Source organism: Nelumbo nucifera, chromosome 6 (genome assembly GCF_055504915.1).
Source record: "Nelumbo nucifera cultivar China Antique chromosome 6, China Antique-T2T, whole genome shotgun sequence".
In the NCBI taxonomy this organism is placed as follows: domain Eukaryota; kingdom Viridiplantae; phylum Streptophyta; class Magnoliopsida; order Proteales; family Nelumbonaceae; genus Nelumbo; species Nelumbo nucifera.
Window position 1 is genome coordinate 35,413,914 of NC_142654.1, and position 72,089 is coordinate 35,486,002.

The window sequence follows — 72,089 nt, forward strand, 5'->3', positions numbered from 1 at the left end:
AGGGTTATGGAAAACAAAACTGATCCAAAGAAGTGTTTTAAGTAAGTAAGAGTTGTTTTTAAAAACATTATAATATAAATCCAAAACACTTTTAGTGCACGCCTAGTTAGGAGGGCTTTCCTATGGCTGATTTTGGCCTCATGAGATGAGGTTGGTGAGCTCCATTCAAAGTCTCAACCCACATATAAGCAAGCTCTGGTGAAAAATTCGGAATTGAGTTTCTTTTAATGGGCATTAAGTTCTTCCAAATGGGACCTTTAGCCCCAATTGGCCTTTAAAAGCAAGAATCCTGAAGTGCATCTCAACTCAAGCTAGTTCTTGTCATATTTATAATAATATTGTACATGCTATCAAATGCTTTTTTCAAATTCATTGCAATTTATAGTGAACATTGCACCAAATATATTTTCAGCATTCCCCATTTGTTGTACACTAATGAAAGAAGTCAGATGCAGTCATAGCCAACGACTATTGTCACTAAAACTAATAACTAAGTTTTAGCTCATGAACACTTGTCAAGGAGGAGAATATCATAGAAAAGTATAGATGATTGATTGGAAGCCCTGTTTTGCCAAAACAAATGCCATGTAGGCAACACATGAATCTAAAAAAGTAGTCAGTATTGATGAGATGACTTCAAGGCAGAGAAAATAAGGGTAGAGTGATAATAGACACCCTTGTCTCAATGCACGAGAGGAAGAGAAATAAGACCTCATGTCACCATTTATCAATACAATCAATTATGAAGTAGAAATGCAGGCATAAATCAATTGACAAAATTGATCAAAGCCTCACAGAATTCCAAATAACATAACACTACCATCAAAACTCTCATTCAATTCTACCGTATGCCTTGGAAAGATTAAGCTTCAACATGATATAACTTACCTTACTCCTTTGCTTTTTCATTATATGAATAAATTAATGAGCTATTAATAAATGTGTGTGTGTGTGTGTGATTACAAGAAGTGTGTTTGATATAGAATACATATAGAAGAGTCATGCTTGTTAAAAGATACATATCTCAAATAGGAAGTGGGAGAGATGAGAGCTATCTCAAGGAGTCATCGATAGATATAGACTCTGTAGTTTGTTAAGGAATGGATTTATCCACAACAGTAGTTGGCATGGCTTTATCCTCTCTAACAAGCCTCCTCAAACTCAACAAGTGGCATATAACACATTGAGTTTGTGTTTGAGTTCAAGGAAACTGGACCAAGGTAAAGGCTTGGTGAGCAAATCAACCAACTAGTCTTTTGAACTAATATGCTTGGCCAAAGGTTGATTTTTTTGTACCCGGTCTCTGATGAAATAAAAATCTACCTCTACATGCTTGGTTTGAGCATGGTAAACTTGGTTGGAGGCAAGGTAAATGGCACCTATATTATCAGTCCAAAGATCGGGAGAAGAATCCAAAGAGATCCCTAGATTTTTAGTAGTAATTGGAGCCAAACAAGATCAGCTATAGTATCAACAAGGGACCAAAATTCAACCTCAGTGCTAGATCTAGCAACCATAAGTTGTTTCTTTAAGGACCAGGCTATAAGATGGGAGTCAAGGAAAATATTAGACCCACTAGTGGATCAGCAGTCATCGAGCCAACCTAATATGCATTTATGAAGATAGTAAGGTGGAGAGATGATTAATAAGAATAGAAAAGACCAAAATCAATGGTATTCTTCAAATGTCGCAATATTCTCTTGACCAACATGAGATGATGATCGGTAAGGAAATTCATAAATTGAGAAACATTGTTAATAGCATAGGTAAGGTTTGGTTTGACACCTATGGCATCTTTGAGACAAGTAGAAGATGCCATAGGTGTGAGGACTTGTTTGGCACCAACAAGATCAGCTCATTTCAAAAGATTTAAAAGATATTTGCGTTGGGGGATGTACAAGCTAGTAAGGTGCTTTGAGATTTCCATACCAAGAAAATAATGAGGTTCATCGAGATCCTTATGAGCAAATTCATTGTGAAGAACAAATATAACATATTGAAAGGCTCTAAGATCATTCCCCGTTACAAGTATATCATCAACATAGGCAAGTAAGAATACAATCACTTATGCATGCCTGTATATAAAGAGTGAGGGGTCAGAGTTGGTACCAAAAAAATCAAGATAGTCAATATCCGGTTGTTGAGTGAACCCACAAGCAACCAACCTGGCTTTGTAATGCTCAATTGAGCCATCGGTGCACCATTTAATTTTAAATATCCATCTAGAATTTACAACATTCATGTGAGAGTGGCCTGGAATTCAGGACTAGGTTCCACAACAAATGAGAGCATCATATTCAAGAGACATGGCATGGCGCCAATGCTCATGCTTGGAGGCAACGAAGTATGAGGTCGGTTCATTGAGTGTATCAATGCATTTAGCAACATGAGCAGCAGATAATTGGTGCTTAGAAGCATAGGGAATGTGAGGCTTCCTAGTTCCATCACAAGAGCATGTAATCATGGGATGAAGGCTAACATTAATTGAGGCACTCGAAACTGAAGTGGAGCAATGAGCTGTTTGTGATATATCATGGACAAGTTGTTCCTTGAGTAGAGAATCTATAGAGTATGATGGATTCACTGAGGTAGGCATCTTAGATGAAGATGAAGTTGGAGAGGCCATTGTAGGAAGTTGAGATGAAGGATCATCAGTAGATAAAGGTGCACTACTCATTTTAGAAGGCAAGAGGAGCTGATTAATTAAGGGGCGTTGCAATAGGAGAGAGCTCCTGAGGCGGAAACATTGGTGGTGGCAGTGCTAAAACCGGAGATGGTTGATCAACATCTTGAGAAGGTGGTAATTTTAGAGTCAAGGTGAGCAAAAGGAAAGACTCCATTAAAGAAAACATCTTGAGATATATATAGACGACTTGTAGTCAAATCCAAACACCTAAACTCCTTGTGATTAGTGCTATAACCAAGGAATATGCAACGAGTGCTCCTATTGTCAAATTTATGTTGATTCTAGGGTTGAAGGTGTGGATAACAAGAACATCCAAAGACCCATAGGGAGGTGTAATCAAGCTTAGAATTGAATAAAAATTAAAAGGGAGAGAGATTACCCAGAATAGGTGTAGGCATGCGATTAATTAGAAATATAGTTGCGAATACCGCTTCATCCCAGTAGGCAAAAGGGACAGAAACATGTTTTAGTAAGGTGAGGGAAGTTTTGATGATGTGATAGTGTTTACTCCTTACTAACCCATTTTGTGCATGAGTGTGGGGACACTTAAGACGATGAGTGATGCCAAAATTATCGAGATATCTAGCCAGGGAGTGGTATTCACCACCCAAATCAAATTTAAAAGAGTGAATTTTAGAATTAAACAAGTTTTCAACATATAGTTTAAAATGAAGAAAGGCATCAATTACATCAAATTTTCTTACAAAAGGAAACACCCATGAGAACCAAATGAAATCATCAACAAATAAAACATAGTATTGAAATCCATTATGTGAAAGAATTGGGGCAGGGCCCTATATATACATCTGACAAAATCAAATTTTTAATGGTGTAGAGGAGTGAGAAGAAGAAGATAAAAAGGTAAATGATGACTTTTAGTAGAACGACAAGCATCACAACTACTAGAAAAATGTATCAGAATAAGAAGGTAAAATAAACTTTGAAATAACTAATTAAAAAGGATGAATACTAGGATGACCTAAATGAGCATGCCACCTATTTAAAGTAGTCCTTTCACTGATCAACACTTGAGCCTCAGAGCTAGCAACTTGATCAATAGGGAATAGATACAACCCATCTTTACTAGTGTCATGAAGAAGAGCCTTCTTCGTAAGTTGATCTTTCTCCAAGAAATAACCATCATGAAACACAAAATAAACAAGATTATTCTTAACAAGCTAAGAAATGGAGAGCATATTCTTGCACATATCAGGATGATAAATATCCTTCAAAATAAAAGAATGATTATTTGAGTAGAGAGTAAATGAACTAGTGTAAATTGAGGTTGCTCAAATCAAAGGTCATGTGAGTCGAGGCACCCGTATCTAGGTACAAATTTGGATCAAAACCATCACTAATATTTCTAGCATGATATGTAGTAGATGAATGAGATTGAGATTTGGTACAAGAACATCACGCCAGGCTCGATCAAAAGTTGGGCACAGTTCATGGATATGTTCATGGCCCACTTTATCACTAGTGGGCCATGGTGTAGAGGGAAAACAAATCAATTCGAAGCTACAACAAGTGTTTCAATGAAATGTGCCTGCAGATACCGGATCTCAATCCAGTAGTATGCCTCATCGCAGCACGAAAGGGAGTTACACACAAGGAGTTCAGATGGTACGTCGGAGTAAATTGCCCGAAGAACATCACGAAGTTCCTAGCATTGGCAGAGAGGTTAATAAGCACGGAAGAAGAGCTCCAGACCAACTTAGACCTGATCGAAGAAGTATGCGACTTGGCCTATATCCAGACTGCGGCCTACCAACAGTGGGTAGCTCGGTACTATAATGCCCGGGTCAGAAGACGATAGTTTTGAGTTGGTGACCTGATGCTCTGCAAGGTAATGGTACTTGAGCCCAGCTAGGTAAGCTTGGACCGAACTGGGAGGGTTCGTACCGAGTGAGACGAGTGTTCGGAGAGGGCACATATTATCTTGAGACTATGGAAGGGAAACAAGTATCTCGAGCTTAGAACGTTGACAACCTAAGGAGGTATTATCTATGAGCTCATGACTCTAATACGACCAAAAAAATTATAAAGTCCACAAGACCACCGAGCTGGTCAAAAGGACATCGAGCTGGAGAAAGGACTATAAGTCACTCCTAGAGCCTAAGGGCTATGGTGTCGAGCTGACAAAAGACCTTGGCACAATATAAGTTCTAGTCGCCTCTTCGGCATGGGTAGATAAGTCATAGTCGCCTGCTCGGCATAGGCATGCTAAGACCTAGTCGCCTCTCCGGCATGGGCAACCTAAGAACTAGTCACTTCGGCATAGGCAACCAAGAACCCAGTCGCTTTAGCATGGGAAAATAAAAAAGTAGCTCGTGTGTAGGCAAGTCGGGCATATACCCTACAGTGTTTGTTCACTTTGGCGTACATTAAGATTGGGTTATTCCTACTCGGGCCTAGCTCGTCAGCTCGACACTTCGGGAGTAATCCATACTTGGAAAAATTTTGCACAACAAAGATTTTCGAAACTACTACATTGTATTAATGAAAAGGGGTTCAAAGTACAAGCAAAAAAAAAAGAGTTACATCTACTTAGCTGAGCTCGGAGGCTCGGGACATTATATATGTATGGGGGGTCTAAGAAAAGAGGGAGATAAACATCAATTGATGTGGGGCTCCTCATCCCCAACAGTAACTCCAGCAGGCTGGTCAGTCTCCATACAGTCCTCGACAGCAGCATCTCTGTCTCCATCCTCTGTTGTCTCTTCACCGAGGTCCTCTCCTCCTTAGAGTCTGGGTACTTGGCAGCCTCCCCGGCCATCTCCTCGATGACTTTGGACATGGTGATAGCACTGAGGTCGAGCTTGGGGAACTCACGCTGTGTCAGCCACTTGCTAAGCTTGAAGCCCTTGCGGTGGCCGTTGTACCGGTCTCGATCAGTAATTTGCGTTACTCCTCCGAAGACTTATACTCCTTAACGGCCTGGACCTTGGCATCCTTGATCGCGTCATCGAAGGTCTTCGTTCACTCCTTCATGAGTGCTTCGAGGTTCTCCTTCTCCCTCTCGAGAGCCTCCCTCTCCTCCTTGAGCTTCTTCTTCTCTTCCCTCAGTAGCATGATCAGCTCCTTTTGAGCTCGTGCATCCTTCCCCAACTTATGAATTTGACCACGAGCTAAGTCCAATTCGCGCTAAATGCTCCTGAAGGATTCTTCAGCCTGCAAGGCCCACTTCAGATGCACCTTAGACTTTCGAACTAGAGCGTGGATAATGGAGTTTGCTTGCCAAAAAAGAGAAAATAAGCCCCAAATATTAAAGGAGAATGAAGAACCTTGTTCGAGGTACAGACACATACCACCTTGCAATGATTGGTAGCCTTATACTCGAGCTCACCGATGGAGAGCTCAGAAAGCTTAGCGATCTCTGCCTCGTAAATCACTTCCTTGCTCTTCTGAAGGTTGCATCTCGGGTCCATGATGCTTGGTGGTGCTTCGGAGCCTTCTCCTGACGAGCTGGCTCTACGAGCTGCTTGGAGCTCGGACCTCGTGGTCTCCTCGGATTGGCGGGCAGGGAATCCTTCCCCCGGTCTTCTTCGACCAGGTTGATCACCAGAGGATCCTCAGTGACGATAGCATCCTTGGAAGGTTGGGCAACAGTCTCCTAGGGGTGAGCCTTCTTGGATGCCCTCCTCTTCTTTCCCTTCTTCATGATCCCAAAGAGTTTTCCAGCGGGGATTTCCTCCATAGTACCTGCGGAGAGTAACAATAGAGTTAGACAAAATGATTAAGGACAAGTCCAAGTGATAAGTGTGTGCACCAAGGTGGCGACCTACCAGGAGAACTCAACCCGACTTGTATGAGATTTTCTTCGGACACGAAGTTTTCGAGCTTCAACCCAAGCTTCGCCCAAGAACGGACTTCCTCCTATGTTGCCTTGTCCAACTTGATGCTAGGGTCTTGAATGGTGGGCCTTTAGTGAGTTGGAAATGGCCACCCACAATGTTACAAACTATGAAGTAGCGCTTCTTCCAGGCCGGGACTTTGTTTGGGAAGTTGTGCAAAATTTTGTAACCTGGTCGGGGAGACACAGGCGGAGTTATTTTTATAGAACAAATTGAAGAAAAAATGTCGAGGGTCAAGGGTCGGTTATAGTCATGAAAAAGGGAGATGGTACCTATAATGTTGCGGATCGAGTTCAGGTGGAGCTGATCTATGACGATGTCAAAAAATTTGACGACCTCGATGATAAAGGGGTGAAGTGGGAAATGCAATCCAGCCACAAGCTGCTCCTCGAACACCACGATCTTGTCGCAACCGTGGTTCTAAGGAAACCTTCCTAAGGGGATACTATAGACAAGGTCGTCAGGGAGCTTGTAGCAAGCTACCAGGGACAGGAGTCTATCGGCGATCATCATGGAAGGACCGAAACTGTCCGAACCCCGAGTCTGGCACGAAGTGGAGGCCCCCTTACTAGAAGCCTCGCGTTCTTGTAGAGTTATGCCCGCCTTGGACGGGTTGGAGTCTGAACTCCACACTAAGGCATTCACCTTAGCGGGTTGAGACTCTTCAGCCTGCGCCAAGGTCCCCACCTCGGCTCCGGCAGACTCCTCACTCAAGTCAAATAGGTTGCCAGTGCTAATACTAGACATTGCGAACTACTTGGAAAAGGCAAACAAGAAATGAAGATCGAAGACAAAACAAACTCACCTAAGAACCGAAGTGGAGATTGGAGCGACCTCGACAAAATAGGAGTAGGTGGCACCGACCTGGAGACAGATGCATGACCTAAGAATTTGGATACGCGATGTGTGGTGAGAAAAATGGGCCCCTCTGTGCCCCTATTTATAGCCGTATTGTCTGGGGTTCAACGGTCGAGATCTTGGGCGATCCAACGACTCTCGTGGATATCAGCTGCACGCCTATCGAGATTAAAACCAATTGAGCGCGTGCTCTGGCATCTGCAGAGTTCATAAGCCGCGTGACGTCCGTGCGTCCCTGGTACACGATCTAGGTTATCCCAGTCGAGCCAAGCGAGTCAGTCTGGTCTGACCAAAGAACCACTCTTCCAACCGATAGAATTCGGGCCAATTCCACCTAGCCTTGTCATGAACTCCCCACACCGGGTCGGGACCCCTAGCATGGGGAGTGGGGGGCAATTGATAAGGGGTGATTTGGCCCAACCTAATGAATAGAAGACACATGGACATGACCTTCTAGCCAGGCTATGACTCGACACCTCTCGCCACCTCGACACTCTGGGCCACTTTGGACACCTTAGTCACCTCAGACAGAATTAGAGTCAGGGGACCTCGGTAGCTGCATGTGCCGAGGTGGAACACGGTGGATTCTAGAAGCTTGCTAGCTATCCCTAGGCCTTTCGGGATTATACCGCATTACTATGAGACTTATCCTCATCCCACCTGAATCGGATGGAAGCGATAAGCCTTATCAGCTAGCACGTTAACCACCATCTGAAATGGAACAGACTCCTATTGCTCACCCTGAAGATCCCGGAGAGGTTCCTCCGGGCTCATGACAGTTCAACTATATAAGGACTTTGAATCCCCTAGCACAAGGTACGTGTGATTACTTGCTCACTAGCTCCCTTATACTTAAGCTTTCAGCTTGATACCAAGATCACAATACTAACTTAACCATCGGAGCGACCTCGCCAGGTTAGCCACCCCGGGTTCTCTGATTCATTTCCTTGCAGTTCGAGCCAATTCACTACATGACTAGCCTCCAAATAGTCTTCCAGCTAGGAGCTTCCAGATCGCGTACCATCAATTGCCCTTTTTTTCCCTTCTTTTCCTTGCATTTCCCTACATTTCCCTACCTTTTCCTTCAAATCAAACATAGCCTTATTTATTTATAAATTAGATTACCCCAAGGACTCAGTCACAAGTCACAACGGACTTTATAAAAATAAAAACTACTTAACACGAACTATTGAACATTTTATGACTATTCCCTGAGCAATACAAAACATATATCTCGGCCACCATTCCATGACCAAGTCTTGAGTAACAAGTATTGAATAACGATTATTTGTTCGAAAAAAAAAGAATAACATATAATTAATATTTCCATTGTGATTGCCAATATTTAATGATACTTTATTTAAAATTTTTTGTGCTTGGTCAATATCTAAGTCTATTTTCACCACTTGATTTATTTAGAATCGCTTTCTAAAAAAGAATTTTTAACCATTAATTTAATTCCGAAAATATATTTATCCTAAAAATACTGAAATTTTTTTAATTGATCAAGTTGCTATTTGGAGGAGTTCAAACTTAGGTCCCACGTAGTTAATTTTTTCTTTCTCTTTCAAACTTCTAAGTATGGCATTAGCATTCCAGGACTTGACTAGGCATTACACACAGGTCTCGGAGTTCTCCGGAGACTGCGAATGAATTCAGGGGGTGAAATCTTACTGAATTCGTGTCTTGCTGCTCGGACCGGTGTAGTCAGTTTGATTAGCACGGCGTACTCCGGTTCATCCGGTCTGATCCGGATGTTCTCGTGTTGAAAGGAAAAAAACAGCGGAGATGAAAATGGTTTACAGGGAGTCAGGGAATGACTAATGTGTAATGAGAAAGACAAGACCAGCGGCGAAACGGATCAAAAGCCCACAAACGAACTTCTCTTGTTAACTTCCATAACAAAGAAGTAAAGCAAGGTTAAAAAAGAGAGGGGTTCACACGTCAACTTCCTTTAGTTACGAAATGCCACGTGGAAATTTTAAGTCGTGGATCCCACCCTGACGTGGCAAAGGAGTTGAAAGGAGATATAGAATCGTGAAACAAGGCGCGGGGGATCGTCCGAAAATTGGCAGCGCTGCCTCTCTCTCCCCCTCTCTCTCTCCCCTTCACCTTTCTTTCTCAACGGAAGTCGCGTTTTGTTAGCAAAAATCTTCTTTTCAGTAAGAAAAATAAAAGAAATTTGGAAAAAAAGGCAGCTGAAGAAGAAAAATGTTAGAGTAGCAAAACACGAGAAAGTAGATCTTGCTTCTCTTAATCTTTGATCCATTTGGACGGGATCAGTTCGATCTGTTCTTCAAGAACTCGGATTAATCTATTTCAGTGTACTGTTTGGGATTTTTTAGTGAAGAAATTGGGGTAATATATGGAGCTCTGAGATCGTTCTGGATCGTGCTGGTAGGTCGGGATCTACGGCGCTTATTGGAAGTGGGGATGTATCGGATGACGACCTTCCTTGGATGACAACTTCACATGTTTCAATCATCTCGGAAAACGATGAAATGGGTTACATTGCTTAAGGACTTCAAAGAGAAAGTTGGGCTATCGCAATATCCTTCTGCATCTTCGTCTTCAACCGCAGCTACTGACAGTGGAGGAGCTGTACCGTCGGCCAAACATGAACTCGTTTCATCGTCCTCGTCTCCTGGAAGGTTCGACTTTTTTTTTGCATCTCATCTTCGTCTCTGTGAAGACTAAAGACTTAATTAAATACAAACTTACAAGCGCATTGCTTATTCCTTGGTTTATTTCTCGGAGAATGTAAGCAATGGGAAGGTTAATTTTGTACGGTTGACTGACCTTGGACACAAACTTTACTAGGTTTTGAACAAAAAAAACTGACTTCCCCTTTCCAAATTTGATGCTACATGAGAATAGACGGTAATCATAAATTTTGAACTCCCCAAGTTTAGCTCAAGGGATGGTGCTAGATTGAGAAGAGAATAAAATCTGAGATCGTTATGTGATTGTATTATCTATTGTTATGTTAAAGTAACTTTATCCTTCCTTTATTATACTATATCTCTTTGGAGCTTGTTGAAGTGCAGAGGTGGATTTTAAAGCCATGGCAAATAGCTCTTTGGAGCTTGCAGTATTGGATTTTAAAGTAGCAGAAAGTGATTTGAGAACTTTATTAATCAAAAAGATTTTTTTTTGAAGACTATTCTGAATAGTTGTATAGAAATGATAATATTGCAAGTAATCAATTGAAAAGATAAAGATGATATTCAAGATTTTTCAATCCAAATGAGTGGTAATTCTTACTATTTGAACTTCTTAAAGCCAGGTAGGCATTATTAGGTTTCTAATACTGCATAGACCCTGTTAATTATGCAAATCACATGATTGAATAGAATGGATACTAGTTATATTACAAATATTTGATATTCAATCTATTTATGTACTTCTGTGGTTTTCATATTCTTTGTATTAGTTATTTAGTTAATATTAGTACTGTAGGTTTGCTTAGTTTTTTGTAAAAGTCAGTGGCAACACCAAATGATCTTAGTTTTTCACTTTTGATTTACTAATACGTGTAAAATATACAAATCTGTGTTTTTCATTTCACTTTCTTTTATAACGTGGATAGTGCTTGTGTAAGTTTGTTAATTTTGTTGTTATTCATGGAACTTGGGCTAAGAAAGAATACATGTATTGCAATATTTGAAATCATGGTAAAAGTGGAGGTGCAAATGTATAAATAAGATTGATGATAATGAGATAGCCCAAACTAACTATTTCTGGTACCTTGGATCAGTCAATGAGAGAAAAAGTGAAGGTGATTGCCCTTAGAATTAGAGTGGGTTGATTGAACTAGAGAGGTGCATCTGATGTGTTGTGAGACTGGAATATGTCAATGAGACTAAAAGGAAAACTTTATTAGACAGCTATAAGACCAGCCATGTTTATATCATTATATGGGACAAAGGAAAATTTTATTAGACACCTAGGAGTGCTAATACGCTAGCTGACTCATTGGAATAAATGGAGTAGAGAAAGAATGCTTGGAATGGGGTTGTGCAGGACTGGGCTGTAATAAGTAAGAGGTTTCTGTTTTACTTTTTTTTTGGCCTCAGTGTGGTGTTCTTCTCTTGCTTAGTGAGAAAAAAACAGGTGGTGGGCAAATCAAGAAACAACATGTCCAACAAATGAGTATGGTTGTGATGGATGGGCAAGACTACAAAGGAGCATGCACAGAAGGAACATCTTGGCAACAATGTGAAGGAAAGTTGACTGAGAAGGTTTTTTTTTTTTTTTTTTTTTGAAAAAGATAAGGTAAAATTTTATTCAAATAGCCAAAAGTGGCAGATTACAACCCAGGCCTCTAAGGCAAAGAGCCAACAAAACTCACTTTAACACCTACAATACATCATAACTCAAGAAAAATCCTAGATCTCAGCTGAGAACAAAGGACAAAAGCCTGAATGTCCTTTGCCGCCACCACCCAGGAAACTATCTTTCCAAATGCAAAGGCAATCAAGCAATCTATGCTAGCGGCCTTATTCTGAAAGATCCTTCTGTTTCTTTCCATCCAGACTGTGCATAAGATGGCTGCAGGCATGACACTCCAAATGCACTTCGCCAATTTTGAACCACCCTTCAGCTCCCAACTCCATATCATGTCCAGAACTGAATTAGGCATACACCATTGCAGCTCTACCCCCGATAAAAAGTGATTCCATATTGCAGCTGTAATCGAACAGTGAATGAATAGGTGCCTGCCATTCTCCTCCATATCTCCACAAAGAACACACAGCTGGTCCTGAATCTGAACACCCCTTCTAACCAGGGAGTCTTTCGTAAGGCATCTGTTGAGAGACGCAGCCCAAACCAAAGCATTCACTTTAGAAGGCACAGAAGGGTTCCAAATTTTCACCACTGGAATTTTAGGATACACAACTTCATTTAGAACCTCCACAAAAGAGCTAACCGAGAAACTACCATCCACACTAAACTTCCAGATCCAAGAGTCCTCAAACGACAAGTCAATGGACTGCCTGTGAAGCCGCCCCAAGAGATCTGCAACTTTCCCAATTTCCCAGTCCTGTAATGACCTTCTAAAAGAAGGGCTCCAAATAATAGTGTCCCCACTCACTTCAAATTGACTGGGCACCGATCCATTCTGATTTTCCGCAATCTGAAACAACTGAGGGAATACTTCAGCCAGGGGTGTACTTTCACACCAAGTATCCCTCCAGAAACACAACCTATTCCCATTCCCCACTTTTGGAGTTAGACCACTACTCATCCAAGGTAGAACTTCCATGAATTTTTTCCACAGTGAGCAACCTAAAGAATTCAATTGATTAGTGGTTACCCAGTTCCCACCGTCAGTCTCATATTTTGCTGCAATTAATTTCCTCCACCATCTGTCTTTTTCTTTCTCAAATCTCCAAATCCATTTTCCCAAGAGAGCTTTATTAAACAACTTAAGCTTCCTGATTCCCAGCCCCCTTTCTCCTTAGGGCAACATACCTGGTCCCAGTTAACCAGATGACATTTCTTTTCCTCCTCCCAGCCCCTCCAAAGAAAATCTCTTTGGATTTTCTCAATTCTTTGGGCAACTTGACTGGAATTGGGAAAAGAGATAGAAAGCAGGCCGGAAGATTAGAAAGGGAGCTTTTTAGTAATGTGATTCTGCCCCCAGTGACAGGTACTTGGATTTCCAAGACATAAGCTTCCTCTCCACTCTCTCAACCACCGGACCCCACACCACCGTAGAGGTGCATTTAGCTCCAAGAGGAAGGCCAAGATAGGAGATAGGCAAGTATCCAATCTGACCAGGTAAAATCTCTGCAAGCTCTGCGAGATTCTCCACTTTATCAACCAGAATCAATCTACTTTTGGTGCAATTTACTCTCAGTCCCGAAACCACTTCAAACCAACTAAGCACCCCCAAGAGAATCTTCAGCTGATCAACGTCTGCATCAATGAAACACAGAGTATCATTGGCGAACTGCAGCATCTGAACACTTTCCCCACCCAGAGAGACCTCAAAACCCTTCCATAGACCCTCAACCCCCACCTTCTGCACAAATAGAGTTAGAACTTCCATTATGCATATAAACAGAAGAGGGGAGAGGGGATCCCCTTGTCTTAATCCTCTTGAACTTTTAAAGAATCCCATGGAGTGCCCATTAAGCAAAACTGAGAATTTTGGAGAGGAAATACACACCTTAATCCAATTTTTCCACTTCTGTCCGAACTTCATTTTCTCTAGCACCAAATCCAAACACTTCCAATTTACATGATCATATGCCTTTTCCAAGTCCAGCTTACAAATTAGCCCTGGTTTACCTTCTCTTATTCTTGAGTCAATCAACTCATTGGCCACCAACACACTATCCAACAACTGCCTACCCGGTACGAACGCAAACTGGTTATCCTCAACCACACTAAGAACCTTCTTCATTCTTTCTGCAAGGACTTTGGATAGAATTTTATAAAAACTGTTTAGTAGACTAATTGGCCTGAAACCTTTCATGTTTGTTGCACCTTCCACCTTAGGAATAAGGGAGATGAAAGTGCTGTTCAGACTTCTAACCAATGATCCATTTTGGTGAAATTCATGGAACACCTTCAATAGATCTCCTTTCACCCCCTCCCAGCACTGTTTATAGAAAATCTTTGTCAAACGATCTGGCCCTGGGGATTTTTCAGTCCTCATATTATTAATTACCTGCCATATCTCATTTTCTGTGAAGGGCGCTTCTAACTCCCTCTGCTGATCCACTGATAGACTTTTGAAAGTAAGCTATTCTGGAAAGGGCTTTCTTGCCCAGTTTTCTTTAAACAACTCTGAGAAAAAACCCGTGACAATGTGCTTCATTTCTGTCCAGTTTTCACCCACTTTCTCTCCCCATTCAAGTTTCTCAATTTGATTTACTCTTTTCCTTGCTTTTACCATTTTGTGAAAAAAAACTGGAGTTTTTATCTCCCACTTTAAGCCATTTAACTTTGGCTCTTTGCCTCCACTTTAATTCCTCCTTGTAGGCTAATGAATCTAGAGTCACTTTTGCTAGCAGTCTCTTCCTTCTATCTTCCTCTCTAATGGGACCCACTTCTTCAGCTGAATCCAGTCCTTTAATTACCTCTAGGCACTTTCTTTTTTCCACTTCTGTTTTTCCTTGATGATTCACTTTCCAAGATTTCAGCACCTCTTTGATCCCTTTAATCTTATTTGCCAAGATGTAAGAGCTGGTACCTCCACCTTAAAATCCGCCCATTTTGATATAAGCAGAGGAATCAACTCCTTTTCTTCAAACCAAGCATTTTCCATCTTGACAGATAGTTTACTGAGAAGGTTTGGTTATGTGCATAGACAACCAACATAGTAGTCAAGGCATCTAGGCCATTCTGGGTGACAGTGGGGTACCTAGGCGTAGGCGGTGCATAGTTGATAAGAATTTCATAAAAAAAACTAAAATTTGTTATTTATCAAAAAAAAAAAAACTAAAATTTGTTTAATTCCCTAGTTTTATATACCATTCAGCATGAATATTAACTGAAAAATGACAGTTCTCTTTGTTAAGAACATTATAAGTCCTCTCAAAACATGGCAAATCATCATCTAGCTCGTGCCTCTCCTCGGGCAGTCTGTATTGTAACATCACTTTGTTTCCTTTGAATAAAATACCATTCATTTATAAAAAAAATGGCAAATCATCATATGTAGGACAATAGTATTAAAATATATTAATTTCTATAATTTCAAAAACAACACTAATATAATAAGACAGTTTCATATCAAAGAAGCTAATAAAGAAGGCTATAATTTTACATGATAAAATTTAAGATAGAATGTAAAAGAGAAAAGGAACAAGGGTAGAGCTGCTGTTTTTTATATATATATATATATATATATTCCTTATTTCCTTTTCTCTTTGTAAAACCCTTGGATCTTTTAAATTTGAATAGTAAAACTTTCAAACAACAGATAAATGACATATATAGTATATAATAGAATGTATTAGGCTATTGGCATGCATATTAGTAATATATAGTAATATAAATGATACTATAATAATGTTCTTACCTTGTCCTTTTTGGCACCTAGGTAGGTGCCTTGTTGCTTATTTGGGCGCCTAGTTGCCATAAGTCAAGGCGTTTAGGCAAGGCACCCAGTCAAGGGTGTCTAGTTGCCTTTTGATGTTTAGGCAGGCATTTAGGTGATGCCTCGACAACTATGACAGCCAATGGTTTTACCTATTAAAAGAAGTGTTTTGGTATTGGTAGAAGGCACTGAAAGAGCAAGAGGAAGCAGTGTTTTAAAAGGTGTGGGAGGTGTACGCCTGGAGGCAACCTCCAGGCGAGGCACCCCCAAAACGCCTTGAGGCGTATGCCAGAGGCATTGACACCTTTGAGGCGTACGCCTCATACGTTTTTTCCATGAGGCATGCTAGAGGCGTGCGCCTCATGTGCCTCATGCATACCTCTTGTAAAAAGACAAAAAAAGAAAAAAGAAAGAAGAAAAGAAAAAGAAAGGAAAGAGAAAAGGAAAGACAAAAAAAGAAAAAAGAAAGAAGAAAAGAAAAAGAAAGAAAAGGAAAAGAAAGGGAAGCAGAAGAAAAAGAAAGAAAGGAAAAGGAAAGGGAAGGGAAGGGAAGATAAGGGGAAAGAAAGTGGGCCGGGGGTTTCCCTTGGCTGGGGGGCTTCGTCCCCAAGACCCCCCCAGCCCCCCTTTCAACTAGTGCTATGCATCTTCATTTTTCTTAATATAAGAGATTTTTATTGAAGTTAAGGAAAAATGAGATTTTTATTCCTCTCCTCTTAAGGAGGCTTACGCCTCTTACGTTCTGAACTAAGCCTCACACCTCTAGGTAGTGGCATGCCTCGCGTCACGCTTCCACGTTTTAAAACATTGAGAGGAAGACCAAAGAAAATGTGGGTTGAATAGGAAAGATGTAAGTACTTACAGTTACTGTATAACTCTGGGATTACTTATTTTGACCAAATAAAATCTGGTGCTCACAGGGATTACTTATTTAGTGATAGTTTTCTGCCTATATAACTCTTTGAGTGTTTGATCTCTGTGTACATCTCCTCATGTACCTTCCCTTTATTGAATAAAGTTAACTTTTTTCAAAAAAAAAAGTACTTATAGTTGCTGGTAAAGAAAAAACTTACAATTTGACAGAAAAGATCTTGATAGGGGGCAATGGTGGGACAGGATTCCAAATAGTTGGAATTGGGAGAGCTGATGTTCCCTTTATAGGTTAGCTCTATAATGTTTTCTTAGGACTTACTGCAGAAGGAATAATGACAACTCTTTGGTTAGTAGTCCCTGACAAGGTTAGAAGGTCAGTTAATTATCAAGTTTTTAACTTTTCCCCCCCAAAAATCCTTTCCTTATTTTCCAGGATGGGGGTGGTGTGCATGTGCTCCTATATTTCTTTTTGATTGGTAATATTTGTAATAGTTGAAACTTTATAAATTTGAATAAAAGAATTTTGATATAGTACAGACCTAAGGTGCCAAGCACCCCAGACTTAAGCTAATTCTTGCTACCCATCCCCTACATAAATACATTTGGTTTGTCTCTAGTTTTCCTGGTCTGGTAGCCTCCTTTTTGATTGTTATCGTTTAACAATTTACATATTTCCCTTGAGTAACCATCCCCCGCAAAATTTGACTTCTATTTACTCCTAGCGATGGCAGTCTGCCTGGAAAAGCATTGGCTGATCTATGTGTCCACATGAAAGTCGCCCTCAGCTCCTCAACTAGTCTTTTTGCCTCCCTTGTATCATACCTGTGAGTTCATGACCCCTTTTTCATTATATTTAAACTATTCCATTGCAACTTTGGAGTCCCCTTCTATCACTAGATTGCTGTAGTACAGCTATGGCCGTGCTTTCCCAACCTTAGCCCTTGCAAATAAGCCATCAGTTCTGCTCTAGTAGTCACTATTTCCTATCGAGCCAGAAAAAAATGGTTAATATGTTATCCTTGTATCTCTAAAGATGCATCAAATCCCTGAAGGTTCTAGGTTTGCTAGGATACCAGGGTGGTCCAAGATCTAGATATTGCTACCCTTGATGAGGATGAAACAGCCAATTTTTGCCAATTCCTTACACATCATTAGTAGAGAAAGAGGTCCTTATCAGTACACTTTTTTTTTTTTTATTTTTTTTTGTGTTTGCCCTTTCTTGTGTTACATATAATAAAATATTTGTTGATTTTGTTTCTTTATAGCCTGACATGGGTATTTACAGAAGGATATGCTCTTTTTTGTGCATTATGCCATCATTTTCCATTATTTCTTTCTGGGTAATTTGTACATCGGTTATTCATTCTATTATCTAGTGTTACATATCTTTGAGGTCAAACTTCACAAATCTTTTGATGGTTCTTAAATTATTTATACAAAGCTTGCTCATTTCCTTGTCTTAATATCCCTGTCAATATTTCAGATTGATTTAGGGAGGGTTAAGAGATTTTACCCCTCCTCTTGTATCTTTTTCTCTTAATATCTCGTAATGAAAGTTTTTGTTAGTTATCAAAAAAAAAAAAAACTTCAGATTGATTTTACTTCATTTCAATATCAGATTAGTTATAAATAAATCCAACTTTTGTTCTGCTCAAACATTCTTTTCAAATGTGTTACGTTAACAGGCACTTGTAAAATGTGTTTGTGATCACAGAGACAAGCATGAACTGGAGTCAGACTTCAAGAGATTCTGGGAAGAGTTCAGATCATCCAGCTCGGAAAAGGTTTGCTGTTATTTTGATATTTGAGGTTTATTTATTTTTTTCTTTTTATATATGCCATTTTCACAAACATTATGGGTGCTAATTGCTGTAAATCTTCCATGCAGGAGAAAGAAGTGGCACTGAACATGGCTGTATATGTTTTCTGTAGATTAGCGAAACAATACACAAATATAGCTCAATTAGTTAGCATGTATGCATCTTTCTTTACCTAATTCTTTTACCTGTTGTTCCATATTATGCAATATTTTTGAGAAATTTGCCTTATCTGGGCCATGTTGCTTATGTAAATGTGCTCAAAAGTTCAGGATTTTGGCTTATAAAAATGCCATTACCCAATGTTGGTCCCAGCTACCTGGGGTCTTGGGAGGGGTAGGCTGGGCACAGTCAGCAGTCCTAACCTTTGGCTCTTTTTCTTTTTGCACAAAGTGGCCACTCTCAGACTCAAACATGTTCTCACACTTGCCAGCCAGAGATTTTACCATTACACTAAGTGATAGCCCCATATGGAAAAGCCTTATCATGATATATAACGTGTTTTAGTGTGTGTGTGTGTGTGTAGATTTTTCTGAATATTTATGACTTTTTCTGAGTGAATCTTGTTAACTGAATTTTAAACTGCTAATGACTTGCAGATTAGTTGAAACACACATATTCTCTTTTGTTGTGGGAAGAGCATTTGTAACAGATATTGAGAAATTGAAAATCAGTAACAAGACAAGATCATTGGATGTTGGGACAGTCTTGAGGTTTTTCTCAGAAGTCACAAAGGTGTGTCTTTTTAGATGCTTTTATCTTGTTTTCTCCAATTTCCTGTAACACTTTCTTGTATGTAGTTTCATGTAATGTGAAGTGCTTGAATTGATCTAATTTATTGTTTCTGTGCAGGATGACATTTGTCCCGGTTCAAATTTGTTACATGCAGTTGAAGTCCTTGTATCTGGGGTACCTATAATCTCTGTCAAATTGACAAACATATTTAATCACTTTCATTCATTTCTGTCTTTGTTTGTAGAAATAGTAATTTTGAAAAAGTTATTCTTCTGTTGTTATTGGAATGGTCCAAGCATAACCAACTTACTGCTTGATGACTTGATGTGATAAAGTTTAGTGTTTCATGGTGGTTATGAACTGTCTAGAACTGAGTGCTCCTGTATGAAAATTGAGATCTTTGAATGATATAGAGATGCCATTCTATTGCTATATAATTGTAAGATAGGCCATTTTTTTGGTTGGTAAACTATGACAGTTAGATGCCTCCAATTAGACCTTAGAATGAGTGAAGAATTACATTCTGTTTCTTTTTGACTGAAGTCAGTTGACAAGAACAGGTTTGAGGTTTTTTTAACAACTTATTGTTATTGTAGGTTTCCCATTCACAAAAGAGATTTCTGAGCTTTGTTTATGGAAGACATTTGTTTTTTTATTCTCTGAAAAAGTTACAATTCAGAGAGTAAAATGACTTAACTTATCTAGGTAGTAGCTGATTAAAAAAGTTATTGAGGCAATAACTTTCTAGTAACTTGACATGTTGCATTTACATCTGTTTGTCGCTCTTTTGTGCTTTAGGCTTAATGAGTGGGGTGACTTTAGGTATAGAAAGGATAAGCCTATAAACATATTATATGTTATATTTCATTCAATTTTTGAAAGAATCTCTCTTTTTTTCTTTTCTGTATGTCCACAGACCATTGACAAACAATCTCTCCTTGATTCTGGGATACTGTGCTGTCTTATTCATATTCTCAATGCACTTCTTAGCCTGGATGAGGCGAGCCAAAGGAAAATAGCATCCAACTCAGAAGAATCAAGGTCAGTTGCAAAAGGCCATGATGGGGAGGATGTCACACATGTTCGTAGGCTTGAGGTAGCTTTCTTTCTTGTCTGCTTGCATTATAGAAGATGGATACAGGTTACTCTGTTAGATTCTTGTTAGGTATTTAATCTCAAGTGTCTAATTATGTACCAATTCTTATGGTCAAACTTGTGGCATTGCATTCTTCTAACCTGGTCATGGTAATTATACATTCTCCTGAACAAAATTCAATAGGATGTTTAAGCAATAATACACTTCTTCACATATCCACATTTTAGTGTGGTGCAGATTCAACTGTAGATGGGTTAGCAGGCCCAGGTAAAAGGTTTAGAAGGGTTTAAGAACCAAATTAAAGCTGATGGGTAGGATCAATGTTTTGAAAGGTGTATGGGGCTGATGCCATGCAGTTCTCCTCAAGGCAAATCTCAAGGAAAATGCCACGGGGTTCATATTGAATAATGTAAAACGACATTCCTTGGGGTTCAAGTTGTCATGCCCAAGCGGGTAACACTAACATTGGGTGTCACAATGACCACGCAATGCAACAAGGTGCTAATAAATTGTAGTTGGAGTACATGGAATTTAAGAGATTTTAAGTGTCACTCAAATGGTTCTAAAAAAGTAATACTAACCATAAAGTAAGATAACTTTGATTTGCTTATTTACTGGGTCAATGATCATGCAGATAGAGGGAACTATTGTGCATATTATGAAAGCATTGGCCAGCCATCCTTCAGCTGCACAGAGTTTAATTGAGGATGATTCGCTTCAATTACTGTTTCAGATGGTTGCTACTGGCTCTTTGACTGTTTTTTCTCGATTTAAAGAGGGCCTTATTCCCTTGCACACCATTCAACTTCATCGACATGCCATGCAGGTGGTTATATATTCATAACAATGTTCTTTTTATTTTTTATTCTGTGAAAGAAGGCTGTTATAACTTATCAAAAAAAAAGGCTGTTGTAGATCTAGTTCATTCTGGGAAAATCAAAGAAGGCTGTTGTAGATCTAGTTCATTTTTCATATAATTTTCAGTGTTTTGTATTTCATTTTTCATTATGCTTTGATTTTCTCACAGATACTTGGTCTTCTTTTGGTTAATGACAATGGAAGCACATCAAAGTACATACGTAAACATCATCTGGTATGCTCATATGTATTTATTTACAGGTTTATTCCAATTTATTGTCTTTTGATTCCTTGTTGAGGGGTCTAATTTTGGACTGTAGTTTCAAACTTGACTTGTGCCATTTCTTTGTTAATTCCAAATACATCTCACCTGATGATTTAAGGTGTTATGACCAGATAAAAGTTCTTTTAATGGCTGTCAAGGATTTTAATCCTGAAAGTGGTGACTCTGCATACACCATGGGAATTGTAGACTTGTTACTTGAATGTGTGGAATTGTCATACAGATCTGGTAAGTGCTAGCAACTTTCCTTCTCTTCTTTGGGAAAAATATTCTCTTTTTCTAAGAAGTAGAGAATGATAGCAGCATGTCCTTATGTGCTGTCATAAACTATTTACTGCTGCGAAATTTCTGGTTGACTCCAGTGCTTTATAAAAGTTGTGCTTGTTTTAACTAGTTTTGATGTGACACTATTTACGTTGATTTGTAGAGGCTGGTGGGATCAGGCTCAGGGAGGATATACATAATGCCCATGGATATCAGTTTCTTGTTCAGTTTGCTTTGATTCTTTCTACCTTGCAGAGAGATCAGGGCACTGAATCTAATTATTCAACCTGCTCTTCCGAGGAAAGTTTTGTTTCAGATGGTAATGGTACATCTTACATTGTAGGAAGACAAGATTCAACAGGTAAAGGTGGGGAAACCTCACAACAGCAGCTTTCTCCATCGCTTTCCCGGTTGCTTGATGTTATTGTCAATTTAGCTCAAACTGGTCCAGCTGAACCCACTGTATCAGTTGGAAAAGGCTCCAAGTCTTCTCATGGCAAGGCAAGTGGCCATGGAAAAAGTCATACTTCATCTTCTGATCAACTCAGTGAAGAAATTTGGGAGAAGGCTAATACTAAAGTTAAAGATCTTGAAGCAATCCAAATGTTGCAGGATATTTTCCTCAAAGCTAATAGCATAGAACTGCAAGCAGAGGTTTTGAGTAGAATGTTTAAGATATTTTCAAGTCACCTTGAGAACTACAAGTTGTGCCAGCAATTACGGACAGTGCCTCTTTTCATCCTAAATATGGCAGGCTTTCCTTCATCATTGCAGGAGATAATTCTGAAGATTCTGGAATATGCTGTTACTGTTGTTAATTGTGTTCCTGAACAAGAATTGCTTTCACTTTGCTGCTTATTGCAGCAACCAATAACATCTGAGTTAAAACATACTATTCTTTCTTTCTTTGTAAAATTATTATCATTTGATCAGCAGTATAAGAAAGTTCTGCGAGAAGTTGGTGTTCTGGAAGTTCTCATAGATGACCTGAAACAACACAAACTTTTTTCTGGCTCAGATCAGAATAATAGAAGCCCCAATCAACTGGAGAGGAAGTCCAGCTCAAGCAGCTTCAAGAAACACATGGACAGTAAGGATGCTATCATTTCCTCTCCCAAACTAATGGAATCCTGTCCTGGAGAGTTCTCACTTTTCGAAACTGAGAGTACAATTACTGTTGCTTGGGATTGTATGGTCTCTCTATTGAAGAAAGCCGAAGCCAGTCAGTCACCATTCCGATTATCTCATGGTGTGACAATTGTTCTCCCATTTTTAGTATCTGATATTCACCGTTCAGGAGTTCTCCGGATATTATCCTGTTTAATTATTGAAGATGTTACACAGGTTTGTGATTATCTCATGGTCTGACTGTTCTCCCATTTTTAGTATCTGATATTGACCGCACAGGAGTTCTCAAGATATTATCTTGTTTGGTTATTGTTATTATGTTATATTGCTTGCTGTTTTATAATTCCAGTGAGTTGAAATTATATCCATTGAGTTTATGCATTCTAATCAGTTTTCTTATTTAATCTGTCCTAGAATTGAGAGCATTGATTTTATTAATCTTTTTTCTGGGTGAGGGCACATAAACATTACTAATTTATGGAGTTTTTCCTCTATCTCAAATATATTCTGTAAACTGCAGAATGCACACACTTACATGCATTTTTGCATTATTGCATATATACAACTATGTATGGTATCTTTAGATTTTTTTGGACAGATCAATTTCTGCCATTAACAAATAATCTTTTGTTTACTAGGCTCATCCAGAAGAATTAGGTGCACTGGTTGATGTTTTAAAAAGTGGGATGGTTACAAGTGTATCTGGATCCCAGTTTAAGCTTCAAGATGATGCAAAATGTGATACTTTGGGAGCTTTGTGGCGCATCTTGGGAGTAAATAATTCAGCTCAAAGGGTCTTTGGTGAAGCTACTGGATTTTCTCTTCTACTAACTACACTCCATAGTTTCCAGAGTGATGGTGAACAGACAAATGGCCAATCTTCTTTACTGGCTCACATGAAGGTTTTTACATTTTTACTGCGAGCTGTGACAGCTGGAGTGTGTGGTAATGCTATCAACAGGACAAGGCTACATGTTGTTATATCTTCTCAAACCTTTTATGATCTTTTGACTGAGTCTGGTTTGCTATGCGTGGATTGTGAAAGACAAATAATCCAATTGCTTCTAGAACTTGCTCTTGAGATTGTGCTTCCACCATACTCTGGCTTAATGTCAGAGAATGCTCCATCATCTGAAATGATTGAAGCTGGATCAGCTAGTTTTCTTTTAAGTGTTTTGCCAGGTTCTTTTAGTCCTGAGAAGGAACGGGTGTATAATGCTGGTGCCATAGGAGTTCTCATCAGGTCTTTGCTACTCTTTACTCCAAAGGCACAGCTAGAACTTCTAAGCTTCATTAAAAAGCTTGCTCATGCTGGTCCCTTCAATCAGGAAAATCTGACATCTGTAGGTGCGAATGTTTTTTTTTTTTTTGTTTCCGTTTAGTTTCCTTTGTTTTAAGTAATCCTCTCATAATTTTCTAGTTTCATGTATGTAGGTTGTGTAGGACTTCTTCTGGAGACAGTCAGACCATTTATGATGAGATCATCACCATTAGTTTCCCATGCATTGCAGATTGTTGAAGTGCTTGGGGCATACAGGTAGATACTTGGCTCATGTATCCAACTGATATCTGTTACTTAATCTATTTCAGAATGTTTAGTTGATAGCTACACCATCTAGAACTGAAGGTTGTGCTTCTGTTAACAGGTTGTCATCAGCAGAGCTTCGAATACTTGTTAGATATATTTTGCAAAGCAAGATGATGAGTTCAGGTAATATTCTTGTTGAAATGATGGAGAGGTTAATTCAAATGGAAGACATGGCCTCAGGAAATGTTTCTTTGTCACCATTTGTTGAGATGGATATGGGTAAGATTGGGCATGCTTCTGTTCAAGTATCTTTAGGAGAAAGATCATGGCCTCCTGTTGCTGGTTATTCATTTGTCTGTTGGTTTCAGCATCAGAATTTCTTGAAAGTACAGGCAAAGGAACAAGAAAATCCTTCCCGCAGTGGCCCTTCTAAAAAGAGGAGTTCCTCTGGTGGGCAGCAATCTAGCAGAAATGTTCTACGGATCTTTTCAGTCGGTGCAGTGGATGATGGCAACACATTCTATGCAGAACTTTACCTTCAAGATGATGGCGTTTTAACTCTTGCAACCAGCAACTCCTGCTCTTTATCTTTTTCTGGGTTAGAGTTGGAGCAAGGTAGGTGGCATCACCTTGCAGTTGTGCATAGTAAACCCAATGCTTTGGCTGGACTTTTCCAAGCTAGTATTGCATATGTCTATATAAATGGGAAGCTAAGACACACAGGAAAGCTAGGGTATTCACCATCTCCAGTTGGAAAATCATTGCAAGTGACCATTGGGACACCAGCTACTTGTGCAAAAGTTAGTGAATTTTCCTGGAGGCTCCGCTGCGGTTATCTTTTTGAGGAGGTGTTGACGTCAGGTGGCATTTGCTTAATGTATATTCTAGGTAGAGGATATAGAGGGCTCTTCCAAGATACGGATCTTTTGCAATTTGTTCCTAACCAGGCTTGTGGTGGGGGTAGTATGGCCATCTTGGATTCGTTGGACAATGAGTCACCTTTGGCATCGAACAGACTTGACAGTGCAGCCAAACAAGGGAACCTGAAGTCGGATGGTAGTGGGGTTGTTTGGGACTTGGACAGACTTGGAAACCTCTCACTGCAGATCTCTGGGAAGAAGCTTATATTTGCATTTGATGGAACATCCTCAGACACTTCAAGAGCAGCTGGAACTCTATCTATGGTCAATCTAGTTGATCCACTGTCAGCTGCTGCTTCTCCTATTGGCGGTATGCTTTTAAATCTCAACATTTTACTGATTAAATCCTCAAATTTGAATAGCCAAAGAAAAAATCATGAAAATTTTCTTAAAAAGTCCTCAATTTTGTTAACTTATTGAAACCGTTTTGTTTTGTACTCATTGGATTTGCTGAAAATTATTTGCTTTGTAATTTTCAGGTATACCACGATATGGTCGTCTTCATGGGGATATTTACATCTGTAGGCAATGTGTGATTGGTGATAGCATACAAATGGTTGGTGGGATGGCTGTTGTCCTAGCCCTTGTTGAAGCTGCTGAAACTAGGGATATGTTGCACATGGCCCTAAAGTTACTTCATTGTGCACTTCATCAGAACCCTCGGAATGTGTGGGATATGCAAGCCTATAGAGGATATCATTTGCTTGCTCTTTTTCTGCATCATAGAATGTCATTATTTGACATGCAGTGTCTTGAGATTTTTTTCCAGATTGCTGCCTGTGAGGCTTCATTCTCTGAACCACAGAAGCTGCAAGATAATCATCTTAATGCTTCCCTGGGTGTAGGTATTCAGGAAGCAAGCTATGAAGATCTTTCTTTATCAAGGTTTTCTGATGAAGGTTCCTCAGTTGGATCCCATGGAGATTTGGATGATTTTTCTGGACAAAAAGATTATTCATTCAGCCATATCTCAGAGCTTGAAAATGCAGATATGCCTACAGAGATATCAAATTGTATTGTTTTGTCCAATGCGGATATGGTTGAACATGTCTTACTGGATTGGACTTTGTGGGTGACATCTCCTATTCCAATTCAAATTGCTCTACTTGGATTTCTTGAGCGTCTGGTATCTATGCATTGGTACAGAAATCATAATCTTACTGTCTTGCGCCGAATCAATCTTGTCCAACATTTATTAGTGACTTTGCAAAGAGGTGATGTGGAAGTTCCTGTCTTAGAGAAACTAGTTATATTGCTTGGAGTTATTTTAGAGGATGGCTTTTTGGCTTCTGAACTGGAATATGTGGTCAAGTTTGTTATTATGACATTTGATCCCCTTGAACTAAGACCACGTCATCAAATTGTTCGGGAGTCAATGGGGAAACATGTTATTGTACGAAATATGTTACTGGAGATGCTTATTGATTTACAAGTTACAATAACTTCTGAAGATTTGGTTGAACAATGGCACAAGATTGTCTCATCCAAGTTAATAACATGTTTTCTTGATGAAGCCGTTCATCCTACCAGTATGAGATGGATCGTGACTCTTCTTGGTGTTTGTCTTGCTTCTTCTCCTACATTTTCACTTAAGTTTCGTACAAGTGGAGGTTATAGTGAATTGGCGCGTGTACTTCCAAGCTTCTTTGATTCCCCAGAAATATACTACGTTCTCTTTTGTCTAATATTTGGCAAGACTGTTTATCCAAGATTACCGGAAGTCCGCATGTTAGACTTCCATGCTCTTATGCCAAATGATGGTAGTTCTGTAGAATTGAAGTTTGTGGAGCTTTTGGAATCTGTTATTGCAATGGCAAAATCTACATTTGATAGGTTAAGCATGCAGGCAATGGCTGCTCACCAAATGGGCAACCTTTCACAAGTTAGTGCTAGCCTTGTGGCTGAGCTTGCAGAAGAAACAACAGATATGGCAGGAGATCTTCAGGGTGAGGCTCTAATGCATAAAACATATGCAGCACGTCTAATGGGTGGAGAGGCAGCGTCTCCTGCAGCTGCAACAGCAGTCCTGAGATTTATGGTTGATCTGGCGAAAATGTGCCCTCCTTTCTCTGCTGTATGTAGACGAGCGGAATTTCTTGAAAGTTGCATAGATCTGTACTTTTCTTGTGTAAGGTGTGCCTTGTTGTTATATATGTAATGTCATTTTGTTACAGTTTCCAGTTACTTGTCTCTCAACAGATATTTGTGCCTTGCAGAGCTGCTTGTGCGGTGAAGATGGCAAAGGACCTCTCAGTAGGAACAGAAGACAAAAACTTAATTGATGCTGATGATACCCACAGTTCTCAGAATACATTCTCCAGTTTGCCTCATGAACATGAAAAGTCTGCCAAAACATCCATAAGTGTTGGAAGTTTTCCTCCAGGGCAGGAAAGCTCAGGTTCTGAAGATACTCATGGGTCCCAAAGCTTTTTGGTCAGTGATAAGACAGAGGAAAAGGATATCTTACTGCATGAGGAATCAAACAAGCCACTTCAGGGAGAAGATGCTATGGCTGTTCATAATTTTGATGGTGAAAGTCTTGACAAGATATCTATGGTCACCTCCAGCACCAATGGAATTAATTTCCCCAGCATAAATGGGACACAAGATTCTCTCCATCCATTAACTATTCCTGATTCTCCTGCTTTATCTGAGAAGTCTAATCCCATTACTCCATTCACACCATCTCCATCCCCAATGGTTGCATTGACATCATGGCTTGGCAGCACAGGAAGTAATGAAGTAATAACTCCATTAGTTGCCACTCCATCCATAAAATCGTCTGTGTCCATGAGTGAATTTGATGCATTTCAAGATTTGAAGTCCAGTTCTCAGCCACTATCTTCCATAAACACGTTTTTATCTGTTAATCCAGAATTTCTTCTTGAAATGGATGATTCTGGTTATGGTGGTGGTCCATGTTCTGCTGGAGCTACTGCTGTTTTAGATTTCATGGGAGAAGTTCTTGCTGATATTGTGACAGAGCAAATGAAAGCAACACAGGTCATAGAAAGCATTTTAGAAACTGTTCCATTGTATGTGGATGCAGAATCTGTGTTGGTTTTTCAAGGTCTATGCCTAAGTAGACTGATGAATTTCCTTGAAAGGCGCCTCTTGCGTGATGACGAGGAAAATGAGAAAAAGCTAGATCGAAGTCGGTGGTCTATAAACTTGGATACATTATGTTGGATGATAGTGGATCGTGTGTACATGGGTGCATTTCGTTGTCCAGGTGGTATATTGGGAACCCTGGAATTCTTACTATCCATGTTACAGTTAGCTAACAAGGATGGACGAATTGAAGAAGCAGCGCCTACAGGAAAAGGTCTTCTATCCATCACAAGAGCAAGCAGGCAACTTGATACATATATCTGTGCACTTCTTAAAAATACGAATCGTATGATAATGTACTGTTTCCTGCCATCATTCTTAGTGACCATTGGGGAAGTTGATCTTCTTTCATGCTTAGGCTTGCAGCTAGAACCTAAGAAGAGTTTATCCTCAAGTCCTTCACAAGAGGAGTCAGGGATTGACATATGTACAGTCTTACAGTTATTAGTTGCTCATAAAAGAATTCTATTCTGTCCCAGCAATATTGATACTGATCTAAATTGTTGTCTTTGTATAAATTTAATCTCTCTTCTGCGTGAACAAAGGCAAAATGTACGCAACATGGCCATGGATGTTTTCAAATATATGCTGGTGCATCGTCGGGCTGCATTAGAGGAATTGCTTGTATCTAAATCAAAGCAAGGACAGAATTTTGATGTCCTTCATGGTGGTTTTGACAAACTATTGACTGGGAGTTCGTCAGTGTTCTTTCAATGGCTTCAGAATTCTGACCATGTGATCAATAAAGTGTTGGAACAATGTGCTACTATTATGTGGGTGCAGTATATTTCTGGATCAGGAAAGTTCCCTGGGGTGAGAATAAAAGGCATGGAGGGTCGTCGTAAGAGAGAGATGGCAAGAAGATCAAGGGATACATCAAAGTTAGACATAAGACACTGGGAACAGGTGAATGAACGGCGTTATGCACTTGAATTGGTTCGTGATGCAATGTCAACTGAGCTGAGAGTTGTTCGCCAAGATAAATATGGTTGGGTTCTTCATGCTGAGAGTGAATGGCAAACTCATCTCCAACAACTAGTACATGAGAGAGGAGTATTCCCAATGCGGAAATCTACCTCATCTGAAGAACCTGAATGGCAGCTTTGTCCCATTGAAGGGCCTTATCGAATGCGCAAAAAACTTGAGCGCTGCAAAATGAAAATTGACACAATTCAGAATGTTCTTGATGAAAACTTTGATTTGGGGGAAGCAGAGCTATCCAAAAGGAAAATTAAGAATGATCTGGATGAAACTGATTCTGGTTCATTTTTTAATCTCTCTTCTGATGGTGAGAAAGAAAAGTGCTTTGATGGTGGTGAGTACATTGAATCATTTTTCAAAGAAACAGACAATACCAAAGAAGGAGACATAACGTCTGCTGTCCTTGGGTTTCATGATGACCGGGCTAGCAGTATAAATGAATCAAGTCTTCACTCTGCCCTTGAGTTTGGTGTCAAGTCCAGTGCTGTTTCTATCCCAATAACAGAGAGCTTTCATGGAAAATCTGATTTTGGTTCTCCAAGGCAGTCCACATCCACTAAAATTGATGAGACAAAAGCTACAGATGATAAATTGGATAAGGAATTGCATGACAATGGTGAATATCTAATTAGACCTTACCTTGAACCTCTTGAAAAGATACGTTTCAGATATAACTGTGAGCGTGTTGTAGGCCTTGACAAGCATGATGGTATATTTCTGATAGGGGAACTTTGTTTGTATGTTATTGAGAATTTCTACATTGATAACTCTGGTTGTATATGTGAAAAGGAATGCGAGGATGAACTTTCTGTGATTGATCAGGCTTTGGGTGTGAAGAAGGATGTTACTGGGAGTTCAGATTTCCAATTAAAGTCACCTTCTTCATGGAATCAAACTGTCAAGGCATGGGTTGGGGGAAGAGCATGGGCATACAATGGTGGTGCTTGGGGAAAGGAGAAAGTGTGTAGTAGTGGTAATCTGCCTCATCCTTGGCGTATGTGGAAGCTCAATAGTGTTCATGAGCTTTTGAAACGTGATTACCAGTTGCGTCCTGTTGCTATTGAGATATTCAGCATGGATGGATGTAATGATCTTCTAGTCTTCCATAAATGGGAGAGAGAGGAAGTGTTCAAAAATTTGATCTCCATGAATCTTCCAAGGAACAGAATGTATGTACATCAAGCTTTCAATTTTGTGGTTCAGTTATTTCTGTTATTCTGTTTCTTTCATGCCTTCGCAATCTTTGATTTTTGGCCCAGATTTTCAGTGTCTAGACTTCTAAATCTGTGAGACTATTTGGCTTCTAGTAACATATTTGCTGTAAATAGTTCATATGCATTTGCTTGTAAGCCATGCTGGTGTTTTTCAGTTTACGTGCTTTTTGATGGCTTGATCTGTGGATATGCGATATATAAATCATGACATTCGATATAAATTGTTTAATTTTTTTGATAGGTAAGAATGGATTATTTTCTATTATATGTAAAAGGTGTGACAGCCTCCATACAGAAAAATACATGTATATGCTTGTAAGTCATAAACAAGATCTACAACTATCTCCACTCAACCTCTATGCACAAAATGTAGTTCTTTCCCAAGTCAACTCAACTACTCCTTGACCCAGCTATATGAGGTTAGCTACATGAATTCTATTCTGCCATTACACTCCAGCCAGTGTCATATCTATTATTAAATTATCCAATCATTTTTCAACACTTCAACCAATCCTTTTTGGCCTACCTTTTGCTCCTCTAGACCCTTCAACTTGCAATAAATCATTTCTTACTAGTGCCACAGATGGTTTTCTGTGTACATAACCAAACCATCTTAGTCTACTTTCCTTCATTTTATCACCCATTGGGGCTATTTATTAAATTCTCATGAATATTCTGATGTTTTTTCCCACCTGCACACCTTAACATTTGCATTTTCTGCTACACTAATTTTTTGGGCATGTTCTTTTTTGAAAGGTAAAACTATAATAGTATTAATGAAGAGGGAGAGTTTCCCTCTGCATTTTTTTATAGGGAAATTTTGTCTGCCTAACACTCCACATAATAATGCTGGCCTTATCAATGTTTTGAAAATCGTAATTGTATCATAAATTTTAAAGGGGTTTGAATCGAATTGTATCGTAAATCGTAAGATTTTTTTTTTTTTTTTTTTTTTTTTCTGACAGTTGTCAAAACCTATAAAAAATACCTAAACATCTCAAAAAATAGAAGAAAAATGATTTTTTTCACTAACTTTCAGCTTATAGATATCATATACATAGTTTTCAAGGTGCCAAGGCGAGGCGAGGCGACAGGGGGCGCCTTGTCACCTAGTCACCTAGGTGGGCACCTAGGTGTCACCTAGGCGATGGATTTTTTATGTAAAAAACATAGATCATAGGGTAGTTCCCTAGGTACCATAACCATATTCCCTTAATAATTATTCATAATTTTCATAAGAAAAGTATAAAGTTCATATTAAAGTATAGAAAATCAACATATACATGAGAAGAAAAAGAAGGAAAAGAAAAAGTAAAAAAATATAAGGGCTGAACCCTTTATTTTTGTTATGGGAAAAAAAGAAAAGAACAAGTATTGGTAGCAGTAGTAATAGAAGAAGAAGAAGAATACATGGAAGAAGAAAATGTGTTGATTAGACAAAATTTTAAGTTCTTCCTTGTTGGTTCAGGTTTTGAAGTCTTTGAGGGTTCAATACAGCATTTAGCAATGCTTGTGTTGATTAAACCCTAACAAATAAGAAAATAATAAAAAGAAATTAGTATATAAGCACACAAAATGATTATTTTGGTTTAATAATGTCTATTTTATAATTATAATCTCAAAAAATAAGGAGCAAAAAAGTATTTTATAATGGAAAGTAAAAAACTGCTTGGCGATTAGGTGAGGCGAGCCTCAAAGGGTGTCTTGTCTCCTAGGCGCCACCTTGACAACTATGACCATATAAATAGGTAATATTAGTGACAATTACACTACTTTTGTACCATAGCAATAGTCATAATTCAATTGTTTTTTGATCAGCAATAGTCATAATTCAATTGATCCTACAGTATAATTAAGGACCATTTTGCTTGGTTATCCTTATCCCCCAAGACTTTTAAAGAAAAAAGAAACATAATGTTCTCTAGTTTCTATTGCTTCAATTGTTAAAATCAAACATGCCTCATAAAAAATATTAACATAAGAGACTACTAGGTTGCATGGAGCCTAAATCCAAGAGAAAAATAATTAAAATTTTAAACTACACATTTCAGTACAATAGTGAGAGACTACAGATAAACATTATATTCAATTAAAGAAATTAAATTCTAAAGTCTAAACTAAGATATCATGATTCATGAACACATTTTTATTTTAAAGTCTAAAATCTAATTACACATTAGGTGCTCTTTTTTCCTGGAAAAGAATACAAAAACAAGGAAAAATAGAAGGGAAAAAATATTGGGGTGGAGCCCCTGTTTTGCATAAAAAAACATAGGAGGAAAATGATAGGGCATAGCGCCTGTTTTGTGTAAAAAATGATGGAAAAAATGAGGAGTGCCTGTTTTGCATCAAGAGAAAAAGAAGGGGAAAATAGTCGTGCAAAAGCCCCCTGTTTTTGTATACAAAAGCATAGGAAAATATGGGAAAGAGACCTTGATTTAAATTAAAGAAAAGGGGGGAAAAATGGTAGGGCAGAACCCTGTTTTTGTGTCGAAAATGATGGAAAAAAATGGGGAAAACCTCCATTTTGCATCAAAACAGGAGAGTGAAAATAGCTGGGCGGAGCCCCTGTTTTTGTGTTAAAAACAATGGAGAAAAATGGTATTTTACATCAGAAAATAGGAGAAAGTTTTTCTGAGAAAAAAGTAAAGAAAGAGGGGAAAATGAAGGGTGGAGTCCCTGTTTTGGCATATAAAGAAAAGTGGAAAATAATAGGGCGGAGCCCTCTTTTCTGTAAAAAAATAAAAAATAAAAGAAATAAATGGGGTAGAGCACCCATTCTTGCATTAAAAGAAGAGGGTTTCAGGTAATAGGGGCTTTAGGAAAGAGGGTTTCAGTTTAGAGGAAATGCTTAATTTGAACAGACTAGCAGCAATTGAAAGGATTTAGCTTTAGAGCTTTCATGCTACACAGCAACAGTCCTGGAGGGGTTTTTCCTCCCACCCAACCTTTTCTTTCAGCATAAAGAGCTTTCATTCCATGGGCTATTGAATTTCCATTTAATATTTATATAAAATGACATAATTGCCCCTTTACATATAATTGAAAGGGGGCTATGACAGTATTTTCATTTTTGAAACCACTCTTTAAATAATCGTACAAATCGCATATAAATTGCGATTTGCGATTTAAATCTACAATTCATACATAAATCGTTCGATGTTTGCAAAAAAATGATTTATTTGTACGATTCATCTCTTTTTATGGATGATTCGATATGAATGATACGATTTTAACATTGGGCCTTATAGCTGTTTTATAATACTTTTATGTTATCCTTATGGTATTCTCCTATCACATGGCACCCTAGATGACCTCCATATGTCTTTCAAACTATATTTCAATAGGCAATATCCTCCATGTCTCCCTTGTTATCATTTATTGAACCAAAATAATGAAGCATGTCATATTGAGATATCTCTTGGTCTCCAATCCTGGTTATACTATGGTTCTCCTTGCATTGCACATATTTTCTTTTAGTTTTACTCATCTTAAACACAATATACATGAACAGCTCTTGCAATGTATATTGAACTTGCTGTAGGAGATGCAGTTTTATCTTGGTGATCTAATATTCTTCTGATTCTATTTCGTTCTCTGTCTTCCTTGCATGTTTTTCTTCTAATACCTTTTTGATTGTGGTACATAAGGTTGTAATATGTTCATAATACCATGTGGAACAGGCTAGACACAACTATTTCAGGGTCATCAAAACAAGAAGGGAATGAGGGAAGTCGTCTTTTCAAGGTTATGGCGAAGTCCTTCTCAAAGAGGTGGCAGAATGGCGAAATTAGCAATTTCCAATACCTCATGTACCTCAACACTCTAGCAGGACGTGGATATAGTGATCTTACACAGTATCCAGTGTTCCCATGGGTTCTTGCAGATTATGCGAGTGAAACTTTGAACTTGGATGATCCCAAAACATTCCGTAAACTTGACAAGCCAATGGGATGCCAAACAGCTGAGGGGGAGGAAGAATTCAAGAAAAGGTTGGCTATAATATATATCCACCATGTTGAGTTGAGCATTTATTAGTTGTTTTACTGGCATTGTGTGAGATCTCCATTTCACATTAACTTATGATGAGACTATCTTAATATTCTTTTGTCTTTTCCTTCTCTATCTTAGATATGAGAGCTGGGATGACCCGGATGTTCCAAAGTTTCACTATGGTTCACATTATTCCAGTGCTGGAATTGTGCTTTTCTATCTTTTGCGTCTTCCACCATTCAGTACAGAGAATCAGAAACTACAAGGAGGTCAGTTTGACCATGCAGACCGTCTTTTTAATAGTGTAAGGGACACATGGCTAAGTGCAGCAGGGAAGGGTAACACATCAGACGTGAAAGAACTGATTCCAGAATTTTTTTACTTGCCAGAATTCCTGGAAAATCAGTTTAATCTTAATTTGGGGGAGAAACAGTCAGGAGAGAAGGTTAGTTCGGCCTGTTAATTCATGATTAAGTTTGACACCTTATTGACATCTCTGCAATGTGCAGTTAAAAAGGCACCATTGCTTACAAAATCCCAACAATTTTTCATTCTCTGAGATTCATATGTTTGCTCAGGTTGGTGATGTTGTATTGCCCCCATGGGCCAAAGGTAGTGCCAGAGAGTTCATCAGGAAGCACCGGCAAGCTTTGGAATCAGATTATGTTTCAGAAAATCTTCATCACTGGATAGACCTTATCTTTGGATATAAGCAGAGAGGGAAGGTGGTTATCTATCCTTTTTTTTCTGTTTAAATCCTTTGTGATTATTATCTTATTAAAAACTAAGTTATATTCCATAGGGCTTCTTGATGCATATAAAAGGAAATATTGAAATGACGGTGAGGATATTTGTTTTCCAGTAGAAAATACTCTTTATAAGTAATCACTACTTCCACTCCCGAAAGAACATTCATTCCTTTAGGTTGCAGTACAAATAAATTTGCACTGATGTAAAACTATGGTAGTACAAATGATTTAGGTATTTATTTATAATTTCTTTATGCAATTTGGATACAAAGTATTTCTTCCATAGTTAATTTAAGTATTTGCATTTTATTATATTCTTCTCCCCAGAAACCAGAAAAACAAACAAAAAACTCCCCACCTTTGACCCAGAAACCCAAAACCGGAAAAAAAAACCTGACCAGCATAGCATACCTCGGTGGCGATCTTTTTCCAGCGGTGGAAATCGTAGCAGGGATCATGTTGTCTTGACGGTGAAGGGTATTTTATCTGAAGTTTTGATGGAGCGTAGAGTCTCTTACAGTAGATCAGGTGGAGGGAAGCGAAGATGGGAAGCCTCCAACTGGTACTGCAGACTAGAGATGGAAGGAAGGGCTAGGTGCAATCTTTCTTACAGTGAAGTGGTGGCTGCGGGAATTTGGCCTGCTCGTGGGGGGTCGGAGGTGAAGTGGGTTAATGGTAAAAGGGTGGTTGCTACGGATCCTCGAGGGGTGAATGTGAGAAGAGTTTTTGAGGAACTGCTTGGTGGGCAGGTTCCGTTGGGGGGAGGAGATTAGGGAGGTAGAGAGGTGGGCAAACAGTTTCTGGAGGGAGGTGGGGGGTGTGAGAGTGAAGAAAATGGCGGATGGACTTTTTCTCTTTATCTGTCTGCCAAGAACTGGTGTGGAATGGGTTCTAAGGCAAGGTCCTTGGCAGTTGGGGAGGAATCCCCTTTTGCTGGACTGGTGGGGGGCGAGTGCGGGATGTCATTACCCTGACCCTTTCGAAGTTGGAGAGGATCTGGAGTCGTGCTGGATTAGGGTTTTCGGCCTTCCACTCTTGCTCTGGTGCCTAAGTGTCATTAGGGCTATAGGGGATGCTTGCGGGGGTTTCATAGAGACGGATGATTCCCTGTTGGAGATTGCGACCTGTGAGTGGGTAAGAATGAAGATCCGCAGGGGGAACCAAATCCCGAACAAGGTTGAAGTGGTGGCGGGGGAAGTGGTCTTCACTATTCAGATCTTGCAAGAAGTTCTGCCGTCTGTTCGAAGATGGAGAGGTGGAGAAGAGCCGTCCTGCGATGTCCAGAAGGAAGACAAGGAGTGTTCAAACTGCTCCAAAACCTTGGTCCTGGAAGATTGTGGCGAAAGTGAGCTCCCCTGTTTTTCTGAAGCAGTGCGATACAAGAAGACTGTGACGGGAGGTGCTTCTCCGGTGGCCGATGATATAGAAGATGACGCAGGTTTGGGGGATCCTTTGAGCCGTCCGATCTTGGCGACTTTGAATGGTCCAGATGGGCTCACCCAGGGTCCAACTGTGAAGGAGATTCGAAATTTAAATCTGGGGGGCAGCGGGCAGGTTTTGGGAGCTGAAGCCATTAAAGACTTAGTTAGAGAGTGTCTTGTTGAGCTCCAGTTGGCACCTAGGGAAGATCCTGTGCCAGTGAGTCATCAGAAGGTCTTCCAGCCTCCCCTAATTGAGTCTCAGGGGGCCCATGATACTTTGGATGAAGATTCTGGGCCTGGAGCACTTTACCCAGCCCAACCGGCTCATCAACCTTTCAACCTAGAAACTGGGCCTGGGCTCAATGATTTTAATGAGCCCAGTCCCCCCTCTGCTAGATGGGAGAATATGTTTCCAGAAGTTACTCTTCCGGTTGGATGTTGTCATCAGGGTGTGGGTACTAGGGAGCCTCGGGATTCTCAGGATCGAAGGGGGATTGCTTCACGTAGGGAGAAGAAGGGTGGAGGGGGAATTTTGGACACCGGCCCAAGGGTTGTGAAGTCTTTGCCGTCCCAATCGATTGCTTTGGAAGACGAGGTTCAGTTAAAAGTCCAACCAGCTTGTGGTGTTGAGAAAGGAAGATGAGCTGTTGGAGGTGGATCCGTTAGTGATGGTGGCTGCAGGTTCTCAAGTGTTAGGTGGTGGTGTCTTGAGAGTGCTGAGTCACAGGTGGAAGGTAGCTCTTTCAGTGTAACTGATAGGGGTGCTGCCTCAGAAGATCAGCAATTTGTTATTGGATCAACTGAATCTGGTAGGGGAGCAGCTTGAAAGTGCTTCTGATTCTTCATGGGTTTCTTCTAAGTTGATGGGATTGGGAAAATTTCTGGGGATCTCGCTAGAAGGTTTGGAAGAGGAAACAATCAAGTACTTGGAGGGGGTAGAGAAAAGAATGCGTCTGGCCAGGGGGAAAGCTGCAGTAAAACAGGGGGGTAATAAATCTAAAAGAAGTAGGGAATTGCTACGTTTGACGTGGAACCTCAAAGATAAAGCAGGCAGTAGTGAGGGGAGTTTGAGGGGTGGGGGGGGGGGGGAGAAAGGCTTAAGTGCCAAGTGTTCTGTTGTTTTTAGTTTGTTTATGGAGCTCAAGATATTATCTTGGAATTTTAAGGGGTTGGGGTCGGGGAGAAGGAGGCTTGTAGTATGTGATTCTCTGAAAAATTCAGGCTTGGAGAAAGGCTTAAGTGCCAAGTGTTCTGTTGTTTTTAGTTTGTTTATGGAGCTCAAGATATTATATTGGAATTTTAAGGGGTTGGGGTCAGGGAGAAGGAGGCTTGTAGTATGTGATTCTCTGAAAAATTCAGGTTCATAAGTGGTTTTGGTTCAAGAAATTAAATTGAAAACTATGGAGGCTGCAGTGGTTAGAAGTATCTGGGGGGAGGGAGAGGTTAGGTGGAGGTTAAAGCCGGTAGCTGGTAGTGCAGGGGGGTTACTGAGTATGTGGGACCCGACAGTTTGCAGCTTGATTTCTCATCAGATTGGAAACTTTTCAATTTCCCTTGTCTTGAAACTTGTAGATGGTAATGTGTGTCAAATTACTAATGTGTATGGCCCTAATGACTGAAGCTGGAGGGAGGAGTTTTGGGAGGAATTGGCGGTAGCTGGGGGAAGTCTTGCTGTTCCTTGGGTCATTGGTGGGGACTTTAATGTCACTCTTTCTGAGGATGAGAGAAGCTCGAGTGGGAGAAGATCGAGGGATATGGTGCAATTTGCTGATTTTATCAACAGATTTGAACTTCAAGATTTACCCCTTCATGGCAACAGGTTTACTTGGACCAACAATCAAGACCTTCCTACTCTATTGGGACTTGATAGGTTTCTGGTTACTTCTAATTGGGAAGATATTTTCCCGGAGTTGAAGCAGATTGCCCTTCCAAGACCAGTGTCAGACCATATTCCTATTCAGCTGGCTTGTGGTGTTAGAGTGAGAGCAAAAGTTCCTTTCAAATTAGGGAATGCTTGGTTTGAGGACGATTCTCCTATTCCTTTGCTGAAGTCTGTTTGGGAGGATCTGCAGGTGGGGGGGGGGTACTAGTTCATTCATCTTAGCAAAGAAATTGGAGGCCATTAAAGCAAGACTAAAGATTTGGAAATTGGAGAAAAGTTTGAGTCTAGATACTGAGAAGAAGGCTCTCTTGAGTACCATAAAGGGGATTGACACAGTTGAAGAATTAGGCCCTATTGCTGAGGAGCTTAGATTAAAAAGATTCCAGGCTAAGTTGAAGTTTGACAAATTGGTAGTGATAGAAGAAATTAAATGGAGGCAAAGAGCCAAAGTAGCTTGGCTGAAAGAGGGGGATAGGAATACACATTATTTCCACAAAATGGCAAATGCCAAAGCTAGAGCTCCTGTAATTACCAAGTTGGAGGAGAGGGCAGGGTGGGTATCACTGAGACTGATATGAAGCTTGTGGCAACTAGCTTTTACAAGAAGCTGTATAAGGAATCTTGGTCCTTCAGACCTTTTCCTAGATCCCTTTCTTTTAACCAGTTGAGTGACGAGCAGTCTTCATTCATTGAGAGACCTTTTTCTGAGGAGGAAATTAAAGAAGCTATCAAGTTGTTGGCTGATGAGAAGTCTCTAGGGCCAGATGGTCTTACAAATCTTTTCTACATTAAATGCTGGGATGTGGTGAGACAAGATATCTTGAATGTTTTCCAGGACTTTTTGGAGAGGGGTTCATTGCAGAAGTCTGAACACTACCTTTATTACCCTCATTCCAAAGATTGAGGGTGTAGTGAATATTAAGGATTTCAGGCCGATCAGTCTGCTGCATAGCTTCTACAAAATCCTAGCTAAAGTTCTTGCTGAAAGATTGAAAGCAGTTCTTGGTAGTGTTATCTTAAATAACCAAATTACTTTTATTCTGAGTAGGCAGATGCTAGATTCAGTTCTTATTGCAAATGAACACATTCATTCCAGGAAAAAAGAAGGTCCGGGTTTGATTTGTAAACTTGATATTGAGAAGGCCTATGATCATGTTAATCGGAGATGTGTAGACATTGTGCTTCTTCAGATGAATTTTGGTTAGAAATGGAGGAATTGGATTAAAGTCTGTATTTCTTCCCCAAATGTCTCAATCTTGGTAAATGGACAGTTTGCAGGTTTCTTTGATAATTCCAGGGGTCTTAGGCAGGGAGACCCTCTATCTCCCCTCCTATTTTTATGTGTTATGGAGATCCTCACTTTTTTCTGTAAGAAGGCTGCTGTGTTAGGAGAATGGGAAGGTTTTGCAATGGTGCCAGGGGGAGAGAAAGTGAATATTCTTCAATTTGCAGATGATACATTATGTTTTGTGGAGGCGTCCCCCTCTCAGGCCGAGTTAATCCTTGGGATTCTCTCTTGGTTTGAAGTGATTACAGGTCTGAAAGTTAATTGGAATAAGAGCCAAATTATTCCAGTTGGACAGGTATCCAATTTAGCTGAGTGTGTTGGTATTCTGGCTTGTCAGATTGCATCCCTTCCAGTCAAATATTTGGGTCTCCCGCTTGGGGTGAGTGGTGGTTCCTCTGCTATCTGGGACCCAATTATTGAGAAATTGGAAAGGAAGTTGGCTTCTTGGAAGGCTAAATATCTATCTTATGGGGGGAGGGTGACTCTAATTAAGAGTACTCTAATTAAGAGTATCTACTTTCTATCTTTGTTTTCCATTCCTAGGAAGGTTGCAAATCAGATTGAAAAGCTTCAAAGGAATTTTCTTTGGAGAGGTTGGGAGGAGGAGAAAAAAGTGCACTTGGTGAGTTGGGATCAAGTCTGTCTCCCCAAATTTGAAGGGGGGTTAGGTATAAGGAAGCTGAAACAATTTAACTCTGCCCTTCTATGTAAATGGATTTGGAGATTTTCTGTAGAATCTGATTCTTGGTGGAGGTCTCTTATTGCCAGCAAATATGGTGTGAGTTGGGGAAATTGGAGAACTAGGGATCCCCCTCCTAACTGGGGTATCTCTTTGTGGAAAGGGATAATGAAGCATTTTCCAGATCTGGCCAGGGGGATCTCAATCAGGGCTGGTAATGGTAATAGGGTCAAATTCTGGAAGGACTCTTGGTGTACTGATGCTCCTCTTGCTGAGTCCTTCCCACTCCTTTTCCAGTGTGCTTCAGACCAAGAGGCTTCTTCAGTTGCTGAGTGCTATAGTACTTCTGGTGGTTCAGTTCTTTGGACTCCCTCTTTCCGAAGAAATCTCTTTGATTGGGAGGTGGATGAGGAATTGAATCTCCTGACCTGTCTCCAGTTTCAAGAGTTGGATTATAGCTCGGAGGATAAGCAGCTTTGGAAGTGGAATTCTGATGGGATGTTTTCAGTTAAATCTTTGGCTGCTATGCTTTGTAGGAGGGGTGCTCCTGATTTCCCAGTTCAGCAAGTGTGGAATCCCATTAGTCCGACTAAAGCCAGTTTCCTGGTTTGGACTATGGCTCTTAACAAATGCCTTTCCAAGGAGAACCTTGTGAGCAGGGGAATTCAGATTTCGGACTTATCTTGCAGCTTTTGTGGGTGCAGTGCTGAATCTACTGATCATTTGTGTATTCACTGCCCATTCTCTGCTCAGCTGTGGAACCACTTCCTCAGCTCCTTGAATGTTTGTTGGGTGATGCCGAGGTTGGTAAAAGAGCTGTTATGCGGCTGGCATATTGTGGGCTTGAGCAAGAAAAAGAAGACTTTATGGAAGATGATTCCAAGTGCTGTAATTTGGTGTATCTGGACCGAGAGGAATAGAAGGGTGTTCAGTAATAAGTTTCCAAGTCTGGAGGACTTAACTCAGAAGTTAGTGGGCAAGCTGATTTTTTGGTTGTCTGTGGCAGCAGATTTTAGAAACTGTAATGTGTCAGATGTACTTTTTTCTTTGTCTTGATGGCATATGTAATTGCTGAATAGATCAGTCTGCCTGTTCAGGGACTGATCTCAGCCTCTGGTGTGTATTTCTTTCTCAATAAATATTACTTTACCTTTTCCAAAAAAAAATTCTGATTTATTTTTGTTTCAAATTTATCTTATTTTGTTTGATTGCAGTATAAATAAAGTAAAATAAGATCTGAAACAGAATGAAGTAAAACTCAAAACAAAATTAAACCAGAATTTGAATTCTTTTCATGTGCACTCTCGTGCATTTGTACTAGTGGAAATAAGATTACACTGCAACCAAATGCAGTCTTAACTTTTCAGACTTAATTTGTCCAATCTAGTCAAGGCGGCTGGGTAGTGCCTAGCTCTTATGACCTCCCAAGTCAGGGCATGGTCTAGGTGATCCCTAGATGGTAGAAAAATTATATACTCAACAATACAAGTTAGCAAACTTCATAGCATTTGGCAATCATGTGTCAAATTAGATTTGGTGCACGTAAACAACTTAATGTTTATGCTATCAAAGATAAACCCGATATACTCAAGTTAATCCCTTTCTCACTATGCAGGGGACTAATGGTTATATTACTTGCATTAGATTTATGTGCTAGGAATTTTTTAGGGTGTATTTTCAACTGATTTCCGTCCTTGATGTTTTCTGAGACGCTGGTTCTTGTCTGAGAGCAGCCACTTTGTGCAAATAAGATGCCAAAGGCTAGGTTGTTTCCAGTCCATCCCTCCCAAGACCCTAGATAGGTGGGACCAACATTGGGTGATGACCTTTTTATCCAATGTTATCAAGATTCCAATTTGAGCCTATGCAGTAAACCAAATTGGGTTTCTTGGATTCTTTTTAGGTGGCCGCTGAATTGCCTAGGAGGTCACCTGGTGACTTGGGCGATTGGGGAATACTATAATGTGTATGTAATATCCTGAAATAAATAATGTGTTGGGGCTGTTTTCGGGTCCCATTGGAATTGGAAATTCCACTACAGCTGAACTGAAGGCAATGATATATGGGATACAAAAAGCTAAGGAGATGGGGGTGGAAAAGCTGGTTGTGGAAGGGGATTCCAAAGTAATCATCAGTTGGCTAAAACAACACGACAGCACACCCTGGCTATTCAGAAATGACATCAAGAGGATTAAAAACCTATCCAAGGACATGCGGCTGTCAACTCGGTGGACTCCTAGAGCAGCAAATGGATTTGCAGACCATCTAGCCAAACAAGGATCACTGTTTCTGGGTTCAACTGTAAGAGTGAAAAATCAACTTAATAGTGGATACAGTACATTGTAGTGGGGTAGCCGAGGCTACTCATAAACTGTAACCCTTGTAATTTCTATTTTCATCAATGGAATTTCTTTTTATTGATAAAAAAACAACTATTTATATAACTTGTATAAAGAAAAATGAAATAGATTAATTATACATGCTTACTATTAGACCTGTTCACAGGTCAGGTTGGGCTTTGCCTCTGTATCAACAAAGCATGTTCAGGCCCAAGCCCAGCCCAACCATCGGGCCTAGATCTTCAGCCCAAGCCCAGCCCTCATGTAAAAGCCTGAAGCCCGGCCTGAAAGTGAGGTAAGAAGATATTTCATTTTTTTACTCAACAACAAAACTAATTTATATTAAATGACCTTAAAATTCACAAATAGTGAAGATCTTTTTTTTTTTCTTTAAAGATAAAATAAAAATTTTATCTTCTGTTTTTTATAAATACTGAAGATCTCACTATGGCATGAGAAAAGAGAAGAGGAACAAAGAAAATATATATGTATATATATTATATATATTATGTATATATTATATTTTTGTATTATAGAAAATATTATCAGGCCGGGCTCGGGCTTAGGCCAGGCTTTTTTGATAAAGCCTGATCCTGAGTCTGTGGGCCTAAAATCACATCCAAGCCCGTCAAAGAATGGGCCAGGTCGGCCCTTTGGGCTACCCGGCCCATGAACAGGTATACTTACACGTATCATTGATAAGCATTTGACTGTCTAGAACTGCTAGGTTTCTTAAGCCCTACCAAAAAGGAGGGATTTTTTTTGGAATCCAGAAGTAGCCCCAATTAGGACTGTCAACAGTCTGAAAGTCTGACACCTGATCTGCGATCCAAATCAATTATTTTGGATTTGTACATAAATGGTGTACATATATATATATATATGTCTGTGTGTGTGTGTGTGTGTGTGTGTGTGTGATTAGTGAATTAATTACTATGTATTTATATAAATTTATCACGTATGTATAAAACAAAAAATGGTTTAGGTCGTCTCTGGCTGGTTATAGCAGACTTGAGATTGATTCCCACCTTCACCTGGGTTGGGAGGGGCTATGGATATGAGGGACAGGCTACCCCCCATTGTGTAGCCCTATGAAGCCAAAATAACAAAAAAAAGAAAAAGTCATCATCATCCATGCCTTATCCCAACTGTATGGGGTTGGCTACATGAGTCCTGTTTTGCCAATCCATTCTATTTAAAGCAATATCCACTGTTAAAAAGTAAAAAAAAAAGGTGAAATGGACTCAGATTAAACCGGAGGATTTGATAGGATCAATCTGATCTATGATCCCTCTAGATCCAATAGGATTTTAGATTGGATTTGGGTATAAGATTTTCATAGTCAGGTCGTACTCTGATGTTGCTGGATCTAATCTGAATCCAACCTGATTAGAGCCCTAGCCCCAAGAGGATGTGGTAAGGTGGTAAAAGGTTGACTGAGATAGTTAGGTCGTGTGTTTCCAAGACAAATAACTGCATCATTGAGAGTTACTTGTTGGTAATTATCCAAGAACATAAGGTGAAGACTTGAGGACCTGTCATTGATAGAAGGTCAAGCCCTTCTGTAAATTGAAAGCAAGAATAGGATTAATGCACCCAACATATTGACAATTGAGATAGGACTTGGTTGAGTTGAGTTGACACTTTAATATCAAATAATACATAGAAATGTGCTCGACATAACTAGTTCTTAGATATTGGAGAGTATCAACTCCAAGGCATGAAAGAAAGATCATTAAAAAATTATTTTATAGGTTTGGTCACAAAATATTAATTGCAGGAGGACCATAACATAGTTCCACATGGTTGTATCTGATTAATTTCTCATAAACCAGAAGTGGGGATAATAATCAAATCTAACTATGTTAACCATTAATTCTTAGTTGTTTTGAACTATTCCTAGTGATTATGACTCTTTGCTTGCACATAAATTGAAGGAAAGTGAACTTTTCCTGGAAAGTGCTATTTTTGGGTATTTAGCTGCATTTAAAAGGGCCAAGGAATACATACATGTTTTCAATAAAAGTTGGTAGTAATTGTAGGAAACCGACATTGTTTTAGTTTTCCACTTTACATTTTCCAAAAGTAGGGTTTGTTTTCTATTATTAAATCTCATGGGACCCATATATTTCTCAACCACTCAGATTTATTTTCTAAATTAATCCAAACACTAGGAAATTCTGGAAGGTTATTCATTTTCCTATTGAATATTATTTTTCTATGGAATTTTCTTCATTTTATGTGCAACCAATACAGACCAGGGGACATTTCAAAAACATGAGGTAACTTGGGTGGCTTGGAAATTCTGAAGGTCTGGGTTTAGGCCTAGGATCACCCATTTTTGGCACATCAATTGGTATACCTTTTCTTTCTCTTGCAAATTCTATATTCAACCTTGATGTCTTGTTTTTCCTTCTTTTTCTTTCATTAATTTTACATTGAATATGTACTTCCTATACTTTCTGCCAGCCTTTCATTTTGTTCTGATACTCCTTGTTATTTAATCATCTTGGTTACCATGTTCTACCATCTTTTTATGTTTCGCAGGCAGCTGAAGATGCTGTGAATGTTTTCTATCATTATACATATGAAGGGAGTGTCGACATAGACTCTGTTACAGACCCTGGTATGAAAGCTTCCATACTTGCACAGATTAATCATTTTGGGCAGACACCAAAGCAGTTGTTCCTGAAACCCCATGTGAAACGACGGACTGATAGGAAGCTCCCTCCTCATCCACTCCGACACTGTAACCATCTTGTTCCAAATGAAGTGCGCAAGAATTCATCTTCAATAACGCAGATTGTCATGTTCCATGAAAAGATCCTTGTGGCTGGGGCAAATAGCTTACTTAAACCCAGAACTTTCACCAAGTATGTTGCATGGGGTTTCCCTGATCGTAGCTTGAGATTTATAAGCTATGATCAAGACAAACTCCTCTCTACACATGAGAATCTTCATGGGGGCAACCAGATTCAATGTGCAGGAGCCAGTCATGATGGCCAAATATTGGTTACTGGTGCTGATGATGGGTTGGTATGTGTTTGGAGAATTAGCAAGGATGGACCCCGTAGCCTGCAACGCTTGCTTTTGGAACGTGCACTTTGTGCTCATACAGCCAAGGTCACATGCATGCATGTAAGCCAGCCTTATATGCTGATTGTGAGTGGTTCAGATGATTGTACTGTCATTTTGTGGGATCTCAGCAACTTGGTTTTTGTAAGGCAGCTATCTGAATTCCCTGCACCAATTTCGGCCCTCTATGTGAATGACCTGACAGGAGAGATTGTAGCAGCAGCAGGAGTTATGCTTTCTGTATGGAGCATAAATGGTGACTGCCTTGCAGTGGTCAATACTTCCCAACTTCCATCTGATTTCATTGTCTCAGTGACAAGTGCAACGTTCTCAGATTGGTTGGATACAAACTGGTATGTAACTGGTCATCAGAGTGGTGCTGTCAAGGTATGGCACATGGTACATTGTTCTGAAGAGGCTAGCAGTCAAAGCAAGGCAGCCACCAATTGGATGGGAGTGTTGGGGCTGGGTGGCAAGGCGCCTGAGTATAAGTTGGTCCTTCACAAGGTGCTCAAGTCTCATAAATTTCCTGTCACTGCTCTTCATCTTACAAGTGACCAAAAGCAGTTGTTGAGCGGGGATTCTGATGGACACCTCCTATCTTGGACTCTTCCAGTGGAGAGCTTGAGAGCTTCCATTAATCAGGGGTGATAGGGTTAGCGAAACCCAGTTGGTAACTCCAGATTTTGTTATAATTGAGATAACTATCGATTCTTTATGCATAACTGTGATTGGGGTTTGTCCTTGTCGAGGAATTCTATATATACAGGGAAGCAAAAACAGGACACCAGGGCTGGCGTGGAAAAAAGAGTTGAGAACATCTGAACATGGTGACAAGGATGACAAACCTCCCTTTGAGTTTGGACACTTTCTGAAAATAGACAAGCATCAAAGGGGCATGTGATGAACACCATGGTTTAGCTTTCTGGATGAGATGGTAAGAGGGGCATGTTTTGGTGTACTTTATTGGTCAGGGTTATGGCTTCATCTGCTGACACATCAAGCTACAGGTTTTGGTGTAAATAGGTGGTGACTAACATGTTGTATAGTGTGATGAACGCTTGCTGGACGGTTGTTTCTGGCAAAATGTCCGGCAGAGGTTCATGCGATGAACAATAGCTGATCGAGTGCTTTCTGTCTAAATCTTTTCATTTGGTGTAACCACTCTGCAGTGGAATGTCTACTTCTCTCTTTTCATACGGACACTACACTCGTGCACACAGGTAGTGTTACTGTTAGATGATGGTAACGTAGGTTACCACCAACCCAAGTCTGATACACAGATACGGTCGTTTGTTTTGTATCTCTGGATTTCGGATTTCTTAGCTGCTGACGATTATCTCCATTGTTGAAGATCTCGAACGGTGGATTGACATAGAGTTGATAAAAGGCATTTGGGATTTTGAAAAAAAAAATTAATGTAACGTGCTATACATTACATGTGAACCAGAACCAATCCACTGACGGATGTCTGACATCACCCCACAAGGGATGTCAGGGCAAATTTCAGAAAGATAGGGTATGAGAGTAACTGTGAAATATATTTTTATCCTAAAATAAACTAAAAGTAGAAAAACCTGACACGTTGACCATAAGATTGCTCATCAATAGTCGCATTTTCATAGCGAAAGGAGATTAAAGAACAACCACAACACCTTAAAAATGTATAGATGAATTCACAAAGAGGTATATAAGCAATTCATCCTTAATTTTAAAACAGAAGAATCTAATAAGAAGGGGTTGTTTGGACCACATTGTCACAACCAAATCCTTAGATCATGCTACCAGCATGCCAATCAAGTGTTTTCGTGTTTGTCTTGGATGAGCAATATATGTATTTTGTATGTAGGGGATAATATTATAATTATTAGTTTTATTTTTCATAATATTGACGTATCCTTTTGTCAGAATTCCACAAGCTTAATCATCTTTTTAGGGGGGAGGTAGGTAGTCCAAAGGGAACCAAAAGAGCAAAAATTAAGAATGGGAGCCCTTTGATACGTGCCTAGTTTTTGTGTCATCTTGTTGTTTTATCTTGTGTTGTTGCTTAGTCACATGGGCTTACTCGATGCATTCGAGTACTGTACGGGGTCTCAACATTTATCGTTTGGCATTAGAGAAGGATCTCCTTAAGACCCTTGGGCTTTGTCGATCAACCCTCAACTAGCATGACACAATGAAAAGCAACCACGGCATCGTCAAGACACTGCATGGGTTGTCTAAAGCCCACAACACCAATGAGGCATCAAATGATGAACCCTCCAAAATTCAAGCCTCGAAGGGCTGCACAACTAAAACAAGAAAGAGGGATAAATCAGTCGATGAAGTAGCAAGTATGGGGATGCCTGTTTTATGCTGCAAGGCGATCATAGGTGAGACATGGGACTGAGTTGAAGAACTTCACTTCGACATGGAGACTATTGAAGAACTTCACTTCAAAATTGGCCCTTGCCAAAGTAGCCTTCAAGGCATGATGAACAAGTTCCAAGTACGGTTGGATGAGAACAAGTTCCAAGTACGGTTGGATGAGATGAGGGGTGAGTTCACTTGTAAAAAGGGCAATGACAAACTCTACCAGCACCTTGTCGATTCCGACTCTTGCACCTGTTAAGATATGATGACCAACACCATTATTGGGTGCTTGGGATGCACGAGAGCTTGACAATTTGAACAATATTTCTCTTCCATTGGAATCCATGATGAACAGATTCAAGTATATACGACTACCATGTATTTAAATGATATTGCAATGTTATGGTGGCATAGGTGTTGTCAGGAATGGAAATGGGGCGGGGTGGGACCGGGTTTGCCCCTTCTTTGCCCCGTATTCAACCTCGAATTCAAATTCCCCGCCCTGAACCCCAACGAGTCTAAAATTCCTAGCCAATCCTCATCCTCGACTTTGCCCCTTCTTGATCATTCTTACTTGTATACTTATTAATTTATTTATTTTTTATTTTTTTGAAATCTACCTAGAACTATTTTATATTATGTAATATAATATAATACATAATAATATATATTAGATTATTAGCATATATTAATAATTATATATTATGTTTTATAATATAGTCAGGGTGGGGTGGACAAATACCATCCCCACCCTGTCCCCGACCCTAGAGTTTCGGGTTTTCCCCAAACCTACAACGAACCCCAATTAGTGGTAAAAACCCACCCCAATCGGGGTGGGGCAGGGCGGGGCCCCATGGGGACAGGTGAAATTGCCATTTCTAGGTGTTGTCAGGACATTGAGCACGACACACGCACCCTCAACACCTAGGTCGATTTCAAGTGAGAGACCAAACGATAATTTTACCATGAGAACATTAAGTACCTTGCGTGGAGGAAGATGAAGAACCTTGGACGCAAGGACTCGTTGCACAACTACATCCGAGAATTCTTGGCCTTAACGCTTGAGATCTCTAATATTTCAAGTGAGGGTTTCTTGCTTAACTTTATGGATGGTTTCAAACCTTGGGCTGATTTTGAAGTACAACAACGAGGGGTGAAAGACCTAGCAATAGCCATGGCTGTGGCCAAGCAACTTGTTAATGCAAAGAAGCTTGATGAAGACCACTAGCCAACTAGCCCACGTACCAATAGCTTGAGTTGGGGTAACCTACAATTGACTTCTTCTTGGGAAAAACAATTGTACCCCAACAATCCAATCAATCAACAACAAGGAGCTAGGGGTGTAAACAGATCGAATTCGAATTGAATAAGACAATATTCGAATTTGAATCTAATTAGAAAATTCGATATCTGACGGATATTGAAAATTAATATTTGAATTTGAATTTGATTAAACATTTGAATATTCGATAATTATTTTAGGTAATTAATAAATATATAAAATAAATATTTTATTTATATAAAGTATATAAATATATAAATTATTTATATAATTTAATTGTTATATATATTTATATAAATTATATAAAAATATTTAAATATTTTATATATTATCTATAAGAATTAAATAATCGATCGAATTCATATATTTATCGAATCAAATTGGGTCATATCCGAATTCGAATCCAATTAGCTATTCGATATGAATAGGATATCCGAATTTGACCGATTAGATATTTGAATTATTTGAATTTGATTTGATTATGTTGAATCTCGAATTTGAAATCGGATTTTCTAATACCGTTGACACTCCCCCTACAAAACTCCCAAAATTACAAGTACACCAAGAGACCCACAACACCTCCTTCGCCTTGCTTCATTTGCAACGAAATGCATTGGACCAGTAAATGTCCGATGTATAAGAAAATCAATGCCCTCATCTTCAAACTTAGTGTTAAAGAAGAGAGTGATGAGGACAAACCCGCACAAGTGCCAAGGGTAGGTGACTTACAACTTATAAATTCCATGGTCAAGAAAGATGCCACATCTAAGCAGCCCAACAAGGCCCACAAGGGGCTGAAATATGTAGACATCACCCTTAGTAGGAGGTTGACTCAAGCCCCGATAGATACTAGTAAAACTCACAACTTCATCTCCCTTGTCAAGGCAAGGTGACTTGGCTTGACCACCACCAAACAATCAAGTTGGATCAAGGCCATCAACTCAGAGCCCAAGGTAGTGGAAGGAATGGCTCGAAGAGTAGAGCTCCAAGTTGTCCTTGGAATGGAGTTTTTGACACAAGTGGAAGCATCCCTCATGCCATAGATTGATAGCTTACTCATCTTGGATGAGCAATCCCCTTGCATGATCCCAGTGACAACTACAGTCAAGATACATGAAAAGCAACTTTCAGCCATATAGTTGTATTAGGAAGGAGCCACCCATAGAGTTAGCGTTACACCAACAACAAAGAAGATCCCCACTCAAACATCTCACACTAGCACAAGGACAGATCGGGAAGTCAACATGAAGCCATTTCCATCGAAAACATTCTTGCACTAGCATCAACACAACAAGCACCCAACGAAGAAGACACCAAGAAGACCCAAGGCCATATACAACAACACATCCACCTACTACCAAATTAATCGGGGTGAGAGAGTGCCAACCACACCAATTAGGGATCATAGCCCAACATGGCCTCGACCCAATACTTGTAGTAGCCTTTTGAGGAAACACCTTTGGGAAACACACAATGGGAATCAACACTCCCACCATCCAAAGCCTCAACCACACCAAACTTGGCCTCAACATATCACTTGAACAAACCCACTCTTCTCATGGCCTACCTTCATGCCATTTTCCAAGCACTTAACCCAAACTTTAGTTGTAGGACACCCCGAACCATCAACAATCCTCAAGCCTACAACCCAAGCCCTAGGAAGTTCGATTTTCATGGACTAGTAGAAGAATCCTCTCTCACTAGCAAAACAACTGATCAATTTGAAGCCAATCTCCGAGGATGTAGATCAAATTGAGTGAGGGAGGCTATCAGAATCAAATCCTTCGATCACACCACCAGCATGCCAACCAAGTGTCTTTGTGTGTGTCTTGGGTGGGCAATATATGTATTTTGCATGTAGGGGACTGCCAATAGCAACATTGTAATTATCAATATGATTTTTTACAATCTTGTTATATCCTTCTCTCAAAACCCTAAAAGTTTAACTACCTCTTTAGGGGGAGGTAGATAGAAGGGAACTAAGGTGTAAAGGTTAAGCATGGGGGCCCCTTGATACATCAATTGTGTGCTTATACTTAACACATTAATTCAATACATAATGCCTCTTTACTAATTTGTGTGCCATTGTGTTACCTTTTTCTTGTGTTGTTGGTTTGTCACATAGGCTTACTCGACACATTTGGATGCTACACGGGGCTTCAACATTTATCCTCATGACAACAGGGCAGGGTTCTTGGATTGAAATCAATCCCATGATGACTAGGGAACATTTTGGTAACCCAAGTGCAAGGGGGTGTAACTTGGGCCCTAAAGAAGTTGTCCCATCAGTCATAAAATACATGGGGTCCATAGTAAGGGATTGAATGGTTATGGGCCCATGTACTTTATTATTGGCATGGGACATTACCATTGGTTCCATAGCCTATGATATAGTCATCATGTTTAGTTAATCTGAATGAGGTTTTAGTTGGGATTTGGTTTAGACTTGGGCCAGATTTTGGCTACCTAACGATTAAGAGGGCATTCGTTAGTGTGAAAATATTGTGGACGGGACTGTCTTGGTCCTATCCATGGTAGAATGTGGTGTTTTGCTGTGTGTGAATGGTCCTCATCCGAAAAATAGCATGGACAGGGACGTACCATACTCTAATTTATTCCCTAGTATTTTCTCATGGATGGGCCTCACTATGGTGTGAACAGCTTGTGGGAAAGATTCGGTGTAACACATCTGTATTATATTGGTCCAACTACTCTCATTATTTAATCTTTTAACGTATTTTAATTTATATAAAATAATTTTTAAATTATTTATTGCTGAAGATAATATTATAATGACAAATATATTTATTTTATATTTACTAATAATTACTTATTGGTGTTTTGTTTTATATGTTATTATTTTGATATTATTATTTCAAATTATTTTTGGCTTAAATTATTGTTCTTTTTCATTCATGATCATATGGGTGCAAATGGATCAGATCACGATCCAATCTGAAATCCGATTGTCGGATTTTTGGATTGGATCGGATCTGATTTGAATCACCCCTATCCGATACTATTTGGATCAAGTTAGATTCAAATATTTAACATCCTTAACGGATTCGAATTCTAATAATCGTTTGTGAGATTCAGTCGGATTAGATCTTGGATTCTACTACCATATTGTATTCATATATACCTTGATTTGAATCTGATCCGATTTATTTGCATCTCTACATGATCAATTGTGTAAATTATCCCACACGTTGTACATGAGATATATGAAATCAATAGGTATGGTGCGGAGCAAACCACATTACACTTGTAGAATGCCCTTGTGGGTGTAGACAATTTCTATCTACATAATTTTGTCTACAGTTCAGAATAGCTGTAAATAATAGTGTGGTGTGAATTGATCCCTACCATTACAGAACACCCTCTAATTTAAGCCATGTGGAGAAACAAAAATGTGAGTTTTCTAGGCCTATACAACCCAATGATAGAAATCTAAGCCACTACTAATAGCGCAATGGTAGTGAAAAATAAATAAATAAATAATTGTGCAACAAGTGCGCTTACAATTCTCAACTTGGGATCTACTGGTTGCCACATTGTAATTAACAAATCATGAGTGAACACATCCGGTTTTCCATACACACTAGATCTGGTATGGTCACTTGTGATTAATTACATAGAAAGTTACGCACATGGCGAGCAACAGATCCAAGCTTTACAATTTCCTAGCCCCACCCACTAATATAAATAACTAAGTTAAATTAGTCTTGTTCTCACTTGGATTCTAATGTATGGTTTACAGAATTTTCTCTTCCCCTCTTAATGAGTTTACTTCGCATGTTTATACAAATTAGCTTTCCCTAATCACAAATGATGGTGCGCCTTCTAGCCGATCCTAGCCGTCAATGATCTTGCCTCTGATTGGAGCAGAAGGTGCCTGAAACGGGGAAGAAAGCGAATCTCCGGGGAGGGACCCGGTGAGAGTGCTCCGAATCTCAAGTTAGTATCCTCAAAGGCAAGACAATAAACCAGATGGCGCAAAGTTCACATACCTTCTTCTTGGGGGGAAGGGAGCCTTTTATAACCACTTCGCGCACTCACTCCTATGCTTCTATCAGGTCGGGTATGATTACCCCTGCGCTTCTACCAGTTCGGGTGTCATCACCTCTGCTGGGGCAGAACCGCCACTACTCTCTTTGTCGGAGTCGTCTCTGTAACTGGAGATGGCGGTGGCAGGTGGCGGTGGCAGGTGGCCGTTGAAGTGCGGCTGTCAAGCGTCAGATCCCAAGTCAGTCAGGTGTGCCGCCTCAGGATACGGACTCCTTCGGTGTCAGGTACGGTTGTTCAGTTCGGCGTCCTGGAGGCGAAGTGTTGGAGTGGTGTGCGAGGTGAAGTCTTGAGCTCGGATGGAGGTGTGGCCCAAATTGCCATGGGGCGGGCCAGTTCGGGTTGTTTCGTAAGGCTCGGGGTCTAAGAGTGAGCTCGGGTTCCTTGCGGGGAGTTTGAGCTCTTTGTTGGGAGTTCGGGCTCCTTGTAGGGAGTTCGGACCGCTGGTTCCTCCTTTCGGAGCTTGCGCCTTGGGTATGCTGTTGCCTTCGCCACATGTTGAGTGGTTACGAGGTCGGGCCAAATCTTCCTTCATCAATTGCCCCCCACTCCTCGCGCAAAGGGGCTTGCCCTGACGCGGGGAGTTTGCGAGGTGGCGGGTGGATTTGACCCGTACTTCGGATTGGTTTGACCGTCAGCGCGAAGTGCACGTCCGCCAGGATTTTCTCGAGCGCCAAAAATGCGCCAATCCGTCTACGAATGCTGACAGACGTGACAGCGCACGCTTATTTCAAAATTTAAAAAGCGCATCGCTGGGAGGCGCGACAGCGGGCATCTTTTCAAATTTGAAAAAACGTGCTGCTACCGCCTTAAATACGAGGCGACGTGTGCTGGCGCCCTTTCAGTTTCAAAAAGACGTGCGTTCAGTCACGTCTCGGTCTCAAGAGACGTGTGGCCAGTCACGTCTCGGTCTCAGGAAACGTGCGGTCTGCGTGACTGCGGGCTATTGGATTTGCTTTGATCAGAACCGTTGATTTTTGGTTACTGTGGGTATAAATAGTGGGGGATGCCAGTCGCTTTGTCATTCTCCTGCGTTTTGCTTCTTGAGCTCGCGTCCAAGTTTCAGCTCGTGTCCAAGTCTTTAGCTCGCGTTCAAGCCTTTAGCTCACGTTCAAGTTCCCGTAGTTCGTTTGCTTTTTTCCGGGTGAGTACTTTCCTGGAATCCATCTCCTCCTCCCAATGTCTAGCTCAGATAGCTCAGACAGTTCTTCAAGGGGGTCAGATGCAGGTTCTACGAACCGAGTTGCATCTCTCAACAGTCCTAGCGAGCCTGAGGTAGAGCTCGAGGAAGAGTTCGAACCCATGGGCCGAGTCACCTCGGGTAGTTTGGCGTCCTCCTCCCGTCGAGGTCGGACGTTGGGCAAGTTTGGGCCCTCGACCATGACGCCTGAGGGGCTTCACTCCCTTATTACCCAGTTTAACTTGCCTAGGGAGTACACCTATTTTATACCCTCGGACAGTTTCCCTTGGGAACACGGTCCTGATGAGATCGTGATATTCAGGGAGCAGCTCGCTGCTGGGTTGCGCCTGCCTTTCCACCCCCTTATAGTCGAAGTCATGAACCACTTCGGCGTTACTGTCGGCCAGCTTCACCCGAATTCTATTTGTAACTTGGTGGGGACAATCCCCCTATTTTGTGAACAGGTCTTGCCTTTAGACTTGGAGATTTTTTCTTCCATTCTGATGCTTAAGAAGCAAGCGGGTCCCCTTCCCGGCGTAGGCGGGCGTATTACCTGTCTCCTCGCCCGGGTTTTAAGCTTTTACACGATCTTCCCAACAAGGTCCCGACGTGGAAACGAGACTATTTCAGGGTGCGAAGTGCATTGGGGTGGCCGTTTCAAACCGGGTGGGGGATGGTTGCCCCTGATGCCGGTGTTACGCTTGATAAGGAGACGGAGAAGGGCCTCCGGAAATGGGCATGGCTTGGGATAAAATGCCACCATTACCTGATGGAGGCCAAGCTCATCGAGGCCGGTCTGAGTTCGGGTAGGTTCCTTACTCAGAGGTTGTCTTTTGTTTTGCTCTGTTCTTTCATTTTCCTGATGCCGAGCTCTTTTGCAGGTGTGATGGACTCAGAGAAAACTCGTGGTGGGAACCTGCTTCACGCCATGAAGAGGAGGAAGCGAGTCGCCAAACGAACTCGTGCCGAGCTGCCCCGAGGTGCGGAGCTCGAGGTACTAGACTACCCGTCAGTGGATCCGCCCATGGAGCCCGAGATGGCCCCTCCAACACAAGAAGCGACAGGGGCCCCTTATGCCGAGGCTAGTTACACGGGGGCTCCTGCTTACTTTGGGTCTGCTTATACACGAGCTGGGCCCTCAGGCTCAGGAGCCCAAGGCAAATTCAGGAGCGTGTTGTCGCCGAACCACGCTCTTCAGAAGAGTAGGGAGGCCATTTACATTGAGGAGGTTGCGGCATGGATCAATCTTCCTTTGAACCAGGTGGCTTGTCGTGCTGCCACTCATGCCATGGTGGTAAGTCAACGATCTCTTTGTCGGGCTCTTTGCTTTTATCTTTCTTGCTATCGTTCTTTTGATCATTTGTTGTTTTTCCTTTTGGTAGGTGAATTCTTCTATCCATGCCTTGGCGGCCCAAGTGGAAAGGCGCTCGAGGCAGGCGCGAGCTGCCGAAGAGGCTTCCCATGCTGCCGAGGCGGCTTCCCGAGTTGCTGAGGCGGATTCTCGTGCTGCACAAGCCAGGCAGGCGAGGTCTCAGAGAGATGCCGAGGCCATGGGAGTTGTGGTGAAGCACATGGTGGACCTGAGGCTGGATTTGCAGCATCAGGTTGAATACCTTCAGGAGGATATTAGGGAGAGGACATTGATCTTTTCCCACGGCATCGAGGATGCCAAGAAGAAGGCCGTCGATGAATACATCGCCTCGTCGCACTTTGATGACCAGATGGTGGGCTCGTACAGAAGGGGCTTTAAATTGAGCCGGTGGATGATCTAGAATACGTACCCCGAGCTGGATAATAGCGCCATAACCACTTTGCGCATTACGTAGGAGATGGCCAACGCTGCTGACGGTGAGCCGGATTCTGAGGACGAGGCAGGGCCTTCGGGTATCATTGAAGTGAATTTTGATGGTGAAGAAGTGCCTCCGGGCCTGTGAGCTCGCTTCTGTTGTTTTTTTTTTTTTTGGAAATGTACACAGTATTTTGCAATGAAATGATTTTCTTTTGGTTAAGTGTTTGGTCACTCTTTCCTTCAAACTGGTCGTATTGCCGAACTGAGCATATGTCGATGCCCCTACTAGTTCGTTGCTGGCACTACCTGAGCTTTTAGTTTGCACTTTTTTTTTTTGCCCTTGTTTATCCATGCCGAGGTCCTTGTTAGCTCGCCATCCTAGCCCTTAGGCTCTGGTAGCGGCTTGGTCCACTTCGCTTGGTGGTCTATAGGTAGTATCGCCTCAAGTTAACGACATTCCACGCTCGGGGTACTTGTTTGCCCTCTAAAGTTTCAAGCTTGTATGCCCCCCTAAGCGCTCTTTTTACTCTATAGGGCCCTTCCCAATTCGGCCCAAGTTTTCCTACGCCGAGCTCAGGTGCAATGATCTTACGGAGAACCAGATCGCCGACGCGGAAGTTTCGCTTTCTTACTCTGGCATTGTAGTACCGAGCTACTCTTTGCTGGTAAGCTGCGGTCCGGATGTACGCGAGGTCTCTTACCTCGTCCAGTAGGTCGAGGTTGGTACGTAACTCGTCTCCATTTGTTTGATCGTGATATGCTTCTAGTCGCAGCGTAGGTACTTCGATCTCCGTCGGGATTACCGCTTGAGTGCCGTAGGTGAGGTTAAAGGGGGTTTCTCCTGTGGCGGTTTTTTCCGTAGTTCGGTGAGCTCATAGAACACTTGGTAGCTCGTCCGCCCACAACCCTTTAGCTCGAATTGTTTGCCGTTGTCGGAGATCAGTACCCGAGCTAACCCGAAGCGACATACTATGTTCTTCCAAAAAAAGTTCTGTACGTTTCGGGCTGTAACTGTTGCAAGAGGTTCAGCTTCTATCCACTTTGTGAAGTAATCTAATGCCACCACTATGAACTTCCTCCCACCTGTTGCTGGCGGGAATGGACCTAGGAGGTCGATGCCCCATTGCGCAAAGGGCCATGGGCTGGTGAAATACTTGAGGTCGGTGGCAGGCTGATGGTGGATATTGGCATGCTTCTGACATTTGTCGCATTTTCTGACGAGCTCAACAGCCTCTGCCTTCATCATCGGCTAGTAGTACCCTTGTTGAAGTGCCTTTTGGGTGAGAGCTCTGCCCCCCAAGTGTCCACCGCACAGCCCTTCATGAGTGTCACGGAGTACGAGCTCGGCTTCAGCAGGTCGCAATCAACGTAGGTAGGGGAGCGTGTAGGACCGTCGGTACAGCCGTTCGTCTATTATGACATATTTGGCTGCCTGGTGCTGCACCCTCCTGGCTGCATTGCGGTCCGCAAGGAGGGTTCCATCTAGCAAGAAGCTCGCGAGTGGGTCGATCCAGCTCGGCTCTGCTTCAAGGACGGGAGCAACCTCCTCTGCCCCACCGAGAATGCTAGGCCGAGGTAAGTCCTCTATGTACACGGTTCTCATGGCATTGTGACTGATGCTAGCTAATTGGGACAGGGCGTCGGCCTCAGTGTTCTCTGACCTCGGGATTTGCCTGATGAAGTGTGACTGGAAGTTGAGTAGAGCCTTCTTTACTTTTGCTAAGTAGGCGATCATAGTTAGCTCGCGTGCTTCGTATTCACCCATAACCTGGTTGGCCACAAGTTGGGAATCACTGTAGATAACTATGTGTTTTGCTCTTACCTTTTGCGCTAGGTTCAGCCCGGCTATCAATGCCTTATACTCCGCCCCATTGTTGGATGCTGCAAACTCAAAGCGTAGTGCATATTCCAATTTCGTGCCACCCGGGCCGCGCAACACTATTCTAGCTCCGCTGCCCTGTTGGTTCGAGGTGCCATCTACATGAAGGATCCAGGGCTCCTCATCCCAGTTCGCATTAGGCCAAACTAGGAGAGATGCCACCCTAGCTGCTACTTCACGGGGTTTGAACTCTATTGGGTTGGGAGCTCCGGGCTCATCTGTACTGGGGATCTTGGGCTCGACCTGCTTAGGGACTTCGGAGCTGAATGTGCACTCGACGATGAAATCTGTTAAGGCTTGGGCCTTAATAGCAGTTCGCGGCTTATACTGGAGGTTGTACTCGTTGAGCTCGATGGCCCACTTCGTCAGCTGACCGGAAACCCCGGGCTTGAGCAGGACTTGCCTCAGAGGTTTGTCAGTCAAGACGATGACAGTGTGAGCCTGGAAATATGGGTGGAGTTTTCGAGCTGCAATTATCAGTGCATATGCCAGCTTTTCTATCTGCGGGTATCTCGTCTCTACTCCCTGCAGAATCTTACTAACATAATAGATGGGTCGTTGGACTCGATCTACTTCTTTTATTAGTACCGAACTGACCACCTCGTCGCTTGCCGAGAGGTACAGTTCTAAGACCTCGCCCTCCTCGGGCCTGGTTAAAATCGGCACACTAGCGAGATAGTTTTTTAGCTCGTCGAACGTGAGCTGGCAGTTTTGGTTCCATTTGAACCCTTTGCCTTTGATTGCTTTAAAGAAAGGCAGACAGCGGTCTGCCGATTTGGACATGAAGCGGCTCAGAGCGGCTATGCGGCCATTTAGCCTTTGAACTTCTTTTACTTTTCGGGGTGGTCTCATATCTAGGATGGCCTTTATTTTGTCCGGGTTGGCCTCAATGCCGTGCCGGTTGACGATGTACCCTAGGAACTTACCCGAGGTGACACCGAAGACACATTTGTTTGGGTTTAGTTTCATGCTAAATTGACGCAGAATTTGGAAGACATAATCTATGTCTTGTATTAATTCATGCGAAAATTGTCTTGACGACCATGTCGTCTACATAACATTCTATCTTCGTGCCAATTAAGGGCTGAAACAGCTTATTCACGAGTCTTTGGAAGGTCGCCCCAGCATTCTTCAGTCCGAAGGGCATGACCTTGTAGCAGTACAGGCCGAACTCGGTTATGAAGGTGGTTTTTTCCTCATCGAACTGGTCCATCCTGATTTGGTTGTAGCTCGAGTAGGCGTCCAAGAAGCTTAGAAACTCATGTCCCGAGGTCGCGTCCACTAGGCGGTCAATTCTGGGGAGGGGGAAGCAATCTTTCGGGCAGGCTCGGTTCAGGTCGGTGTAGTCAACGCACATGCGCCACTTGCTGTTTGCCTTTTTTACCAGCACTGGGTTGGCTACCCAGCTTGGGTAGTGAACTTTCCTTATGAAGTCTGCTGCGAGGAGCTTTTCGACCTCCTCATCGACCGCCTTCCAGTGTTCTAGGGCTAAGTTGCGTTTCTTCTGTCTAATGGGTCTGACTATAGGGTTAGTATTAGGTTTGTGAGTTATAAGGCTGGGGTTATTACCGGGCATGTTGGAAGCGGACCATGCAAAAATATCTAAATTTTGAAGTAAGAAACTTACCAGTTCGGATCGTAGAGGTTCCTGGATGGAAGCACCGATCTATAGCGTTCGAGCTGGGTCCACAGTTGAAGTTGGAATCGCGACCGTTTCTTCTGTGGGCGCAGCTCGCTCTTCGCCTTGCTCCGTAGGCCACTTCAGTTTGAGGTCGTCGGCCACCTTGGTTTTTTCCTTTAGGGTGGCAACATAACACTTGCGGGACTCAAGCTGGTTGCCCCACGCTACCCCCCACACCGAAGTCTATGGGGAACTTCATTGCCAAGTAGTAGGTGGAGACCACTGCCCGTAGGGCATGCGTGATAGGTCACCCTATTATGGCATTGTATGGGGAGGGGGTTGCGACCACTAGGAAATCGTGGTTGAGTCTGACCGCACAAGGCCATGTGCCGACTTTCTCAGGTACTATTATTTTCCCGAGGGACCTGACTTCTTCTCTGCTGAAGCCCACCAGAGGAGTGTTCGCGGGCTTCAACTCGCTTCTCTGCAACTGAAGCTAGTCAAACGCCGACTTGAAGAGAATGTCCGCCGAGCTGCCTGAATCAATGAGCACACGCCTGACTTCAAAGTCGTTGATCCTTAGTTTGATGACAAGCGCATCATCGTGGGGGTAGTGGACCCCTTACGCATTGTCTTCCGTGAAGAAAATCGGTTCCTCCGTCTTTGGCATCTTTGGAGGGTTCTGCTCTTCTCGGGCAGCTTCGCGAACTGACGCCCGGGCTGCTGCTGAAGTGCAACCCGCGACTATCGAACCTCCCACTATTATGTGGATGGTTCCCCGAACTGACCTCTCTTCCGGAGGTTGTCTTTGCGGCGGTTCGGCTGGCCTGCTGCTGGATTCGGGAGCATCCTTACTGTGCTCCCCTTGTCGGCCTGTCTTATTATTACTATTATTATTATTATTATTGCTATGCTGTACAAAATTTCTCAAGTACCCGCGATGGATGAATCCCTCTATCTCGTCCCGGAGATTGTTACAATGCTCGGTACTATGACTGTGATCTCTATGGAAACTGCAGTACAAGTTTTTATTTCTCTCGTTTGGGTTCCCTTTTAGGCGAGGTGGCCATTTTACGTATGGGGCGTCTTTGATCGTCATCAAGATCTCGGTCCGCCTCGCATTTAAGGGTGTGTAATCTATCCGAGCTGCTAAGGGAGCTCGGAACGACTGGCTCTGCTTCGCCTCCCAAGCCAGGTTTTTTCTTCTGTCATCTGGGTTGGAGGGCTCGCCTTCTCTTTTCCTTTTCTCGATCTCGCCTTCGGTCCTTTGGTTGATCTCTTCCTCTGTTCTCATGAACTTATCCGCGAGCTTGAGGAATTCGGCCACGGTTGCGGGCTGGTTGGCTACCATGTGTCATTTGAACTCCTTGTGTGTTACTCCTCTCTTGGCCACCGCGAGCTGTACCACGGGGTCCAGTCGCGGTATCTGCAAGCACGCGTTATTGAACCGCTTGATGTAGCCCCGGATGGACTCTCCTTCCCTCTAGACTACTCCGAAGATGCTTTCCTCGGTTCTGGGGCACCGCTTGCTAGTAACGAAGTGTTCGGTGAAGACCTACACGAACTGGGTCCAGCTTCTTATCGACCCGGGGGCCAGGTTCCTGTACCAGGTGCGGGCCACCCCTCTGAAGGTGATGGTGAAAGCCACGCACATGCACGACTCACTGGCCCTTGCTAGGTGCATTTGGGATTGGAAGGCATCGACGTGGTTGTTGGGGTCGAAGGACCCATCATACTTGTCTAAAGGGGGTAGTTTGAAGTCTCTGGGCATGGGGACTGCAAGGAGTTCTGATGAGAGGGGGGAAGGAACTGAGAGAATAGGGGCAGTTTTTACCTCGTCTGAGCTTGTCTCTTCTTTACCTCTGAGCTCGGGCAGGACACGAGTGGCAGTTCGGCAATTTCGCCGGCACCTTCATTGCTGAGTGGGCCTGGTACTGGCGCTACTGGCCTCTGTGTTTCCAAGCTCGATGGGCCCGGAATGTTGGTAGTTCGCTGCTGGGATGCTGAATTGGTCCTCTGTGAGCGGGAACTCAGGCTTGGAGCGCCGAGGTGCTGACTTTGCGGGCGAGGTTCCCGACCCGCCTGCGAGCTACGAGGCGGGGGTGATTTTTCTTTCCCTTCGGCCCGGGGATGAGGCCTGGCTGTTAGAGGGGTTCTGAAGTTGGGAGGCTTCTCCTCAGTGATGGCGTCCACCCTGAGGGGAAGACTTAACCGGCTTTGGAGCAGGGTGCCGAGGTGGAAGCAGTGCTTGGTTGAGAGGCAGTTGGGGGAACTGCTACTGATAGTGATACTGAGAGATGTGGTGCAATACTTGGTGCTGCTGGAGCTGATGCTACTGGAATTGTTGCATTTGGGCTTGCATTGCCCGCATGCATTGCATCAGGTCCTCAAACTGGTTCTGGCTGGTCTCCAGGGGGACAGCGGTTGGTTCAGTAAAGGTTGTTTCGACAGGGAGAGGAAAGGGGACGTTCATGGCGGGAAGGTTTACGGGCGCCACTGTTCGTGGCGCATTCAGGCTGGGGATCCCATCCACCGGAAGGGGGATGGTGAACTGTCGGATGCACACCACGGGGACTTGAAGTTGTTCCCCGGTGGTGTTCATCTCTGTGCCACGTCTGGCATTGCTGGAAAAAGCCATGAGTGTTGGGGTTTTTTGGAAAGAGGTTATGAGAGTTTTAGAGGGAGGCTTTTAGAAGTGTTTCCCACAGACGGCACCAATTGATGGTGCGCAATCCGGCCGGTCCTAGCTGTCAACGATCTTGCCTCTGGCTGGAGCAGAAGGTGCCTGAAACGGGGAAGAAAGCGAGTATCTCCGGGGAGGGACCCGATGAGAGTGCTCCGAAGCTCAAGTTAGTATCCTCAAAGGCAAGACAATAAACCAGATGGCGCAAAGTTCACATACCTTCTTCTTGGGGGGAAGGGAGCCTTTTATAACCACTTCGCGCACTCACTCCTATGCTTTTGTCAGGTCGGGTATGATTACCCCTGCGCTTCTGCCAGTTCGGGTGTCATCACCTCTGCTGGGGCAGAACCACCATTGCTCTCTTTGTCGGAGCTGCCTCTGTAATTGTCCCGAGCTGTTGCCTTCGCCACGTGTTGAGTGGTTACGAGGTCGGGCCAAATCTTCTTTCATCAACAAATGTTTAGTTTTATTCTTGTTGCCCCACTGTTCCTGGCTGCCTTTCGATTGTTAGAAATGGTGTGAATCTGAATGCATGGACGGACCCTGGGCTATGCTCATTCAAGCCAGATTTCCGTGATGATGCTGATATGCTCTCTGTCAACTTCCTTATAGACACCATTATTGGCTAGGGGTGTAGGGCAGGCAGGGCCAAATTTAAATTTAACCCAGGCCCAACTCTAAGAATTAGGCTTAAGACCCACGCTTGGGCCAAATCTGACCTGTCCAATCCAAGCTCAGCTAGTACTGAAACTTGATGCATTTTGGTTGGGTTAGGTTTTAGGCCAAGCTCAAGTTGGTCAATCAGCCCAGACTAAAAGTTGATATAAATATATCAACCCAAGTTCAGCCCACACTATATTTGATGCACAGGTTGGGTTGGGGACTAGGCCGGGCTCAATTTTGTCAATCAGCCCAAACTAAAAGTGGATATGAATATATCAACCCAGGCTTTGCCCCCACTAAAATTGATTTACTTGGGTTGGGTTGGGGCCTAGGCCAAGTTATGTTGATATAAATATATTTAGTTAGGGTTGGGTTTGAGCTACTTAAGGGTTAAGCCTGAGCCCAGTTTAAGGACCAAAAACCCAAGCCAATCCTATGTAAAATTTTGAATTGGGAGGGTCTGGGCTCAGGTTGGGCCAACCCATATTGTACTCCTAATACCATCTCGTGGAATGTGGGATCGATTGAACAGATTTTTGACAACTTCATAGTGAACTATATCCTATCCATTAGATTATTGCCTAATGTATGGCATACCTTGATCATTTGATGTGGATGTTGACTATAGTTGATTAATTCTCAATCAAACCTATTACCATTCTGTGTGGTAATAATGGGGAATTTTTTGGCTCATCGGAAGTAGTTCAGTTGCACAAGAGAATCTAGAATCTTAAGCATCTTCCATCAAAGACCCCTATGTTTCTTGTTGTGACATGTTATTAGTATCATACCATGAGAACTCACCTTAGTTGTCTTCCTAAGCACAATTCTGATATTTGCTACATGTGTACATAACAATGGTATTTTTCTATCATGTGAGATTTCATAGGCCTTCTAGTTTGGTTCCTCTCTTAGACTAAGACTTTATGATAGTAGTAGCAACTGATAGGGTGCTTCACTCACAACGAGACTAATAATATCAGCTATTACTTAACCACCATTACTATTAATTCATGCATTTAAAAAAGGGAAAATTTCTGGTTAGTACCCGGTATTTTGCCTCTAGTGATAATTTGTTTTTTTTTTTGAACAATAATATAATTTATTAATTATCACAATAAAATTATAGAGAGGAAGACAAACTTTTTTATCTTCCAATAACATCTTGAGCCCCAAGAGAGGAAACAAGAGAGAAAGAGAAAACAGAAAAGAAGAAGATTAAATTACATTTGTGCCCAGAACATGGAATCCCTGTCCACCCCTTGTTTAGCTAACCCATTAGCAAAAGAATTAGTTGATCTTTTTACCCAACTGATTTTAACTTCCATTTCTCGAACCAGCCATCTAAATTTCCTCTTCAAATTACTATAACTCTATAAACCACTATCTTCTTTATTCAACCACCCTATCACTACCTCCAAGTCCCCTTCAATTATGAACTTTCTGATATTCATCTCCCTAACTTTCTGGACACTTTCCATAACTGCATGGATCTCAACTCTAAGAGAGTCACCCACTCCAATTGGGCCTAAGAATATGGCAAAAACAACCCCATTCTCATCCCTAAAAGCACCCCAATCCTTGATTGTCTAGGGTTCCCTTTGCTACTTCCATCAAAGTTTAGTTTTATGAAACTTGTAGGAGGGGGAGTCCAAGGCACACTCATCTCTGCTTTAGTCTGGGTACAACTTGCAATCTCGCCCCACTTCCGATGTCATCCACTAGATAATCTGTGAATATCTCTAGGGACTTCATCCACTAAACAACCCTTATGTGGATCAAGGTCCTCAACTTTTCGATTAGCACCTCTCTCTATGATGATGCGCGATCTGGCCGGTCTTAGCTGTCAATGACCTTGCCTCTAAATTGAGTAACTGGGGACCTAAAACGGGGGAGATGAAGAAGCTCCGGGGAGAACCCGGTGTAGAGGCTCCGAAGCTCAAGTTAGAATCCTTCAAAGGCAAGATAAACTAGATAGCGCAAAGTTTGCATACCTTGTTCTTGGGGGGTAGGGAGCCTTTTATAACCACCTCGTGCACTCACTTCCAGGCTTTTGTCAGATCGGGCCTGACTATCTCCGAGCTCCTGCCAGTTTGGATGTCATCCCTTCTGGCCGGGCAGAACCGTCACTGCTCCTTTTGTCGGAGCCGTTTCTGTGGCTGGTGACGACGGTGGCAGGTGGCGATGGCAGGAGGCCGTTTGAAGTGTAGCTGTCAAGCGTCAGATCCCAAATCAGTCAGGTGCGCCGCCCTTGGAAACGGACATCCTTGGTGTCAGGTATGGTATGCTTGGTTAGTCTGGCATTTTGGAGGCGAAGTGCCGGAGTAACGGGGGGGACAAAGTCTTGAGTTCGGTTTGGGGAGTGCTCCGAGCTTCCATGGGCCAGCTCGGGTCACGGCCTTGTGAGGTTTATGGCCCAGGAGAGAGCCCGGGCTCCTTGTAGGGAGCTCGGGTCCTTAGTAGCGAGCTCGGGCTCCTAGCAGGGAGCTCGGGCTCCTAGTAGGGAGCTCGTGCTCCTTTTTCTTTTGGTGCTTGTGTTTTGGGCGCTCTGTTGCCCCGAGCTGTTCGCTTTTGCTACGCGTCGAGTGATGGCGAGGTCGGGCCAAATTTCCCTTTATCAATTGCGCCCCACTCCCTGCGCCAAGGGTCTTGGGGCGGGGAGTTCCTAAGGCAGGAGGATTTTGGCCCATAATTTGAATTTTATTCAACTGGTGGCGTGCACTTTGGTTTGATTTTTCAAAAAGGCGCGCGTTTGGGAGACGTGACGGTAGCCGTTTTCTCAAATTTCGGGAATCGTGCTACAGCCGCTTTTACTATGGGGAGACGTGCACTGACACCCTGTCAGTTTCGAAAAGGCGTGCGCTGGTCACGTCTCGGCTTCGGAGGATGTGCAGTCAGCGCGATTGTGGGCCGTTGGATCGGCTTCGATCTGGATCATCGTTTTCCGGTTGCTATTGATATAAATAGTGGGGGGGGGACCCTAGTCGCCACTACTCTACCTCTCGAGCTCGCATCTAAGTTTCAGTTCGCGTCCAGGCTCTTCAGCTCGCGTCCCAGGTTCCTCTTGTTCGGGCTTTCGTGGTCTACTCCAGTCTTCTTCCCGGGTGAGTTCTTTTCCTGGAACCCGTCTTCTACCCCCTGATGTCTAGCTCGGATGGCTCAGACAGTCCAAGCGGGTCTGATGCAGGTTCTACGAATCATTTTGCATCCCCCGGTAGTTCTAGTGAGCCTGATGTAGATCTTGAGGAAGAGGTTGAACCCATAGGTCGAGGGGCCTCGGGTAGTTTTGCATCCACCTCTCGTCGGGGTCGGGCTCCAGACCAGTTCGGACCTTCGACCATGACGCCTGAGGGACTCCAATCCCTCATAAACTACTATAACTTGCCCGGGGAGTTCGCCTACTTTATCCCTACGGGTAGCTTACCTTGGGAACACGGTCCTGATGAAATCGTGATATTCCGAGAGCAGCTCGCTGCGGGGCTGCGACTGCCTTTCCATCCTCTTCTTGTCGAGGTCCTGAACCACTTCGGTGTGACGGTCGGCTAGCTTCACCCGAACTCCATTAGGAATTTAGCGGGGATGATCTCCCTATTCTACGAGGAGAACTTTTCTTTGGACTTGGAGATTTTTTCTTCTATTTTAATGCTTAAAAAGCAAGCGGGTCCCCTTCCTGGGCGTAGGCGGGCATACTACCTGTCTCCTCGCCCTGGCTTCAAGCTCTTACACGAACTCCCTAAAGGTCCCGGCGTGGAAGCGGGACTATTTCGAGGTGCGAAGTGCGCTGGGGTGGTCGTTTCAGACCGGCTGGGGGATGGCCGCTCCCGACTCTGGCGTCACACTTGACAAAGAGATGGTGAAGGGCCTCCGTCAATGGGCGCGGCTTGGGCTAAAGTGTCAACAGTATTTGATGGATGCCAAGCTTATTGCTGCTGGCCTGAGTTCAGGTAGGTTCTTCTCCTAGCGATCCAGTCTTGCTCTTCTTTTGCTTGTTTTACTGATGCCGAACTCCTTTTCGCAGGTGCGATGTACTCTCAAGGGACCCGAGGTGGGCACTTGTTCCAGGGCATGAAGAGGAGAAAACGGGTGGCTAAGCGAACTCGCGCCGAGCTACCCCAAGGTGTGGAGCCCGAGGTGCCGGACTATTCGGCGGAGGATCAGCCTATGGAGCCCGAGATGGATCCTCCTATGCAGGAGCCGGCGGGGGCTCCTTATGCCAAAACTACTCACACGGGGGCTCCCGCCTACTCCGGGTCTGCCCAAACGCGAGCTGGGCCATCAGGCTCGGGGGCCCCGGGGGACTTTAGGAGTGTGCTGTCGCCTACTCACACTCTTCAGAGGAGTAAGGAGGCCATTTTCCCCGAGGAAGTCGTGGCGTGGACCGATCTTCCTCTGCACCAAGTGGCCTGCCGTGCCGTTACCCATGCCATGGTGGTAAGTGATCTCCCTTTTTTAGAGTTCTTCGGCTTTTATTCTTCTATTCGTTCCTCTGATCACTTGTTTCCTTTCGATAGGTGAACTCTTCTATTCACGCCTTGGCGAACCAAGTGGAGAGGAGCTCGATGCAGGCGCGAGCTGCCGAGGAGGCTGCTCGTGCTGCTGAGGAGGCTGCTCGTCTCGCGCGGTCTAGGCAGGCGAGGTCTCAGAAAGATGCTGAGGCTATGGGAGTGGTTGTGAAACATATGGCGGAATTGAAGCCTGACCTACAGCATCAGGTCGAGTGTCTTCAGGAGGATATCAGGGAGAGGACTCAGATCTTCTCTCAAGGCATCGAAGATGCGAAGAAGAAAGCTGTTAGTGATTATATTGCTTCGCCGGACTTCGATGATTTGATGGTGGACTCCTACAGGAGGGGTTTCAAGCTAAGCCGGTGGATGATCCGGAATACGTACCCCGAGCTCGACATCCGCGCCATATCCACTTCACGTATTACTCAGGAGATGGCCAACGTTGCGGATGGTGAACCGGACTGCAAGGGGGAGGCAGGGCCTTCGGGTATCGTCGAAGTGGCTTCTGATAACGAAGAAGTAGCCCCAGACTTGTAAAAAATGAAATGGCTCATCATTTTTTTTTTGTACACCTCATTATCTGAAATGAAATGGCCTTTTTGCTCAAGTGTTGGTTGTCCTGTCTTTGAGTTGTGTTTTTTGCCGAACTGACTATTTTGGTCCTCTACTAGTTCGTTTTCTACCTCGGCTTCGGGGTACTTGGCGGTCTATAGGTAGTATCGCCTTAGGTTGACAATGTTCCATGCTCGGGGTACTCGTTTTCCCTCTAGGGTTTCAAGCTCGTATGCCCCCCCGATTGCTTTCTTTACTCTATAGGGTCCTTCCCAATTTGGTCCAAGTTTCCCTATGCCGGGTTCGGGCACCATGACCTTACGGAGAACCAGGTCGCCGATGCGGAAGTTCATCTTCTTTACTCTGGCATTATAGTACCGAGCTACTTTTTGCTGGTAGGCCGCAGTTCGGATGTGCGCGAGGTCTCTCACCTCGTCCAGTAGGTTGAGGTTGGTGCGTAACTCGCCTTCGTTTGTCTGTTGGTCGTATGCTTCTAGTCGTAGCGTAGGTACTTCGATTTCCGCCGGGATCACCGCCTCGGTGCCGTAGGTGAGGTTAAAGGGGGTCTATCCTGTGGCGGTTTTTTCCGTGGTTTGGTGAGCCCATAGAACACTTGGTAGTTCGTCTGCCCATAACCCTTTGGCTCGGTCTAGTCGTGCTTTCAGTCTGCGGAGGATGGCTCTGTTCATTACTTCTGTTTGGCCATTTCCCTGCGGGTGTTTGACCGATGTGAAGTTCTAACTAATTCCCATACTTTGGCACCATTCTTGGAACTTGATATTCTCGAACTGTTTGCCGTTGTCGGAGATCAGTACCTGAGGTAGCCTGAAGCGACATACTATGTTATTCCAAAAGAAGTTCTGTACGTTTCGTGCTGTAACTATTGCTAGAGGTTAAGCTTCTATCCACTTTGTGAAGTAATCTACTGCCACCACTAGAAAGTTTCTCCCGCCTGTCGCTGGTGGGAATGGCCCCAGAAGGTCGATGCCCCATTGGGCGAAGGGCCATGGACTGGAGAGGTATTTGAGGTCGGCAGCGGGCTGATGGTGGATATTGGCATGCTTCTGACACTTGTCGCATTTTCTGACGAGCTCGATGGCCTCTGTCTTCATCGTTGGCCAGTAGTATCCTTGTCGTAGTGCTTTTTGGGCGAGGGCTCTGCCCCCAGGTGTCCGTCGCACAAGCCTTCATGAGTGTCGCGGAGTACCAGCTCAGCTTCGGCTGGGCGCAAGCACCGTAGGTAGGGGAGCGTGTAGGATCGTCGGTACAACCGTTCGTCTATCATGACGTATTTGGCTGTCTGGCACTGCACCCTCTTGGCTGTGTTGCGATCTGCGGGGAGGGTTCCGTCTAGTAGGAAGCTCGCGAGTGGGTCGATCCAGCTTGGTTCTGCTTCAGTGACAGGAGCGACCTCTCCTGCCCCACCGAGAATGCTGGGCCGAGGTAAGTCCTCCATGTACACGGTTCTCATGGCGTTGTGACTCGTGCTGGCTAACCGGGACTGGGCGTCGGCCTCAGTGTTCTCTGACCTCGGGATTTGCCTGATGAAGTGTGACTGGAAGTTGAGCAGAGCCTCCTTTACTTTTGCCAAGTATGCAATCATAGTGAGCTCGCGTGCTATATATTCGCCCGTAACCTGGTTGACCACGAGTTGGGAATCACTACAGATAACTACGTGCGTTGCTCCAACCTTGTGTGTTAGGTTCAGCCCGGCTATCAGTGCCTCGTACTCTGCCTCGTTGTTGGACGCCGCGAACTTAAACCATAGTGCGTATTCCAACCTTGTCCCGCTCGGGCCGCGTAACACTATTCCAGCCCCGCTGCCTTGCTGGTTCGAGGAGCCATCTACGTGAAGGATCCCGGGCTCCTCATCCCAGTTCGCGTATGGTCTAACCAGGAGAGATGCTACGCTGGCTGCTACTCCACGGGGTTCGGACTCGATTGGCTTGGGAGCTCCAAGCTTGCCCGAACTGGGGACCTCGGGCTCGACCGGCTCAGGGGCTTCGGGGCTAAACGTGCATTCTGCGATAAAATCTGCCAAGGCTTGGGCCTTAATGGCAGTTCTCGGCTTGTACTGGAGATCGTACTCGCTGAGTTCGATGGCCCACTTCGTCAGTCGACCGGAAACCTCGGGTTTGAGTAAAACTTGTCTCAGAGTTTTGTCGGTCAGGACGATGACGGTGTGAGCCTGGAAGTGCGGGCGGAGTTTCCGAGCTGCTATCACCAGTGCATATGCTAGCTTTTCTATCTGCGGGTACCATGTCTCTGCTCCCTGCAAAATTTTACTAACATAATATATGGGTCGCTGGACCCGGTCTGTTTCCTTTATTAGTACCGAACTGACCACCTCGTCGCTTACCAAGAGGTACAGTTCTAAGACCTCGCCCTCCTCGGGCCGAACTAAGGTTGGCACACTGGCGAGATAACCTTTTAGCTCGTCAAATGCGAGCTGGCAGTCTTGGGTCCATTCGAACCCTTTGCCTTTGATTGCTTTGAAGAAAGGTAGGCAGCGGTCTGCTGACTTGGACATGAAGCGGCTTAGAGCGGCTACGCGGCCATTTAGCCTCTGAATTTCTTTTACTTTCCGAGGTGGTCTCATATCTAGGATGGCTTTTATCTTGTCCGGGTTGGCCTCAATACCGTGCCGATTGACAATGTAGCCTAGGAATTTGCCCGAGGTGACGCCAAAGACACATTTGTTGGGGTTCAATTTCATGCTAAACTGACGCAGGATTTGGAAGACAGAATCTAAGTCTTGTATTAATTCTTGTGAAAACTGTGTCTTGACGACCGTGTCGTCTACATGGCACTCTATCTTGGTGCCAATCAGGGGTCGAAACAGCCTATTTACAAGTCTTTGTAACAGTACAGCCCGAACTCGGTTATGAAGCTGGTTTTTTTCTCATCGGACTGGTCCATCCGGATTTGGTTGTAGCCTGAGTAGGCGTCCAGGAAGCTTAGCAACTCATGTCCCGAGGTCACGTCCACTAGGCGGTCAATTCTGGGGAGGGGGAAGCAATCTTTTGGGCAAGCTCAGTTCAGGTCGGTGTAGTCGACGCACATGCGCCACTTGCCGTTCGCCTTTTTTACCAGCACAGGGTTGGCCATCCAGCTCGGGTAATGGACCTCCCTTACGAAGTCTGCTGCGAGGAGCTTCTCGACCTCCTCGTCGACCGCCCTCCAGCGCTCTGGGGCTAAGTTGCGTTTCTTCTGTCTAACGGGTCTGACTATAGGGTCAGTGTTGAGTTTGTGGGTTATATGGCCAGGGTCAATACCGGGCATATCGGCCGCGGACCATGCAAAAATATCTAAATTTTGAAATAAAAAAAACTCACCAGTTCGGTCCGTAGGGGTTCTTCGATGGAAGCACCAATCTGGAGTGTGCGAGTTGGGTCCGTAGGGGAAGTCGGGATTGTGACTGTTTCTTCTGTGGGCGAAGCTCGTTCCTCGCCTTGCTCCGCAGGCCGTTCCAGATCGAGGTCGCCGGCTGCCTTGGTTTTTCCCTTCAGGGCGGCAACATAACACTTGCGGGACTCGAGTTGGTCGCCCCGCACTACCCCCACACCGAAGTCCGTAGGGAACTTCATGGCCAAATAGTAGGTGGAGACCACCGCCCGTAGGATATGCGTGATCGGCCGTCCTATTATGGCATTGTATGGGGAGGGGGTCGCGACCACCATGAAGTCATGGTTGAGCCGGACCGCGCAAGGCCATGTGCCGACTTCCACAGGTACTGTTATTTTCCCGAGGGGCCTGACTTCCTCTCCGCTGAAACCCACCAGGGGAGTGTTCGCGGGCTTTAGTTCGCTCCTCCGTAGCTGTAGCTGGTCAAA

The 72,089-nt window shown here is 42.7% G+C and overlaps 1 protein-coding gene across 3 annotated transcripts; it reads left to right on the forward strand.

Moving 5' to 3' along the window:
- Positions 1-9,457: 9,457 nt before the first annotated feature.
- Positions 9,458-47,116, forward strand: LOC104606481 (protein SPIRRIG-like). Of its 3 annotated transcripts, XM_010271711.3 has the most exons (20): positions 9,724-10,049; positions 18,039-18,108; positions 18,213-18,298; positions 18,741-18,876; positions 18,994-19,050; positions 19,793-19,972; positions 20,607-20,798; positions 21,000-21,065; positions 21,227-21,341; positions 21,541-22,721; positions 23,144-23,852; positions 23,940-24,042; positions 24,152-25,263; positions 25,433-27,086; positions 27,170-30,214; positions 33,943-34,251; positions 34,391-34,521; positions 34,642-34,697; positions 34,831-34,977; positions 45,158-47,116. In XM_010271711.3, exons 1-20 carry the CDS (start codon positions 9,871-9,873, stop codon positions 46,334-46,336), a joined length of 10,707 nt encoding a protein of 3,568 aa, XP_010270013.1. In that variant the 5' UTR covers positions 9,724-9,870; the 3' UTR covers positions 46,337-47,116. The 3 variants fall into 3 exon arrangements, with proteins under 3 accessions (XP_010270012.1, XP_010270013.1, XP_088745649.1); XM_010271710.3 differs by having other exon boundaries at positions 9,458-10,049; positions 34,391-34,697; XM_088889523.1 differs by lacking the exon at positions 45,158-47,116 and adding an exon at positions 42,777-42,940 and having other exon boundaries at positions 34,391-34,697.
- The last annotated feature ends 24,973 nt before the right edge of the window (positions 47,117-72,089 follow it).

Excerpts from the sequence above, each read along its gene's own strand:
- LOC104606481 (XM_010271710.3), top strand. The coding sequence starts at position 9,871 with ATGTTTCAATCATCTCGGAAAACGATGAAATGGGTTACATTGCTTAAG. Across the intron at positions 19,051-19,792 it reads TTGAAGTCCTTGTATCTGGG|ACCATTGACAAACAATCTCT; the intron begins GTACCTATAATC and ends GTATGTCCACAG. Across the intron at positions 27,087-27,169 it reads CTGTACTTTTCTTGTGTAAG|AGCTGCTTGTGCGGTGAAGA; the intron begins GTGTGCCTTGTT and ends TGTGCCTTGCAG.